This window comes from Nuphar pumila, chromosome 3, assembly GCF_984573655.1.
Source record: "Nuphar pumila chromosome 3, dmNupPumi1.hap1.1, whole genome shotgun sequence".
Classification (NCBI taxonomy): Eukaryota; Viridiplantae; Streptophyta; class Magnoliopsida; order Nymphaeales; family Nymphaeaceae; genus Nuphar; species Nuphar pumila.
In genome coordinates this window covers 141,762,959-141,835,047 of record NC_143251.1, presented here as the reverse complement: position 1 = coordinate 141,835,047, position 72,089 = coordinate 141,762,959, and the positions used below count along the sequence as shown (strand labels likewise).

The following is a 72,089-nucleotide window of genomic DNA, read 5'->3' as shown; positions in this document are numbered from 1 at the left end:
AAAAAGAAGAAGAATTTAGAAAACTCAAACACGAAAACCTGAGCGTAGGAGCCTACACCGCCAAGTTCAATTCACTATCCAGATTTGCGAAGGCTTTAGTATCTACTGAAAAGCAAAAATGCAAACTATATGAGAATAAACTAAAGCCTGAAATTCAGAGGATGGTGGGACCTCTGCGAATTCGGAGGTTTGACAGATTGGTGGAGATGGCACCTCGGTACGAGTCTTAGGATACTCGAATAGCAAAAGCGAAGGTACAGGAGAAACCCAAGCAAGTATAATAGGGACAAACTAATTCATCGTCCCAAAGGTTTTTCAAGAAGAGGCAAGGTAATGACAGATCTTTGAAGCCACAAGAAGGAAGCAATGCAAAAAACAATAATAAGCAGTAGGAGAAGAAGTCTGAACAACCAGAAGCTAAAAAACCTTGATACTGAGGACCACCTTCCAAGGGCAATAACAGTTGTAGGACTTGCGGTTTCAAGCATGAAGGTCGTTGCAATGAAAAGAATATAAAATGTTATAATTGCGGACAAATTAGACACATTGCAAGGAAATCTCCCCAACCAGCACAGAGAGAAAGAGCAAAACCCAAAAAAAACAGTTGCTTCAAGTCGAGTTTATGAAACAACTCTGCAGGAAGCCTTGGCTAGCCCAGACGTAGTGAAAGGTACACTCCAAATTTTTGGTGTTAGCGCATATGTTCTCTTTGATTCAGGTGCTACACATAGTTTCACCACCCTTACTTTTGTTGCACTATTACCTGTTTCACCTGTATATCTAAAAATAAAATATCAAGTAGAGACATCAATAGGGAAGTCAATATATGTAGATGAAGTCATCAAATAATGTATGGTACAAGTCAATGAACGTCTATTGTTTGTAGATCTTCTAATATTGGACTTTATGAGAGTTGACGTCATCTTGGGCATGAATTAATTATCTAACCATCATGTAATGATTAATTGTCGAGGAAAAAGTGTCAGTTTTCAACACCCTAGAACCCTTACTTTTACCTTTCAGGATATTAGAAAACTTGCAAAACCGACAATCATCTTCATGTCTTCAAGCCAACCGGTATCCACAGAGGGGCTGTATTGAATACTTAGCTTATATGAAGACTGAAATTAATGATAAACTCTCAGTCACAGAGGTAGAGATTATACGAGAATTCATGGATGCTTTTCTCGAAAAACTTTCAGGACTTCTACCGGATAAAGAAGTTGAATTCTAAATAGATCTAGCTCTAGATACAACACCAAATTCTATTTCTTTATATAGGATGGGACTTGCTGAGCTCAAAGAACTCAAGGATCAGTTGCAGGAGTTGCTGGATATCAGATTTATCTGACCATCGATATCGCCCTGGGGTGCACCAATCTTGTTTGTGAAAAAGAAAGATGAGTTATTGTGTATGTGTATCTACTACAAGAAATTAAATGCAGTGACAATAAAGAACAAATATCATCTGCCAAGGATAGATGATTTATTTGATCAACTTTAAGGTACAACTTGTTTTTCTAAGTTGGATATACGTTCTGGGTATCATCAGTTAAAGATTCGAGAAGAGGATGTTGTCAAGACAATATTTCACTCAAAATATGGTCATTATGAGTTCCTGGTCATGCTCTTTGGGCTAACGAATGCCCTAGCTACATTATTAGATTTAATGAACCGAGTGTTTAAACCATTTTTGGATAAGTTCATGGTGGTGTTCGTAGATGAAATCCTCATATATTCGGCCAGTAAGGAACAACATGCAGAACACTTGAGAATCATTTTTACAAATACTTAGAGATCATAAGCTATATGTTTGGAATATAACATAAAATGACACACTTGTAAATAATCAAATCCAAAAAATGACTAAAACATAAAATAGTTGATTTGATTGGTGCCATAGTGTGTGTTGTGGCCTGCCTGTTCACAAGTTGTAATCCATCAGTAAAACATTGAGCCAAATATGATTTAGTTTAAAACAAAAAAAGAAAAGAGAAAAAGAAAGAAGTCCATGTTTCTTAGATGTTTCAAGAGAAAAAAGTAGAAGCTTCTTATAGCTTCCAAGCAGATTTTAGAAAGCTCTCCACAACATCAAATTGACAAAAAACACAAGAAATAAAAATTTTGCGAGAAACAATAAGTTTCTCTCTTAACAATAAAAATTTGCACCCCCCTTTTACAAGGTAGAGGAAATCTTTCTAATTCATGTGATCTCTTATATTTGGTCAATTTTATTACAATACAAAGTTTTTCCATTGACATCTTTCTTAGTTTTAGACTCTTCTTCAAATCTTCTTTCGTAATAGTAAGTTGATTGTTCTCCTTATTCAATCAATCTGGACCCTCGACATTTGGACCTGGATATGAGTCCAACTCAATATTATTCATGCCAACAAGCTTGAGAATATGTATTGCAAACAGACGCCAGGGGGAGAGATGCGAGGGCAGAGAAGGAGGCAACCAGAATCTTCTCACATTTTTAACTTAATAAAAGGGCTGCACATGATCAAAATTTTAAAAAATGCCATTTGCATTATGCGGTTCATAATAACCACAACTTCTACTAAAAATTACGGCACATTCCATGCGCTATAAAGTACCCTTTGTTCTATCTAAAGCCTTGCATGTCGATCAACAAATTTGAAAATTCCAAGTGAATCCAACATGAGTTACCTGTCATTTTTCGAAATGTTATGAAGTGTTGATTTTTTACACTATAAAGACCCCTCATTGCTCCATAATAGTAGTTGAATACTAGAGATATCACTATATACTTTTACATAATAGGGGGCCACACGGTCAAAGTAGATGATTCATTTAGATAGGTTGGGTTAGTGCTCGGAACCCTAAGCCATGCTTGTCTTCTCCTACAGATCGCCAACTCTTTTATAATTAGGACCAGACCATCGACTGAGTAGGGATGTGTATTTTTTACTGGGTCGTCCAGACCATTGACAAGTTTAGGCCAGGCAGGGACCCAAATATCATCCCAGGGACCAGCCCACACAGGTTGGGCCACTGGCCACCATCGGGGAGGCAAGCCCATTTCTCGGTCCTAAATTTTTAGGGGTGGTTGACGATTATTACTTGCACCTGCTTCCATAGTGTTTTTTGAATAATTACTTGGGTTTATTTGTGATGCAGATCTTTCTGGACTTAGATCTGTTTTTGCATTGGAAGACCAGTTGGGACATGTGGCTCTAAGTATGAGTACACAATAACATATTTGCATAATGCGAGATATCAAAATACACTCGAACACAACTTCATATATCAGTCATGTAACAAATATCTTAGCATAAAATAACATAAAATCATGATAACAACAAAATAGTAGTTCAATTTAATGCACATTTTAAGATTTGCATCAATACAATAAATTATGCACATGCATGAATATTTATAAAATGCATGAACTTACTATTTCAGTGTTGTGAGTCCTTCATGCATGAATAAAATATATGTTTTCAATAATCATTTTCTTGCTTAGATGATGTATACAATGTTCCATTTACATGCAATTCATATTTTTATTTCACTTGTCAATATTTGCACGTGGGTACAACACAGACGTACGACTCAAGTTTCTATATTCAATCAATTGTATCTTATTAACTTGTGTGACCTCACAATTGTGACTACTATGGAGAAATAAATATAATTTATACATAGAGTTTTCAACCTTCTGCAACCTCATATATCATATTTTTCTCATGACTATAGCTACACGATTATAACGAAAATTCATTATAGTGTTCAACAATATAATTTTCATATTCAAAAAATGAAAACAATGATCTCTGGTTGAATGCAAATGTGTATTTATAATAGTAAATCAATTTTGGTTCTTTGATATGTAAATTCCATAGACCAATTGCTTCTAATGAAATGCAAATAAATACATAACCAAAACTCAAGGTCAAAATCACTTTCTGTTATCGAGTTACATATGGGACCTGACCTGACTGTAGGTCAAGGTTTGGTGATAAATAAGGAGGTCCAATTAAAATCTGGTTTGGACCCAAAGGAACCCATTAGTATATGGATCCAAGTATGGTTTGTGAAATTTCATACCAGACCCAGGTCTCACCCAAGTGCCAATTAATATCCATGATTTTTTAATGTAAACAAGATAAAACATATTATTTAATCGGGTATGGTTCTCTCTATAGTAGACATGATCAGACTTGGGTCCGGTCCTGGTACCAGCATCTCAAAGTCAGATCCAGGTTCAGATTCACCTGGGTCTGAACCAGATCCAACCCGCTGACACCCTGAATCAAGGTGTTGCTTATCACTAGAAGACGAAAGTTCCTGAAAGATGATAGTCAAGCATTGCAATAAAAATTTCAATTCAGAAGGCATTACCTGGTGTTCAGGTGTTATTATCAGGTTTTATGTCCTAAAATGTTCATCAAAATTCTGTGATTGTGAAATTCCTAAGCCCTCATTGTCTAGAGATAAACGCAAACTTCCGCAACCATCACCGAAACTCTTGCATTTGATCTGATGAAAGCATAAAAAATGCATCTTCCATTTTCCTTAGGTTAGATGGGAAGAAGTGGAGTTTTCTAGAGTTGACAACCATGGAGTCCTTGATCTATAACTCGAGTTGTTGAAGCCAGTGGAAGAGTAAAAGTTGCAGTCTTCATGGTGATGCTCAGCTCCACTGTTATTGGCAAAGAGGTCGAGCAAAGCTGAACAGGATGTGCTAGATACACTTGAATGTCCTTCAGCGGAGCCTTGTACATGAGTGGATGGCTTCACTCCCTATTGTGTCCATTCTCTACTGCCATGTATCTCAAAAGAGCTGTAATTACTAGGCTTACAAGTGATTAAAGAGAGCCATTTGGTGATTACAAAGGGGCTTGGGGAACTATGACTAAGCAAGTGAAAGAGTTAGAATCAACAACATCTGAAGCAGAAGCAAAGCTGCCATGTTGTTGTCTGCTCTCTGTTTTCTAAGTCATTTTTTGCAGTTACTTGTCATCAATGGTTGTCAAATAAGGAAGCCTTCATATTTGATGTGTTCATTTTCCTCCCACCAAAAAGCAGTAATTAAGTAGTGTCTATGTCAAGGTGGAGATATGGTCAATCCTGCCGGGTTGGATCCCCAAGGACTCACCTATAAAATAATGGAGAAACCCAAGGTTTGATCGCACCCAGACTCGGTCATGATTGGACCAAGGCCCAAAACTTAGACGGAAATTTTATATGTGGTGGGCCTTTGGTATGGAAGAAGAATATATTGTAACGATTTGTAGAATGCCCCATGTCACGATTTACATGGTGTGGCAGCTAGGATAGCCACGATCTGTAGACATCACTATGTAGCAATTTACAAGGCGAGGTTGCTGAGGTCGTTGCGATTTGTAAGCAACGCATGCCATGATTTATTTGGTGCGGTTGCTGGGATCATTGTGATTTGTAGGCGAAGCTATGTGACGATTTGTATAAGCCCACATAAGAGAAATACACACTCACAACAGGGAATTATTGTGGTTCGGCTATACAGCCTACATCCACGGAGAAGAGAGCACTCCCCTTTGACTTTATTCTAAAACACTTCATGATTATAGTTTACAATATACAGAGATTTATAGGTAGTTCCAGCCAATCCAAAGATAGAAATAGGTGGCTGGAGATATCCTTTCTATTTTAAGAGATAACAATTATCTTAACAGAAATATTAACCATAATAACAAACCGAGTTACCATAATACGGATGCTAACTGAAAAAAGGAAGACTGCAACATATTAGATGAAGGTTTACACCAAATGTGAAACAGTTGCCAGGAACAGATAAGCATCAGTATTAACATATATATGCATCTTGACTAAATCCCACCCAATCTGAAGGATCTTTAAGAAGGTCTAGGGTATACTTACGTTGGCACAAGAATATTCTTTTATTTGATAGAGCAACTTTGATGCCAAGAAAGTACTTGAGTCTGCCATTGACTTTAATTTCAAATTTGGCATGTAGAATTTCTTTGGTTTTCTGTATCATAGCTTTATTATCTCCTGTCAGGATTATATCATCAACGTAGACTAGAAGAATCACAAAGCCTTGAGTACACTGGTGAACAAACATAGTATAATCTGCAATATTGCGTTTAAAGCCACTATTGATGAGAACCACACTGAGTTTTGCAAACCATGCTCAAGGAGATTGCTTGAGGCCGTAGATTGATTTATTTAGTTTGCATACTTTTCCAATATGGCAGTTGTATCCGGGAGGAGGATCCATATACACTTCTTATTCTAGTTTGCCATGAAGAAACACATTCTTTACATATAACTCATAGATTCTTCATTGTTTATTGGCAACAACTGATAGGAGAATATGAATCAAGTTCATCTTGGCTACTGACGCAAATGTTTTAGTGAAATCTATTACCTCTTTTTGTGTATATCCTTTAGCAACCAGCCTTGCTTTGTACCTTTCTACAAAACCGTCACTGTTATACTTGATTTTGTATATCCACCGACATCCCATTGTTTTCTTCCTATGGGGAAGCTCCACCACAGTCCAAGTGTTTTATTTTTTTGTAATGCCTTTAACTCATCTTCCATTGCTGACCTCCATTGAGCATCTTTAAGGGCCTCATTGAAGTTGGTTGGTTCATGATGAGCCTAGATCTTGGCCAGATAGGTCTGATAGGACTCTAACAGTTTGGAAAGATCAAACAATTGTTCTATGAAATGTCATTTAGAAGATTCTGTAGCTTTATATGAGTAGTTGTCTCTCAGGTGGACAGGAAGTCATGTGGATCAGGATGATTTTCTAATAGGGCCAATTTCTTGTACAAGGTTGGGCATTGTAGGCTGACTAGAATTATTACTAGATTCAGAATTGTCGCCAAAATGATTAGTTTTAGGGTTAATAGCTAGAAGACTCATTTCAGGAGAATTAGAGGTGCTATCTTGACACAAAAGGCGCATCAGATCTTCAAAGATAGGCAAAATGAGTCCTGGACCCATACTTGGTGTAGGATCAAACTGATTCTCCGCCTGAAAATAACATTCACTTTCAAAAAACTTCACATCTCTTGAAACATAGAGTTTTTTGTTAATCGAATCAAAGCACTATAAACCCTTTTTTGAAGATGAATATCCAATGAAGACACACTTGACAACTTTTTTTTCAAGTTTATTTCGAAAGTTGGTTTGAAATTGCACAAATAATTTGCAACCAAAAACTTTCAAATGTTGAATAGAGATCTTATGGCCCCTCAACTTTTCCATTTGAATATCGTTTTCCAAACTAGAACTTGGTATGTTATTTATGATATAACATGCAGTAGCTACAATGTCGGTCCTGCCCAATATGGTTGAGGGATGTTCATATGAAACATGAGCAATCAGGCAACATTGAGAATGTGTCTATTCTTTCGTTCAATGACCCTGTTTTGTTGGGGAGTCCCTGCACATGTGTTTTGAGGCATTATGTCATGGTTCTTGAAGAAATCATCAAGGATTTCATTCAGGTATTGTTCTCTATTATCAGACCTTAAGATTTTGATCTTGTGTTCATATTGTGTGAGCACAATGTTATAAAAAGATTTAAAAACAGTGGCCACTTCTTTCTTCTATTTCAGAAAATACACCCATGTAGTTCGAGATTTGTCTTCAATAAAAGTAACAGAATATTTAAATCCAAAACACGAGTCTACAGGGGCTGGACCTCACACATCATAATGCACTAATTCAAACAACTTATTACTTCTAGTGGACAATATATGAAAAGGAAGTCTAGAGGACTTAGCAAATTCTCAAGCATCACAAGCTAAATTGTCATTCCTTACTTCTGAAACCAACGTCTTGACGATTTTAGCTGAGGCATATCCAAGTTGAGAGTGCCAAAGGCTATAGGCATTACTGGATTGAGAACAACTGAAGCATGCCTACAAAGGTTGGTTGAAAAAATATAGACTATCACGTTTTGTGCCTCTACCAATCACCTTCTTTGTTTTCCTGCCCTAAAACTTCATACCCTTTGAAGAGAATACAACCAAACAATCATAAGTTTTGATGATCTTACTTACAAACATGAGATTAGCAGCAAGCTTAGGAACAACAAGAATTTTAGAGTCTTGGTCGTGATTAATGAGATTCATTTTTTTCATGCTGATGACCATCATGATGAATCCATCAAGAGTGTAAACAGGTTTTGAAAGATTGGATAAACTGGTATCACAGTTTGTCATGTGATCCAAGGCTCCTAAGTCAACAATCCATTCGTTATTTGAAATATGCGACATAAAGACATGAGATTTAGCTTGTTTGTCAGCGGTATCCTCTTTGATGGGAGTTGTGGATGCTAAGTTGGTTTTCGCCATTTGCTGAAAAAAGTGGGTGAGTTCATCTTTGGTGACAAAGTTTGCAGTTTCTGGTTTGGCCTTGATATCGTGGTTAGGACACCCTACTAGGTCCCAACACTGCTCCTTGGAATGACCCACTTTCTTACAATAGGAACACTTGAGTTTCGATTTGTCTTTGCCTTTATCATGATTGGAGCCAGTGAAGGGCTCGGTGTATGTTGTCCTTTTTTGAATCCTACCTGAAATGCCATTTTTTCTGATTGTTCCTCTTTAATTTTGGGTCTCTGATACATCACCTTTCTGCGAGTTTCTTCACAATGTATGATGGCACACACAACGTTGTATGATGGCAGCGACATTGTCATCAGAATCTGACTTTGCAAGTTTTCATAGTCCGGGCCGAGGCTGGCTAGGACCTTAAAGACTTTATCTTCTTCAATACTCCTTTTATTCTCGAGGATGTCAGTGGTTGGAGGATGATATTGGAGTAATTTGTCCCACATTCCTCTAAGAAAGCTTATGTACTCACTGAACGATTTATCATCATGAGTTAACTTAGCAATTTCGAGTTAAAGTTCATTAACTCGTGCGAGATAAAATTGTTCGCCATAAATTTCTTGGACCACATCCCAAATTTCCTTTGCGGTATTCATAAACAAGAAACTTTTGTCAATAGTTGGTTTCATCGAATTTAAAATTTAGCTCATAACAATATCATTCTCAGACTCCCATTTTCATATGCGGGGGTCTGATCAAGCATATTTCTTCCCATGATATATCCCAATTTAGATCTACCACTAAGAACCAATTTAATGGCCTTTGCCCAACTCATGTACTCAGTCCTTGAGAATAAAGTGTTTGTAATTTTAAGCAAAGGGCTTTGATCATAACAACCGACCTTATAGTAAATGGAGCTTCCAGCGGGATTTACAGGGTGATTGGCCATGTCTTCTTGCATAGTATCGATGCCCAAAGATCGCTTCAAGAACATTGCTTTGATACCATGTAACGATTTATAGATTGCCTTATGTCAAGATTTACATGGTGTGGCAGATAGGATAGGCATGATCTATAGACATCACTATGTAGCGATTTACAAAGCGAGGCTGCTAAGGTCATTGCGATTTGTAAGCAACATATGTCACAATTTATTTGGTGAGGCTGCTGGGATCAATGCGATTTGTAGGTGAAGCTATATAACGATTTGTATAATCCCACAGAAGAGAAATACACACTCACAATATGGAATTAACATGGTTCAGCTATACAATCTACATCCACGGAGAAGAGTGCACTCCCTTACGACTTTATTCTATAACACTCCATGATTATAGTTTATATTATGCAGAGATTTATAGGCAGTTCTAGCCAATCTAAAGATAGAAATCAGTGGCTAGAGATATCCTTTCTATTTTAAGAGATAACAATTATCTTACTAGAAATATTAACCATGGTAACAAACAGAGTTACCATAATACGAATGCTAACCAAAAAAAGGAAAACTGCAACATATTAAAGTGCCTTAAAAAAATATATTGTAATTCTATCATTCTTGGTTGAATTACTACATAGAATTACAGAATTACAACAATGAATTATTGAGATACAAAAAACACATAATATGTTTATTCACTGGCACTTGACAACTTAGATGGACATACAAATCATCTCTTTCTTTGCCTTGGTGGACTCTCTTTATTCGGTGGTCTCTTCGTTCCCTCAATCTTATTGAACCCACTGGTAGTCATCTCTATCAGTGTATCATATTGTGATTGCATTTGTCTCTCCAAAATTTTTACGTGCTTCTGTAACTCCTTATTCTCCCTCTTCGGCATCGTAAACCTTTTGGTGGAAACTGCCTTCTTCTTTGTGAGTTGTGTTGGCTCCTCATCGTGTACTGCAACAGAGGAAATTGTAGTCTCCACCAAAGTGATACGATGAACTTTACGTCCATGTTGGAGGACAAGAGTGACCTTACTTCCAGGTTGCTTCTCCTCAATATGTCGATTTTGACGCATGGGTTCCCAATATTGTTTGAAATAGTTGAGATCATATTGTCATTCTTTATAATATGGTATAGCACGAACACCTCCTTGGTTCTATGAATCCAATTATTTCCTGAAGCGTAGGTGTCAATTCATGCTCCTAGCCATGCTGCAACTCGGCTTCAGATTTGCTAAACAACCAAATACCGTGACCAAACAGTCTTGCAACCTCATCAACAACCTCTTTGTCCTCGTCCTTCCCATCTCCATACGGTCTCCATACAACCTGTACAATCCACATTAGAACGATTTAATTATACTAATGAATGTTAATGTGATAACGATTTGTACTAATGCATGATAAATGCTAAAACGATTATAAACCATTTAGCTAATTTAATTGCAGATCATCTAAAATGAACTTAACATTATCCTTCTTGACCTTTATTATAGCTCACTAGCCGATCTTGGAAAAAATACAAGCCGTAGGGACACACTCAGGATACAAAGCGACAATATGCTCTCATCTTCAGGCCTACAGAAATAATATATTAGTAAGACTATAACCTTCAACGATCTTAGTCTACAACTACTACTAAATATATAATAAACAATTACCTACACAAATGGCCAAAACACCCCGATGGTTTTTGTAGCCTTACTCGCACGATAAAGTTGACTGTACAAGTGTGTGAGAATAGCTGCACCCCATGCATAATTGCCGATTTTATCTAAGTCTTTTAAGAACTGCATCCACAGGTAACTTATTCTCGAACTAGACAAATCCAAAAACAAAGTCTAAAAAAATAAAGAAGAAAGTCGCGCAACTCTTGGTCAGCTGCTTCAAATGCACATGTTGCAGACAAGCCTACCCATTTATTATGGAAAGAAGAATCTTTCATCGATGTGAAATAACTTTCACTAAAAATACACTGACGGATTAGCTAATTTGATATATTTTATATGTAACCGGGTCAATTAATCCATCAAATTAGGATGTAAAAGGACATACCAAATACAATTACAGTTGTTAATGGGATACTACTTGGTTTACACAATCCACTAGTCATGCCTTAGTAAGTCTACTTAATCGAGCTCAAGCATGAACTAATCTATGAGGATTCATATGAGGATTCACATCAGGTGCCAAACCTCCTTTCTTTCAGGTCCACACCAACCTAGGGTAAGCCATTAATGATAGGGAATTGATTTTTTTTACAGGCGAATTCATTCCCCCCGCCCCAAAATATTCTATTTCATTTTGTAATGCTCTTTTGATCAATGACCTGAGGACTCGAGGATGCATGATTCAAATTATACTAGAGATTTATAAAAAACTTTAAAAAATGGGACCCAAGGATACAAAATATTTTAATTTTTTCAATCAATAAAAAACTGTTTTGAAATATTTTAATAATAAAAATAATATATTTAAATAAAAATAATGTTGTATCGATGTCAGCATGTCTGAGCGTGTCCGCTCATGTCACTAAAAGCTTGCAGCCAAAATGGCATGTCAACGGTTTGTGTTTGGTTTGGACTCAGGTAGAAACAGACCTATACCTGTTTTGAGATGCTGGTAGCGGGTTGAATCGGACCCAACATAGGGAAAATACCCAGATCCTATAAGGATTACATGAACCAAACCTGAACCATACCCGACAAAATAATTTTTTGTATCAGTTTTACATTGAAAAATAGCGGATCATTGTCGAAATTCGGGTCTGTTCTGGGTCTGATACGAAATTTCACAAACCATACCCGACTCCATTTGTTATAACATCACACATTTGCTGTATTTACAATAAGACAGTAAATAAAACAGGAAATAACTTAAAGCTGACAAATTCCAATAATGAAGACTGTGTAGGCTGCTTGTCCGTTTCCTCAACCACTGGTAGCCAATCTTGACCCATTCTGTCTTGACGATGATATCAAAATCGATTAACCATTTGGGCAATGAGTCGCACCTACTTTATTACTTAAACATTCCATCAGGGTTTGGCTATTGGATCTGGATCAGAGCCAACTCTCCTCTATAACTTAAGGTTGCAAACAGGCCAATTCGAAACAAATCCGGCCTACAGATTGTCAGATCCATATATTGTATTTCCCAATATTGGTCTTATCTGGAATAAACATGGCCAGATAGACGGTTATGGTCGAATTCACTGAAAATCGAACTAAATTAATCTGACTCACTCTATTTTTTTAACTTGAAAATCAACACATTTTTACCCATTTTCCTGCTTAATCCACCAATGCCTTATCAGGAATCTTATCAGGATCCACGTGGCACTTGAAGATTGGTTAGTAGTTGGTCCATGAAATTCTCGGCCTTCAGCTTCTGATTTTCTCCTATTTAATGTACCAATGTCATCCCAATCCTTCACCACTCCCATCATTGCTCTTTTTTTTTCTCTCTCTCTCCATCGATTACCAATCTCCAAAATTGTGTACAAGAGTTGATACGCTTAACATAATTAGGTACGTACTTATGATTCTCCTTAGGATTTTTCCAATTCCCTCACCAACATAGTCTTTTCTCTATCATTACATGTAGAAGATTCGTTCTCTTTTTTGGTGTGTTGTACCATAAGAGCGGATGGAGGTCGGATCAAATAATATGACAAAAACAAAAAAGTTTGTGTTTTGAGATCACCACCATCCATGTATATGGCCTTCATCTTTGTGCAATGATTTTTTTTTTCTGAAAGAAGGTAAATAATCAATAATAACAGGAAGAATTAATTAAGCCCAACTAATCGAGTACCAATGGTTATCATGTAGTAGATGAGGTATCATCTGCGCACTCGAACATATACATAAACACTTTTATATTTGAAGTTTTCCCGTTAAAGATCCTGATATTTCTCTCTAACCAAATGTTCTTTAAGATATTAGTGGACCTGCTATTACCCACCACCTACTTTTTTTTTTTTTTAATGGAGGTCTTTCCTGCCGATTGTATGGTTAATCATGTTCGTACTCAGGGTTTTTTTATCTTGAGTGAAGTAGATTGCCATTTTATTGTGTAATGTAAGATGTTTATGCCGATTAAATAGATGAATGATGGTCTAGCAAAGATGAATGTCATTCTGTTGTATAATGGAGGCTATTTCTACTGATTTGTTGTTGTTCAGAGTCAATCAAGGGCACGATCTTTCTTTTTTATTTTTTTTCTTAAATACTTACATTTCAATAATTAGGTTTTATGGCTTTTGTGTTTTAGGGCTACTTTTTTTTTGTGGAGTTGGGTTTTAAGCCTATTTTTTTTTCAATTTTATTTCTCTATGTTATATTTTATACTCTATAATAATTTTTTGCTCCTAATTTTTGTTTTTATAATACAATTGACGCACTGCATATGCCAATGATTTGTTGCTTCTTTATTTCTTTAAGAATGATCAGTAGTTTCAATTTCCTATTCTATTCTCTTGGTATTGGTTGTTATTGGTAGATGTTTTTATGGATAAATTGAAAGAATAAAATTGATACTTTTTCGTTTGGTATTAATTTTTTTAAATTGGCATAATGTAAGACTTATGATGGTTATTACCATTTAGGTCTTTTAATTTATTTTTTTAATAGCATAAATATTATTTAATTAAAGTTTAGTGCCTTTTGTGTATTATTTTAATTAGCATTAGGCTTGAATAATGAATACTTGATTTTGGTTGGAATAGTAGGAGTTTATGTCTTTTTTAATTATTATAAATCAGTATTTTTTTTTAAGATTTAAGGTATTAATTTAGATTTTTTTTGCAAATGACATGAAACTTTAAATAAGGTTGTAGAGTTTTTTGGTGTTATTTCTCTCTAACCAAATGTTCTTCCTCACAGTGGTGGACCTGCTATTACCCACCACCACCATTTTTTTATGACAAAGTTTCTTGCCGAAGGGATCACCAATATCCAAGCCCTTACGGAGCCCACCAGTGAAAGGCACCCAACAATGTTAATGGGACGGTGGGCATATGTCAACCCTAACCCATGCAAATCCCTTAATAGGGATGTGGGTTAGGGTGGGCAGTGCCCACCTAACCCACATATAATTGAAGAAACAGCAAAACCACACAAGAAACTATTTACGTGGTTCGGTTCTGGAATAGAACCTACGTCCACGGTGGAACACGTTTATCCTTTTTCTATTGAACACACAGAAACTTGATACATGGGAATATGCGTTTGATAGCATATTTATATACAATGAGGCAGGATATCTTTCTATGTATATCCTTTTTCAAATCTCTTATCGTTATCCACAGAGATGGATGATTTGTTGGGATTAGGATGTATATCCTGTTTGTGATGATCCTGAGCCGTAAGAGGCAACTGTGCTGGCGTAAAACCTTTAACAGAAAGCTGATCTTTGCACTTTGGATTTGGATCTTCAATAGGCCCCCTCAAACATGGCCGTCGAAGGAGACCAAGTTTGTTGCGAAGAATGGCAAAGTGATCCTTAGAAAGGGGTTTTGTAAAAATATCAGCGAACTGGAGCCTGGAAGGGACATAACGTGTTTCCAAGTTGTTGTTGGCGACTTGTTCCCTCACATAATGATAGTCAATCTGAATGTGTTTGGTTTTGTTGTGGAAGACTGGATTGATGGTAAGATGTAATGCACTAATGTTGTCGCAATACAAAATGGGTCGCTGGGGTGAACTAAAACCAAGATCACGAAGAACATAAGTCAACCAAGTGAGCTCTGCAGCAGTAGATGCCATAGCCTTGTATTCTGCTTCGGTGCTAGAGCGGGCTACCGTGCGCTGCTTCTTAGCACTCCATGAGACGCAATTATTGCCAAAGAAAGTACAATAACCAGTGGTAGATCGACGAGTGATGGGGCAGCCTGCCCAATCTGCATCAGAGAAGGCATACAGTTGAGGTTGGCCGAAATTATAAAGCGTAAGCCCAAGGTCAATTGTTCCTTTCACGTAGCGGAGTATGCGTTTGACAAGTTGAAAATGTCCCATAGTGGGGGCATGCATGAAGAAACAGCAAAACCACACAAGAAACTATTTACGTGGTTCGGTTCTGGAATAGAACCTGCGTCCACGGTGGAACACGTTTATCCTTTTTCTATTGAACACACAGAAACTTGATACATGGGAATATGCGTTTGATAGCATATTTATATACAATGAGGCAGGATATCTTTCTATGTATATCCTTTTTCAAATCTCTTATCGTTATCCACAGAGATGGATGATTTGTTGGGATTAGGATGTATATCCTGTTTGTGATGATCCTGAGCCGTAAGAGGCAACTGTGCTGGCATAAAACCTTTAACAGAAAGCTGATCTTTGCACTTTGGATCTGGATCTTCAATAATAATGTGGTTACTGATGCCCGACCGCAATGACCCCTTTTTGTTTCCCAATTCCCTCATCCCTCAATTTTGTCCTAGCCTCTCTCTCTCTCTCTCTCTCTCTCTCTCTCTCTCTCTCTCTCTCTCTCTCTCTCTCTCTCTCTCTCTCTCTCTGCCTTGCGGTTGCGAGACTCCACGCTTGATCCATTTTTTTCTCTCTCCCCACCTTTTCTGAGGTTGCAAGGCAGTGTTGTTGATCCTTTCCTCTTTCTCTATCTCTCTCTCAACCTTCCCTACGGCTTCGAGACTCTCTCTCTCTCTCTCTCTCTCTCTCTCTCTCTCTCTCTCTCTCTCTCTCTCTCTCTCTCTCTCTCTCTCTTTGCCCTCCTGGCAGTTGTGAGTTTCTGCCCCTAACTGTGGTCCTCCTCTCTCTTTCTCTCTTATCGAAAAAATCATTTTTTTCGACGAGAATTAGAACTAGTTTGGGGGTGTGATGGCCGAATCTATTGTTGGGGTGCCAACAATTTTTGTCTCTTCCATCTCCATGCTTCCTTCGAGTTCTTCCATCTATAGTCTTTATTTTCTTTCTTTCATCAATTTCTTATTTGCTATTCTTTCTTTCTATTTCTTGCTTGTTTGATTTTATCTATACTCTTCATTTCTTTTTTGTTAAATATTCACTGTAGTCATTTTTTTATTAGTCAAATAAGGATTGTAGTCTTGATCTTGAAAGAATGATGAATCGTGTCTCCAATCATGTTTTCATTTATTCACAAGATAAATGATTGTTTTTGTTGTTTAATGGAGGTTGCTTCTGTTGAGTAAATGGTGAATCATGTTCATAGTCATGTTTTTTATCTTGAGTGAAGTGGATTATCATTTTGTTGTGTAATGGATGATGTTTTTGCCGATCAAATGGATGAATCATGTCAATAGTCATGTTCTTTATGTCTAGTAAGGATGAATGACGTTTCATTGTTTAATAGAGGCTATTTCTACCGATTTGTTGTTGTTCAAAGCCAATCAAGGGCCTGATCTTTATTTTTCTTTTTTTTCTTAAATAGTTGCATTTTAATAATTAGGTTTTAGGGCTACCTTTTTCTTTTCTTTTTTGTGGAGTTAGGTTTTATGCATATTTTTCCCAATTTTATTTGTCTATGTTTTATTTTATACTATATAATATTTTTTTAACACTACTTTTTGTTGTTATAGCACAATTGATGCAATGCATATGTCAATGATTTATTGCTTTTGTATTTTTTTAAGATCGATCATTTGTTTCAATTTCATATGTTATTCTCATGGTATTGGCAGTTAAAGGTAGATGTTTTTATAGATAAATTGAAAGAATAAAATTGCTACTCTTTTCTTTTGTTATCAATTTTTTAAAATTAGCATAATGTATGAATTATGATGGCTGTTAGGATTTAGGTTTTTTTAATTTATTTTTTTTAATAGTATGAATATTATGTAATTAAGGTTTAGTGTCTTTTATATGTTTTCTTAATTAGCATTAGGCTTGAATAATGAATACTTGATTTTGGTTAGAATATTAGGGGTTTATGTCCTTTTTAATTTGTATAAATCAGTATTTTTTTTAAGATTTAAGGTAATGATTTGGATTTTTTTCAAATGATGTGAATGATCAATTAAGGTTGTAGTGTTTTTTTTTTTCCAGCTATCATTAAACATGATTTCATTAATTCTCTAGACCTATTCTTTCAAAGAGTACTTAATTTTGGTCATCAAACACTTAAATCTTTGTGTTTTTAGGTTTTATATTTTTTATTTTGGTTTTCAAATAACATAAATATTTAATTAGGGGTGTTGTCTCTTTTTTTTTTAATTAGAATATCTATGAATGATGTTTGTTAGGATTACAAAAACTATTTGATCCTTTTTTGAAAACATATTGTAAGTATACTTTTTATTAATAATTATGTTTTTATTGTATGTTTGTGCCCACCCTAGTTTAAATTCCTCGCTCCGCCTACCACTACTTCAACAAAACTCTGAGAAATATCCATGACCAATCATTCTTTCAAGATTTCAGAGTCCCTCATTTATTTAATATTCTCTGCCTAACACCAAGGCCATCCGTTGACACTATACTTTTCTCTGAAAACCTCTATCCAACCATTTTCCTCAGTACAGAGTCTCCACCTCCATTTGATTAAGAAAGTTCTATTCACCACCTCATATTCTTAATCTCATGCTCTCCATATTCCTTTAAATCTGAAACTTGATCCATTGGACAAGAACTTTGGATTTAACACAACACTAGCCTGACTAAAGGAAACTTTGAGAACTTTCACTAGTATGTTCTCAACCTTAGTAGGCATAATAAAGATCTCCAAAAAATGAGATGGGATGCAAACCAAGTGTGTTGGATCAAGTGCCCCAGCTTGCAAGAGAAGGGAACTTCACTTAACATGCCTCCAGTTTCAGCTTAAAACAATCACGATTTTACTTCAACAAACATTCACCTTCAATCCTTCCTTTACCAATGATGGTTGAGGTGATGCAATTCGCACCCCTCATTGTCGATGCATACATACATATAAAAGTACACACCGTTTGTGTTAGGGCATCGGTCTTGAAATTTGTGCCCTAACTTGTTTCTAAAAAATTATGAAGGGCTTGGGCCCTCATTGATGCACTAATAAATCTCGAGAAATCGCAGATGCCATGATCGAAGGGAGGAACATGTTCTCGATGATCAAAAGCAACGGGATCAATCAAAGGGAGATCCTTAATTCTGATGATTATACCATCAAAAAAATTAAAAGAAAAAGAAAGGAGAAAATGTGATCTCGAAGAGGAGAGTTCCCCAAAAATGTCCAAGATATAATCTAGGGCTAAGTCTCCCTTAAATAGTCTAGGGGAAGATCAGGTCTTGTGTGGATCTAATCCATTATAAACCAAAGCATATACAAAAGCAAATACAGATTGGTTCAAGATGGATCTCTTCTCAAACAACTCAAACTAAATCAACAACTCCAACACCCAACTAAATGGATCTCATTGATCCAAATAGGAAAAGAACAAAGAAGGGATTTAGGTTGATCTGTAGCAATTCCCTACCCCAGAAAATTGCTCTGTCCTTAAGGCATGAAATCTGGGCAATGTTGCAATAAGTTGTCCTCAACCTCCCAAGTTGCATCATCTACTCCACTCCTTGCCCACTAGATTAGTATGTCTACTCGTTTGTATCTCCTCTCAAGTGCACATAGTGGTTAAGTGAGTAGTAGCAATTGAGTAGTAGCCTGCATGTTAGGAAGGTTTGGTGTCAACAGTGGAGGCATTCTGTAGTACAACTTCAACCTAGAGATGTGAAAGCCTAGGTGGATGCAGGTCCCTCAGAAAGGTCGAGCTGATATTTTACTTGACTGATACGTTGTAGAACTAAGTATGACTTGTAGAACCTGTGGATTAGTTTGTGCAATCAAGGATGGCAAACTATCATATGTTTGAAGTTTGGGAGCCGCAGTAGGACCAAGTCACCTACCTCAAACGCCCTCAGTCCTTGCTGCCTATCATTGGCCTGTTTTATGCGGTTTTGAGATATAGTCATATGATTTTGGAGGATCTGCAGAAGCTCATTGTCTTCTATCATCTCTCGCTCTATTGTCATAGCTCTCATAGCCTGTTCGACATAAGTTGTGATGGTGAGAGGAATATTTTTGTATAACTAGTGTTGGTCGAGAAAACAAAATATTGTCCTCAGATATTGTAGGTTGGCCTCCCAACAACTACTATAGATGAGAATACCATTAAAGAAAGCCATAACAAACTTTCGAAGTAAGCCTATTTTTTTTCTTAAATACTTACATTTCAATAATTAGGTTTTATGGCTTTTTGTGTTTTAGGGCTACTTTTTTTTTGTGGGGTTAGGTTTTAAGTCTATTTTTTTCAATTTTATTTCTCTATGTTATATTTTATACTATATAATAATTTTTTGCCCCTAATTTTTGTTTTTATAGTATAATTGATGCAATGCATATGCCAATGATTTGTTGCTTCTTTATTTCTTTAAGAATGATCATTAGTTTCAATTTCCTATTCTATTCTCTTGGTATTGGTTGTTATTGGTAGATGTTTTTATGGATAAATTGAAAGAATAAAATTGATACCTTTTCTTTTGGTATTAATTTTTTTATACTGGCATAATGTAAGACTTATGATGGTTATTACCATTTAGGTTTTTAAATTTAATTTTTTAATAGCATAAATATTGTTTAATTAAGGTTTAGTGCCTTTTGTGTATTATTTTAATTAACATTAGGCTTGAATAATGAATACTTGATTTTGGTTGGAATATTAAGAGTTTATATCTTTTTTAATTATTATAAATCAGTATTTTTTTTTATGATTTAAGGTATTAATTTAGATTTTTTTTTCAAATGACATGAACCTTTAAATAAGGTCGTAGAGTTTTTTTGTGTTATTTCTCTCTAACCAAATGTTCTTTCTGACATTAGTGGACCTGCTATTACCCACCACCACCATTTTTTTATGACAAAGTTTCTTGCCGAAGCGGATAATCTCTAGGTGGGATCACCAATATCCAAGCCCTTACGGAGCTCACCAGTGAAAGACACCCACAACCAGAGGCAAAGCAATGTTAATGGGATGGTGGGCACATGCCAACCCTAATCCATGCAAATCCCTTAATAGGGATGTGGGTTAGGGTGGGTAGTGCCCATCTAACCCACGTATAATGTGGATACTGATGCTCGACCGCAATGACCCCTTTTTGTTTCCCAATCCCCTCATCCCTCAATTTTATTTGTCTATGCTTTATTTTATACTATATAATATTTTTTTAACACTAATTTTTGTTGTTATAATGCAATTGATGCATTGCATATGTCAATGATTTGTTGCTTTTGTATTTTTTTAAGATCGATCATTTGTTTCAATTTCATATGCTATTCTCATGGTATTGGTTGTTAACGGTAGATGTTTTTATAGATAAATTGAAAGAATAAAATTGCTACTCTTTTCTTTTGTTATCAATTTTTAAATATTATCTTAATGTATGAATTATGATGGTTGTTAGTATTTAGGTTTTTGTAATTTAATTTTTTTAATAGCATGAATATTATGTAATTAGGGCTTAGTGTCTTTTGTATGTTTTCTTAATTCGCATTATGCTTGAATAATAAATACTTGATTTTGGTTAGAATATTAGGGGTTTATGTCTTTTTTAATTAGCATAAATCAATATTTTTTTAAGATTTAAGGTATTGATATGGATTTTTTTTCAAATGACGTGAATGCTCAATTAAGGTTGTAATGTTTTTTTGTGCTATTTTTTTTCAAATGACGTGAATGCTCAATTAAGGTTGTAAGGTATAATTACATTTTTATTGTATGTTTGTGCCCACCCTAGTTTAAATTCCTCGCTCCATCCACCACTACTTCAACAAAACTCTGAGAAATGTCCATGACCTTCAATCATCCTTTCAAGATTTCAGAGTCCCTCATTATTTAACATTCTCTGCCTAACACCAAGGCCATCCATTGACACTATACTTTTCTCTGAAAACCTCTATCCAACCATTTTCCTCCGTACAGAGTCTTCACCTCCATTTGATTAAGAAAGTGATCTATTCACCACCTCATATTCCTAATCTCAAGCTCTCCAGATTGCTTTGAATGTGAAACTTGATCCATTAGGCAAGAATTTTGGATTTAACACTACACTAGCCTGACTAAAGGAAACTTTGAGAACTTTTTACTAGTATGTTCTCAACCTTAGAGTGCATAAAAAAGATCTCCAAAAAATGAGATGGGATGCAAAGCAGGTGTGCTGGATCAAGTGCCCCAGCTTGCAAGAGAAGGGAACTTCACTTAACATGCTTCCAGTTTCAACTTAAAAAAATCATGATTTTACTTAAACAAACCTTTACCTTCAATCCTCCCTTTATCTATGATGGTTGAGGTGATGTAATTCACACCCCATATTGTCGATACATATATACATATGAAAGTACATAGTGTTTGTGTTACAGCATCGATCTTGAAATGTGTGCACTAACTAGTTTCTCAAAAATTATAAAGGGCTTAGGCCCTCATTGATGCACTTATAAATCTCGAGAAACCACAGATGCCATGATCAAAGGGCGGAACATGTTCTCGATGATCGAAAGCTATGGGTTCAATCAAAGGGAGATCCGCATTTCTGATGATTATACCATCAAAAAACTTTAAAGAAAAAGAAAGGAGAAAATGCGATCTCGAAGAGGAGAGTTCCCCAAAAATGTCCAAGATATAATCTAGGAATAAGCCCCCCTTAAATAGTCCAGGGGAAGATCGGGTCTAGTGTGGATCTAATCCACTATAAACCAAAGCAAATACAGATTGGTCCAAGATGGATCCCATCTCAAACAACACAAACCAAATCAACAACTCCAACACCCAACTAAATGGATCTGATTGATCCAAACAGGAAAAGAACAAGGAATCTAGGTTGATCCGTAGCAATTCCCTACCCTTGAAAATTGCTTTGGCCTTGAGGCATGAAATCTGGGTAATGTTGCAACAAGTTGTCCTCAACCTCCCAAGTTGCCTCATCCACTCCACTCCTTGTCCACTAGATTGGTACGTCTGATTGTTTGCGTCTCCTCTCAAGTGCACATAGTGGTTGTAATTGAGCAGTCGCCTGCAAGTTAGGAAGGTTTGGTGTCAACAGTGAAGGCATTCTATAGTACAACTTCAACCTAGAGATGTGAAAGCCTAGGTGGATGCAGATCCCTCTTCAAGGTTGATATGATGTTTTACTTGACCGATACGCTCTAGAACTAAGTATGGCTCGAAGAAACTGTGGATTAGTTTGTGCTATCAAGCGTGCCAAACTGTCATATGTTTGAAGTTTATGTGATTTTGGGCTATAGTCATCTGATTTTGGAGGATCTGCAGAAGTTCATTGCGTTCTATCATCTCTCGCTTTATTATCATAGCTCTCACAGCTTGTACAACATAAGTTGTGTTGGTGAGAGGAATATTGTCTTACCATTGCACCCAAGGTATTATATGAACCCATGAGCGAGGATGATCCGCAATAAAAGCTTGCAAGAAGCCCTCTAGACAATAATAGATGACCTCAATTTTGCCATCAGTTTGGGAATGTTAGGCAATGCTCATCAACAATCTGGTACCTTGGAAAGCAAAGAACTGTGTATAGAACGTGTGCGTGAACATGACATCTCTGTCACTAATAATAGTGTGGGGCATACCGTGTATACAAAAGATATCTATCACAAACACCTCTGTATTATCCTAGTTTTTTATGATGTGCTAATGTTACGAAGTGCTTATATTTGGATAGCATGTTCGCTGCCACAAAATTCGATGTTCCTCCCTTCTCCCCTATGGGAACATTGATGAAGTCTTTCGATATATCCTTTAAAAGTCACACTGGCATTGATAATGATTGTAGAAGATCAGTAAGAGTTGTTGCTTCATATTTTACTGTAGCATTGCAACTGTCCACGAACTCTTGGACATGATACTTCATGCCAGCCCACTCAGGCTCTCGCTACACCCTAAAGTAGGTGTGTTGGTGTGGGAGTGCAGTGGAAGTGTTTTATGAGGGTCTTGGTTAGTGGGGAGTCTACCGATACTATAATCTTCCATGTGAATAATGTACCTTGCTTCAGATACCTTGTCAATTCACCGCGATCCACTAGTTACATTATCACTTGCATCTTCGCACTCCATTCATATGCCCAAGCTAGGTTTTCAAAGATGGGAAAGGTCATCGTCAAGAAGTTGAATAGTCTGAGTTCCTTTTCTTGCCCTTTTCTCGATAGTGAATCTGCTACTGATTGTTGGGTCATTTTCTGTATTGAATCTTAAAGTCATAACCCATCAACTTGAAGATCCACTTTTGTTGCAATGGAGTGGTGATCCTCATGTTGTAGGCTCTTGTGATTAGAGTAAACCATAAAATGGTGTCCCAATAAGTAAGGTCACCATTTGTTTACGACGATGATGATAGCCATGTACTCCTCATACATTGAGAGTCCCTTCTTTTTCTTCACTATCACTTATTGTAATAGGTGATAGAATGTCCTCCCTTACTCGAAATAGCCCCCACGCTTAATCGTGATGCATCTGTCTCTACCTAAAACTTGAAAGCCAAGTCAGGAAGAGCTAGCATGGGGTTCCTGCACCGAAGCAGGTTATATGTCCCCCCCCCGAACAGGGCAGTTAGCTACATCTCATGATCGGGGGTCCCAAAGAGCACCACGTATGTAAGCATGTGCGTCTCGTATCCCCATGTTTGTCAGCATTAATTAGCATTGGAGTTTGATGCGATTGCAAAGACTTAAGTACCCTCTCCTCCATTGGTGCAAAAAAAAATGACGGCTCTTGAAAATGAGTGGTTGTAAAGACTTAAGTGCCCCGAAGATGATTATTTAAGACCCAGTCTCTGCACTGTAGGATTATCCGAGAAAGAAATCTCCCCTAGAAAAGGCCATGAACATCAACCCTCTTACTCTCTCTCTCTTTCCCTTCTATTTCTGCTTCTGTGCACATCCATTAGAAGATCATACATTGCTCCATCAAGCACCGACTGACCTGCACATTGACTGTTGTGGAGCCTGATTCAAAGTTTTTACCCTTACAGGAGGAGGGTTTGGGGGCTCATCCCAGCGTGGGTAGCATCATTCAACTCTCACTCTCTCTCTCTCTCTCCCTTCTATTTCTGCTTCTGTGCACATCCATTAGAAGATCATACATTGCTCCATCAAGCACCGACTGATCTGCACATTTACTGTTGTGGAGCCTAATTCAAAGTTTTTACCCTTACAGGAGGAGGGTCTGGGGGCTCCTCCCAGCGTGGGTAGCATCATTCAACTTGAAGAGTTGTGGAGTCTGATTTAGAGTTTTAACCCTTACAGAAAGGGGGGTCTGAGAGCTCCTCCCAGTGTGGGTAGCATCATAAAACTTGAAGAGTTATGGAGTCTGATTCAGAGCTTTTACCCTTACATAAGGGGGGTCTGAGGGCTCCTCCCAGCGTGTTCATGGTCTTTTTCCCTTACAGAAGAGGGGATTTACATTTCGTAGAACACCCGTCACCGGAACGAGATGAACACCCGTCACTGGAACGACGGCTCCGCTGAGACCTCCTCGCTAGGGAGAGGAAGACGACGTGGTGGAGATTCTACTGGTCATCCTCAGCGCGACTGCACCGACTGGGTTGCTGTCGAGGAGGAGGGCGAGAACGGTGACTCTTAGCTTGGGCAGTCTTTCTTTTGATAATTGTGGTTGTAATGTATCGTTGAAGTTAAAATGGGGAATGAAATGACAATAGAAATTGCTGAAAATTTACAAAAATAAATTAGACTCAATAACAAAGACACCATTTTTTACGGATTTGGAATATGACCTCTGGTTAGGGAGATATGGCTCTGACAAGTTGGTCCTAATTTGCGGAAGACACTACAAATCGCTATAGCGATTTGCGGAAGACACTACAAATCGCTATAGCGATTTGTGAATCGCTATAGCGATTTGTGAATCGCTATAGCAATTTGCGGAAGACACTACAAATCGCTATAGCGATTTGCGAATCGCTATAGCGATTTGCGGAAGACACTACAAATCGCTATAGCGATTTACGGAAGACACTACAAATCGCTATAGTGTTTCGCGATTTACGGAAGACACTACAAATACTACAAATTGTTGTAGGAAAGCCCGATAATACTATAAATCATTGTTGGAAGGCCCAAAAAAAAATTGGTCCGGAGGGCGCTGCCCCCCGCCAGGGGCGGCTCCCCCTGGACCCCCACCCGCTGAACCCCTGCCAGAGGCGGCCCCCCCTGGGATCCGTGTCGGGAGGGGAGCCCCCGGACCCCCCTCCTGTAAGGGCAAAAACTCTAAATCAGGCACATAAGTAGAGAGAGAAGGGAGAGAGAGTGAGAGGGTTGGTGTTCATGGCCTTCTCCAGGAGGAACCCTTTACCTCCCTTGATTTCTTCTCTACAGAGAGAGGGTTTTACAGTGTTTTACGAAGAAGGAAGAAGAAGAAGATGACGATGGAGCAATGTAGGATCGTCTGTTGGATGTGCACAAAAGTAGAGAGAGAAGGGAGAGAGAGTGAGAGGGTTGATGTTCATAGCCTTCTCCAGGAAGAACTCTTTGTTTCCCTTGATTTCTTCTCTAGAGAGAGAAAGGGTTTTACAGTGTTTTACGGAGAAAGAAGAAGAAGACATGTTTGTCCTTTTTTTGAACGAAAAAGAAGAAGACTTTGAAGAGTCAACATCATCCTTGACTTTCTGGATGGAGGACATGTTTGTCCTTTTTTTGAACTATTTGTTTTTTCTTTTTTGAATGAAGGGCATTTTTGTCATTTTCTCAAACCATCACTTTATGAGAAGAATAGCAATAAAGGGTACTTAAGTCTTTGCAACAACACCAGAGTCCGATGCAAAGTTATGTCAACATACATAGGAATACGAGCCCCATGTGCTTGTATACGTGGCGCTCATTCAAAGCCCCAAACACAGGCATGGGATTCAGTGAATCATCGGGGGCGAACATACACAACCCTCTCTTCCTGCACCATCCCTCACTGCAGACTCTCCAATGTATGTGTAGCCTCCTCCATCCACTAAAATGACTCCTCTTTAAGTTGTATCAATGAATGTGCAAGTTGTGAGTTCCCCTGCACAAACTTTCGATAGTAGCCTACCAACCCCCAAAACCTTCAGGGACATTGAAATCAACCATTGTTGCATAGCCGATACCTTCTCAGTGTTCACCTCCACCCTACTAGCTGACACAATGTGCCTCATGAATTGAACTTCGCTCTTAATAAAATTGTACTTTGACCTCTTGTCATATAACTAGTGTTGGTCAAGAAGTCAAAATATTGTCCTCGGATATTGTAGGTTGGCCTCCCAACAACTACTATACATGAGAATATCGTCAAAGAAAGCCATAACAAACTTTCAAAGGTAAGCTCAAAAGATATTGTTCAAATCTCTGAAAAGTGGGTGGGAAATTAATCAAATTAAAGGGCATGACCTGAAACTCGTAGTGCTCCTTGTGGGTATAAAAAGCAATCTTGTGTAAATCCTCAGGGGTCATAAGTATCCAGCTCTGAGGTCGAGCTTAAAGAAGTATCATGTCTCTCTCAGTTCATATAGCAACTCATCTATCATTGAGATGGGGTATTTGTCATTGACGGTGCTACTATTTAGGACCTTGCAGTCAATACAAAATCACCATGTCCTATCCTTCTTCACCAAAAGCACTATCGAGGAATATAGGCTTCTGCTGTGGGGAATCACTCCGACCTTCAATATCTCTCGTACCAACCATTCTATCTCCCCTTTTTGAACTTGGGCATACTGGTATGGTCTCATATTAGCAAGTTTGGCTCCCTGTTAAATTGATATCATGCAGTTGTGGCTCCTCATAGGTGGTAGTTCATGTGGCTCACTAAACACTAATTTGTACTCAGTCAAGACCTACTCCAACTGGGTGCATCTCTACATGGATCTCTATTGTCGTACCGTTGACCACCGTTAGATATAATTGTGCATCTCCCTGCCCAAGGGCTTGGTTCATCTAGTGCGACTCAGTCTCAGCAGGAGGTGCTCAGAGTGTTGTGACTATAATGATCCTCTTCCTTGCATCTTGAATTTCATCCTCATGTCTATGAAATTCTACTCTATGCTGTCTAACTACTAGAGTCACTGCATCCTAAGCACCATTTATTTTCCTTTCATAGGCAGTATAAACAAGTCAACTGCAAAGCGGTGACCTTGCATTTAAAACTAGGCCTTCATGCAGCGAGCATCGCATCTCAGCGCGCTTCTGTCTCCCACCACCACATCATAATGTGTTTGTGGAATCGTAGCACAATTTGATTTGCGAGCTGTCTTTGCATAAATAAACTTATGTGTTGACTCGTGTCAATCCACAAACATGTACACAACTTTCTCATCACACCTGGTACCTGCATAATCTAGGGGACTCAAGTTCTTCAAGGGCATGATAGGAAATCTTCATAGTCTTGTTTGCCTGATCTTTTGTCTTTGGCTCAGCCTGAACCCCCTCTTCTTTATTATCCTCACTATGCGAGTCGGATGCCCCGACGACCACACCTCATCACAATTGTAGTAGAAGACCTTCTTTTGCCTTTTTAGCATATGCTCACTAGAAAGTATGCGAGTCTCCCATCACTTTATCTACTCGGGCCTTGAAAGAACCTTCCCTCACTCGATTGTCATTATAGGTCCTCTTGACCTATCAGGTGTATGTCACCATGGTTGGTCATGACCAACTAATTGTTATCCTTTGTGGGTTCTCCTGTGACAAAAGACCTAATAAAAATACCTTTTGGAGGCCAACAAGTTGTCCTCCCTACACCTCTGTCTGAATCTCCCACTTCAGGCTAGCTATAAAAGTACCTATCAGCGTAGTTTTTGGCCAACCTATTACCAATGAACTAAGCCTCAGCTTTGAGAGGGTCATGTCAAGTTTCATGAAGGTGGATGGTCCAAAGCATATCGTTAACTCCCTTAAAAGCAACCTCCAGTCCGTTGTCCCATTCATCCCCTCAAACCAGTGGTACCAGCGCATCTCTTCTTACATGTGAATGGAGTCCACTTGTACTATGTCATCCTTTGGGGTATGAGCCACTCATAATTACTGCTATGCATGGAATAACCACCAATGTTAGGGCATCGATCTTGGGATCTGTTCCCTAACTAATTTATGAAAATTGTGAAGGGCATGGGTCCTCGTTGATGCGATCATGAATCTCAAGAAACTGTGGATGCCATGATCGAAGGGAGGAACATGTTCCTCATGATTGAAGGTGGTGGTTCAATCAAAAGGAGATCTTCAATCCTGATGAATGTACCCTAAAAAAAATATGAAAGGAGAAGAAATGAGAAAACATGATCTTGGGGAGGGATTTCCACAAAATTATCTAAGATACCTTCATTTTGGGGCTAAGTCAGACTTAAATTGTCTAGGGGTGGATCGTGTCTTGTGAATCGGATTTAGTACAAACCAAAGCAAATATGGATGGGTCTATGATGGATCCAATATCAAATATTATCATTTAATTCTCCCTTTCTTTTTCTCTCTCTTTTGAATGCTAATAAATTCTCATCCACCGAATATCAACACCAAATGCAACTTACCAAAACTTGTTTATTGTTTTGAAAAATATTTTGAATTTTCAAATTAATGTAGCTTCTAAATCTCATCCACCGAGTTCTCTCTCTCTCTCTCTCTCTCTCTCTCTCTCTCTCTCTCTATATATATATATATATATATATATATATATACTTGTAGAGATGCACCCAGTTATAGGACTTTCTAAACTCGGTTATAGGACTTTCTAAACTCGGTTAGGTTCCGATCTGAGACAACTTGGACGCCATGAGTTGACTTGCGGAGTTAGCCAACTATGCTTTGAACCAACGTGTTTTTCAACACTTTTTCCAATGAGCTTCTTTGTGGAATCGCCATTCGTTGATAATTTTTGAATATTTTAATAGTAAAAAAATGTTTTTAATAAAATCAACTATGCTTTGAACCAATGAGCTTCTTTATGGAATCGCCATTCCCTGATAATTTTAACTAGTTTCTTTTTTGTGGCCATTCTTTAATTAATAAGCCGAATCCACTTCCAGACATTGTCACAATGCTTCATGGACTCGAGGACGCAGGATTCAGACTGAAGTTTCTTCTTCAATAGGTGGACTGAACTGGCACAATAGGTGGATCAGATGTTCCTCCAATAACGGCAGCGACTTTTTGGTGGGGCCCCAATGTATTGACAATGAGCGGTGGTGTTGAAGGTTATGAACAATGGTGATTTGGAAACACAAAAATTTGTGTTTTGACATATCACCTGACCACGAGTAGACATCCAAAAGATATTGTATTACATGCAAAATACAATATATCGCTATCCATCTTTCTCATGAGTAGATATTGTAGACCGTCGATCTGATCTTGTTTTTTTAGTACAGTACTCCAAAAGATGGCGGACGTGGTAAGCCCAGTGTGGGATATCTTTAAGACCTTGTGGACGGCCATAACCCGTCAGATCGGATATGCCAGACACCTACACGAGAACTTGGATCGACTCAATGGTGAAATAGATAAGTTGAGCCTTCAAAGACAAGACGTGGAAAACGAACTGGAAGTTCGACTGTCAGATGGAAGTACAACCAAGGCGCTGGTTGAAAGCTGGTTGGAAGATGTTGAAAAGAAAAGAAAAGATGTAACAAGTTTCGTGGATGAAACCAATCCAGACAAGGCATGCTTGATGGGTTTGTTTCCCGACTATCTGTCTCGTATCAGGGCGAGTAAGCGTGCTTTGGAGATGGTTAAAGACATTGATAAACTCCAGGAAAAGGGAAAGTTCACCGCGGGATTGACCATCCCTCCCCCTGCCCCCCCACCGCCACCACCAAACGAGATTCCCATTGAAGAAATGCATGGTCGGTCGGTCGAAGAAACAAAGGAGAGCATAATTAAGTGTCTTGAAGACGATGGTGTCGGTAGGATTGGAGTTTGGGGTATGGGAGGAGTTGGGAAGACCACTCTAGCCAAGCATATACATAACATAGTCAACAAGAAGGGTGTCTTTGACTATGTCATGTTTGTGACTGTATCGAATGAACCGCTTAACTTGAATAGGCTACAGGTAGATATCTTCCAACAGCTACTACAAACAAATCAAGAAGAAATCTCCAAATTTAAAAGTTTAGATACAGCAATTTCTTCTAAGCACTTGTTCTCAAAGTTGGAAGGGAAAAGGTTTTTCCTGATTCTGGATGACATGTGGAAACAATTGGAGTTGTCCGAGTTGGGAGTGCCGAATCCGAGCAGAGAAAATCGAAGCAAACTCCTATTGACCACTCGATCTAATGTAGTTTGCCGTGGAATGGAAACCGATAAGGAGATCAAAGTAAGCACTCTTGATCATAAAGAAGCCTGGGAATTGTTTTGTGACAAAGCTGGTGATGTTGCCTCAATGCCTCAGATCAAACCTTTTGCTGAACAAGTCGTTAGAGAGTGTGATGGTCTACCGCTAGCAATTGTTACTGTGGCAAGGGCAATGAGAGGCAAGAAGGATACCGTACTATGGAAGAATGCTTCGAGGGAACTTCGGGATTCTGCATCAAGGATTATGGATATGGATGACAAGGTCTTTGCACGACTGCAGTTTAGTTACGATAACTTGAGGAGAAAGGAGTTGAAGGAGTGCTTTCTATACTGCTCCTTATTTAGCACAACTCTTAAATTAACCAGAGATGATCTAATAACTCGATGGTGGATAGATGGGCTTTTTAGTGAGTGTGGAGTTGATCAAGATTGCAGCCTGGAAAAGGTACAAGAAATTGGGACTTGCATTCTGGAAGAACTAAAAGATGCCTGCGTTGTAGAAACAAACACAGACTATGATGGAAAATTATATGTATATTTGCATGATTTAATGACGGACTTAGCCTCAAAGATTACAAAGGGTAGATATATTTTGAGAGTCGGTAATGATTTTCACAAGCAAGACTGGAGAACAACTGAAAGGATCTCATTGTCACGCTTTGAATCAAGTAGTTTTCCCGAAATTCCAGAATTCCCCAACATCTCTACCATGCTTCTCATGTACAATACTTCAGGTAGTGCCATTTCTTCCCAATTCTTCACCCACATGCATACTCTGCGTGTTCTTGAACTATACAATATCAATATCGAGTATCTCCCACCATCAATTGCTGAATTGAGTAACCTTGGTTTGCTCCACATTGAAAAATGTCCCAATCTGAAAGCTTTTTTGCATGTGGAACTTCCGCCAGAGCCCAAGAATGATGGTTGCAGTAAAGGTACTGTTATTCAGAAAGTGAATAATGACAATGATAAAAGTATTGTTCCTCTCTTTCCAAAGTTACAAGTATTAATTATGGCCGAACTGCCGCTACTATCAGAGATCACAAGCAAATGGGTGACAACGACAACTACTTTCTCACTATCCTTGCCTTGCATAAGGAAAGTTAGAGTTTGGAATTGTCCTAAACAGCTAAACACTGTTGTAGTTCGTGGAGATGAAAAATCATTTGGAGCTTTGGAAGAGTTGGAAGTTCGGAGCTGTAAAGCATTGGAAGAGATATTTCATGTCGGTGATGAGACTGCAACCACGTCATCCTTATTTTTTCCTTGCATAAGAAAAGTTGATGTTTGCTATTGTCCTAAACTGCTCAACGTTGCTGTAGTTCTTGGAGATGAAAAATCATTTGGAGCTTTGGAAGAGTTGGATGTTGGGTGGTGTGAAGCATTGGAAGAGATATTTCATGTGGGTGATGAGACTGCAACCACGTCATCCTTGTTTTTTTCTTGCATAAAAAAAGTTGATGTTTGCTATTGTCCTAAACTGCTCAACATTGCTGTAGTTCTTGGAGATGAAAAATCATTTGGAGCTTTGGAAGAGTTGAAAGTTCACAACTGTGAAGCATTGAAAGAGATATTTCATGTGGGTGATGAGACTGCAACCACGTCATCCTTGTTTTTTCCTTGCATAAGAAAAGTTGATGTTTGCTATTGTCCTAAACTGCTCAACATTGCTGTAGTTCTTGGAGCTAAAAAATCATTTCGAGCTTTGGAAGAGTTGGATGTTGGGTGGTGTGAAGCATTGGAAGAGATATTTTATGAAGGTGATGAGACTGCAACCACGTCATCCTTGTTTTTTCCTTGCATAAGAAAAGTTGATGTTTGCTATTGTCCTAAACTGCTCAACATTGCTGTAGTTCTTGGAGATGAAAAATCATTTGGAGCTTTGGAAGAGTTGGAAGTTCACAATTGTGAAGCATTGGAAGAGATATTTCATGTCGGTGATGAGACAGCAACCACGTCATCCTTGTTTTTTCCTTGCATAAGAAAAGTTGATGTCTGCTATTGTCCTAAACTCCTCAACATTGCTGTAGTTCTTGGAGATGAAAAATCATTTGGAGCTTTGGAAGAGTTGGATGTTGGGTGGTGTGAAGCATTGGAAGAGCTATTTCATGTCGGTGATGAGACTGCAACCACGTCATCCTTGTTTTTTCCTTGCATAAGAAAAGTTGATGTTTGCTATTGTCCTAAACTGCTCAACATTGTTGTAGTTCTTGGAGATGAAAAATCATTTCGAGCTTTGGAAGAGTTGGAAGTTCACAACTGTGAAGCATTGGAAGAGATATTTCATGTCGGTGATGAGACAGCAACCACGTCATCCTTGTTTTTTCCTTGCATAAGAAAAGTTGATGTTTGCTATTGTCCTAAACTGCTCAACATTGCTGTAGTTCTTGGAGATGAAAAATCATTTGGAGCTTTGGAAGAGTTGAAAGTTCACAACTGTGAAGCATTGGAAGAGATATTTCATGTGGGTGATGAGACTGTAACCACGTCATCCTTGTTTTTTCCTTGCATAAGAAAAGTTGATGTTTGCTATTGTCCTAAACTGCTCAACATTGCTGTAGTTCTTGGAGCTAAAAAATCATTTCGAGCTTTGGAAGAGTTGGATGTTGGGTGGTGTGAAGCATTGGAAGAGATATTTTATGAAGGTGATGAGACTGCAACCATGTCATCCTTGTTTTTTCCTTGCATAAGAAAAGTTGATGTTTGCTATTGTCCTAAACTGCTCAACATTGTTGTAGTTCTTGGAGATGAAAAATCATTTGGAGCTTTGGAAGAGTTGGAAGTTCACAACTGTGAAGCATTGGAAGAGATATTTCATGTCGGTGATGAGACAGCAACCACGTCATCCTTGTTTTTTCCTTGCATAAGAAAAGTTGATGTTTGCTATTGTCCTAAACTGCTCAACATTGCTGTAGTTCTTGGAGATGAAAAATCATTTGGAGCTTTGGAAGAGTTGAAAGTTCACAACTGTGAAGCATTGGAAGAGATATTTCATGTGGGTGATGAGACTGCAACCACGTCATCCTTGTTTTTTCCTTGCATAAGAAAAGTTGATGTTTGCTATTGTCCTAAACTGCTCAACATTGCTGTAGTTCTTGGAGCTAAAAAATCATTTCGAGCTTTGGAAGAGTTGGATGTTGGGTGGTGTGAAGCATTGGAAGAGATATTTTATGAAGGTGATGAGACTGCAACCACGTCATCCTTGTTTTTTCCTTGCATAAGAAAAGTTGATGTTTGCTATTGTCCTAAACTGCTCAACATTGCTGTAGTTCTTGGAGATGAAAAATCATTTGGAGCTTTGGAAGAGTTGGAAGTTCACAACTGTGAAGCATTGGAAGAGATATTTCATGTCGGTGATGAGACAGCAACCACGTCATCCTTGTTTTTTCCTTGCATAAGAAAAGTTGATGTTTGCTATTGTCCTAAACTCCTCAACATTGCTGTAGTTCTTGGAGATGAAAAATCATTTGGAGCTTTGGAAGAGTTGGATGTTGGGTGGTGTGAAGCATTGGAAGAGCTATTTCATGTCGGTGATGAGACTGCAACCACGTCATCCTTGTCTTTTCCTTGCATAAGAAAAGTTGATGTTTGCTATTGTCCTAAACTGCTCAACATTGCTGTAGTTCTTGGAGATGAAAAATCATTTGGAGCTTTGGAAGAGTTGGAAGTTCACAACTGTGAAGCATTGGAAGAGATATTTCATGTCGGTGATGAGACTGCAACCACGTCATCCTTGTTTTTTCCTTGCATAAGAAAAGTTGATGTTTGCTATTGTCCTAAATTGCTCAACGTTGCTGTAGTTCTTGGAGATGAAAAATCATTTGGAGCTTTGGAAGAGTTGGATGTTGGGTGGTGTGAAGCATTGGAAGAGATATTTCATGTCGGTGATGAGACTGCAACCACGTCATCCTTGTTTTTTCCTTGCATAAGAAAAGTTGATGTTTGCTATTGTCCTAAACTGCTCAACATTGCTGTAGTTCTTGGAGATGAAAAATCATTTGGAGCTTTGGAAGAGTTGAAAGTTCACAATTGTGAAGCATTGGAAGAGATATTTCATGTCGGTGATGAGACTGCAACCACGTCATCCTTGTTTTTTCCTTGCATAAGAAAAGTTGATGTTTGCTATTGTCCTAAACTGCTCAACATTGCTGTAGTTCTTGGAGATGAAAAATCATTTGGATCTTTGGAAGAGTTGGAAGTTCATGGCTGTGAAGCATTGGAAGAGATATTTCATGTCGGTGATGAGACTGCAACCACGTCATCCTTGTTTTTTCCTTGCATAAGAAAAGTTGATGTTTGCTATTGTCCTAAACTGCTCAACATTGCTGTAGTTCTTGGAGATGAAAAATCATTTGGAGCTTTGGAAGAGTTGGAAGTTCATGGCTGTGAAGCATTGGAAGAGATATTTCATGTTGGTGATGAGACCGCAACCACGTCATCCTTGTTTTTTCCTTGCATAAGGAAAGTTGTTGTTTATTATTGTCCTAAACTGGTCAACATTGTTGTAGTTCTTGGAGATGAAAAATCATTTAAAGCTTTTGAAGAGTTGGAAGTTCAAGGTTGTGAAGCATTGGAAGAGATATTTCATGTCGGTGATGAGACTGCAACCACGCCATCCTTATTTTTTCCTTGCATAAGAAAAGTTAAAGTTTGGGATTGTCCTAAACTGCTCAACATTGCTGTAGTTTTTGGAGATGAAAAATCATTTGGAGCTTTGGAAGAGTTGCATGTTTACTTGTGTGAAGCATTGGAAGAGATATTTCGTGTGGGTGATGAGACTGCAACCACGTCATCCTTGTCCTTTCCTTGCATAAGGGAAGTTAATGTTTGCAATTGTCCTAAACTGGTCAACATTGCTGTAGTTCTTAGAGATGAAAAATCATTTGGAGCTTTGGAAGAGTTGTATGTTGGGAGTTGTGAAGCATTGGAAGAGATATTTCATGTCGGTGATGAAACTACAACCACGTCATCCTTGTCCTTGCCTTACATCAGAAAAGTTGGAGTTTGGGATTGTCCTAAACTGGTCAACATTGTCGTAGTTCTTGGAGATGAAAAATCATTTAGAGCTTTGGAAGAGTTGAATGTTTTGAGGTGTGAAGCATTGGAAGAGATATTTCATGTCGGTGATGAGACTGCAACCAACTCATCCTTGTCCTTGCCTTGCATAAGGGAAGTTAGAGTTTTGGATTGTCCTAAACTGCTCAACATTGCTGTAGTTCTTGGTGATGAAAAATCATTTGGAGCTTTAGAAGGGTTGGATGTTGAGAGGTGTGAAGCATTGAAAGAGATATTTCATGTAGGTGATGAAACTGCAACCACGTCATCCTTGTCATTGCCTTGCATAAGGGAAGTTAGAGTTTGTGATTGTCCTAAATTGCTCAACATTCCTCTAGTTCTTAGAGATGAAAAATCATTTGGAGCTTTGGAAGAGTTGGATGTTCAGAATTGTGAAGCATTGGAGGTGATATTTCACACCAAGGAAATTAGCATCACGATGAACTTTCTCAAATTGATAAAATTAAGACTCTTTGGGTTGTCATCATTGGAGAAAATTTGCAAGGGGATGGCAGTTCTCAACTTACCTAGCTTGGAGGAAATTGTTGTTGTAGGATGTCCAAAGCTTCAAAACTTCCTTTGGTTTAAAGATGGACAATTACCACCTAACCTAAAGTCCATTATAGTAGACGAACAATGGTGGAATGCGTTGATATGGGGGGATGACAAAACAAAGCAGGAACTCCAACCATTCTTGGAATTATTTCAATATGATTCCCCGTTATAGAACAAGCAGAGGAGGCCGTAACTGATTTTCTAGTAAGCAATATTAACCTCTCTTTTTTACTTTTTTGACAAAAAAAATTGGGGTTAGGCAGACCCCTACAAGTTATACTACCATACCGCCTGGGGTTCGAACTTGCAACGTCCCAACACATGGTGACGTTGCACTAACTACTCCTGCCAGTCAAGCCGAGCCCCGTTGGCAGCAATATTAACCTCTTTAGGTTCATATTTTATAGCTTAATTAACTACATATAATGTTTTTCTAATTTTTAAATTTGCAAAATCTTTTTTGTTTGTTCGGGTAATCAAAACACAAATACATCTTATTTTCAAATAAAAGCATAATTGATTGTGATAACTTAGTGGAAGCCACTTGTGTTTTTGTTGTCTTAGTTGGAATCTTGTGTTTACTTTCAGCCAAAAAAATTCGAAAATTCTAAAATCGGATCACTGTTAGAGGTCCATACCCTGAGCCTATAGTGTTTGGTCGGGGTCAATCCCGACCCGTTGACACCCCTAGTTAGGGTGGGCACTGCCCACACTATTGGGTGGGTCAACTGCTCACCCTGACCCGAACCCTATTGTGGAAATTTTTGGGTCAGGATGGGCACGTGCCCACCTTTTTCAGGAAGCAGATCAGGACAGGATGAACGTGAGCGTTTTTGCTCATGCTGCCATCGTGGTCATCTAAAATGCAAACAGATCAGGACATGCTGAACATGAGTGTTTTTCTTTCTCCCCTTTTTTTTCTTCTTCTCTCTTTCTTTTTTTTTTCTCTTCATTTTTCGTTTAACTGTGAGGCATTGTCGCTCCTTTTTGTTTTCCCCTTTTTTTTTGTAAGAATATTTATAGAAAATCATGGTTGGTAGTGTTCAACTTCCTCTTTCTCATGATCTTCAAGGATGTGTTTAACTCATCTTTCAAGTTGTAACTACGTATTCCTTGTTAGTTTCTTAGCATTTTTATAAATTGGTTGAAGTTTTTTTTTTTTAGTTTTGGTGGTGACTAAGCCTGAGTGCAGAAATGCAGTGTTTGTTGCTTATGAATTTGCAGAGAATGTCCTTCCTTTCCTTTGTTTATCTTTCTTTTTCTCACGTGGAGATTTTATCTTATTTTTGTTTTTCATAATTTCCTGATATTATGGAGGCAGAAGAATATCCGAGATTGATATGGCAATTTATGGAAATAAATGAATGACATGTCTTTTCAAATCTGTTTAAATTTTCATTCTTTCTATAAATGAGTATATAGAAATCCTTCAGACATGATCAAAAGTGTTTCCCCTTTTCAGTTTCTATACATGCACGATGAGTTGCTCTATAGTTGCATGATCAACAATATTATCTTGTTTTTGAGGGATTTTGTACTCAAATAAAAAAGTGGATATGATTTTCAATTGTTAGGAGCATGAACTTTAAGACTTCCAGGCTATGCAAAATGGCACGTGAACCTTCTTCATTTGTAATCTGATTCAAGGAGATTAAAAATCAGGCCATTACATATTGTGATACCACATATGGTTATATTAATATATTGCCAATATTTTTATTTTGAAAATATTGCAATATTAATGCATTAAAGTGAAAAACTAATTTTAAAAGGTAAAATATTCTAATATCTTCAAATTTCACCCAAAAAAAGATAGTGTTAACTTATGATATTAAATTATATTTTCAAAACTTGCCTACCATCTTGTTTTTTATTTTTCTAAATATATTCATAATCACTGCCCCTTTTTCTTTAAAACATTTTCTACCTTTTACTTTGTTAAATGCCAAGATTGTCTTGAGATTTTCCAAAGATTTACACACACACACAGATATATATATATATATATATCATATTTGCTGCACTTTACTGTACTAATAGAAATTCATAGGTGCGAGTTTTGTCAAATCAATCTAACCCCATAATGTGTTCAGCTGGTTCATTCATTAGGAATTGCACATTGGATCGGGTGGTTTCTACATAAAAAGATGATTTATTTCAATCATGAAATTTTGGGTCTTTTTAGCTCATTGACTTTTTAAGCTTCATTGTATTTGCTATTGTGTTGTCTAAATGTTTACTCGTGATTATAGAAATCTTTTGTTGTTTGAAATTCTGCTTTTTGCATCACAAAATTGACATTTAAGCTTTGTGAAATTTGTTAAGTTACACTTTTCTGTCAGACAATATTTTTTGCCTTTATTGATTTAATCTTCTCAAATGTTCAGCTCTTTGTGGGCATCTGTATCTAGGAGTCGTCTCAGGTGCAGGTATATTTGTTGCTACCTTTTTTTATCATCTTATTGAACAATTGTGGTTCATCCTATTGATCTTAGAGTCCGTACTTTGTTGTTAACATTTTCCAGCAATATGTATTTTATTTGGATGTCTTTTTGTTCTTTGGAAGCCTTACACTCCTTTGCATATTGCAATCAAGTGGTAGAGATGCTTGGTAATCATATCTCTGGCTGTTGTAGTAAGCATGTCTAGTTTTTTCTCCCTGTGGGTTATTTTTTGTGCAATTTTTAAAAAGGAATTTGACATGGTTGGGTGTTTAATCCCCTGCCTAATGCTGAATGAACAGATATTCTACATGTACAAGCATCCTGTTAACTTGTTGGGGTTCTGTTTGTTCTCAATGTTACTTCTTAAAGACTTATTTCAATGGGCAAAAGCATTGTTATGGTCACACTATTTGAGTTTACTTGCCAAGAAGTACCTCTTTAATTTTTCTTTTGTTCTTGGACCTTAGGAATTAGAATGCCCTCAAATAGGAATTAGAATAAATGGAGAGTGCTTTCTTCTTTTTATATAATTTCACACACCAATCAATTAGAGGTGAACACTAGATGATAAAGTTTAAGAGTGAAATTCGCCCACAATTGTACTCTTGGTTAAGTCATAAGCATGCCTTCTGGGGTTCAACCACGAGTCTGGTGCCTCTGAACTTTCAACCCTCTCCCTTAGCTAAGTGGACCTCAATCACAAGGGAAACACTCTTATCATTACCATTGTTCATATAAAATTCTCTTAATGGCTTTCAGAACACACTTGCAGCTTCAACTTTAATTCTTTGTAAATGGATGGACCCATATGGAGTTGGATATCAAACATGCAGTTTATGACATCGTGAAGATTTGGTCAACTTTATGGTTCAGTTTCCATGCAGATGGGTTCTTGATCAAGTTTTAAAAAGCATGCCTTTAGGCCATATATCTTGATTGTTTTAGTGAAACCAATAATTCTTCAAAAACTTCCAAGTGTGCTGTGCGTGAAGACCTAAGGGTTCAAAAGGGGGCTTTGTTTCACTTCATTCTTTCTGACATGGATGAAGAATTTTATGTTAGTGAGTCAAACTTGCTCGATCAATATGGAGTTTAGCTTGGGTCTCTTTCAAGTGGATGAAGCACTGAACAGAGCTGCCTCTTAAGTCATGTGTGACTTCTACCAATCCTGGTATTTTGGTTGAGCAGAGAACAGAGAATTTACGTATAATGATTTGCTTTCTGTTTTGTCTGAGCTTAAATAGCTTGATTGTTTAAAGTAGTTGTTTTTCCATTTGAAGTAGTTGTTGTTTTTCCATTTGAATTTACGTATAATGATCTGATGCACTCCTGCAAATAGTTGGAATAAAATTTTTACATTTTCACATTATGCATTAAAACCATGAAATGCATGACGAAAACACATAAGAGGCATGCCGTAACAAAAAACGTAAGAGGTAAACACGTAAGCTTCATGCCTTGATTAAAATGTTACATTCAAAAGGACCATGTTTAAGACATTGGCATCAGGCTATATTTTACCTACATGCGATTGAAATGAGGCATTTTTTTAGTTTCTCTAACATGACGAGTCAATCCATGCATTGAGGTAAGCATATGATTCCTTATACTCTCATCAATCATGTACTTAAACAACTGGCATAATGTCTGCTTCTATCACAAGCATTTTGATGTTATACTAAGCCGCTAACTCAACAACGCTGCTTCTAGTATCTTTAGACTCTAATAGTAATTTTTCTCAGCCTTTACCTGCATAAATAAAATTCTGAATAGATTTTTGCATAGTAGTTTCATTTTTCCTTTTACTATATTACTCTTCACAAAAATTCTGAATAAATGGGTTGTCTGTTTCTGGTGTCCACTGTTGAATCCCTCCACTTGGTGTATTCATGCCAAGTTTTATGTTGCCATTGAAGTTTTACATTCTTGAAAGTTAAAAGTGATTAAATTGATGTTTTGAACTTCAATCTGTTATGCTGTGATAATTATCTGCTTTTCAAGTATTTTTTCATAATGTAATTTCACTTTTTAATTGATATGAAAAACATATAGTTAGCAGCATGCACACAAATTGCCAAAAAGGAAAATAATGGTAGTTTCTCTCATCTGACTTAGCATAGAAGGCTGTGATTAACAACACATACTATGCCACTGTGTGATCCGAGGTTGAAGAATGCACATGTTTTTATCTACTTGATGGATATGGGTGCAAAGTAAAAATAGGATATCTGGATACAATACCAACTGCTTGTTTTTATCTACTTGATTTGGGTTGAGTTGTTTCAATGTCCTACTTAAAATAGTGTGGACAATTTTATGCTTGCACAATCTACACTATTTTGATTGCTCTCTGAAGGTTATGAATATTGTGTGAATGTGTGAAGGTTGCATTGGAAGAGTTAACCCGATCGCCCTGACGCAGTGGGATTTAAGAATTGAAAGATGTGGACTGTGGTGTGAAAATTATGGAAAATAGGATTCCTCTTACTGTTTGGAGTTCCTAACATAGAAATGTTTTTTTTTTTTTGAGAAAAACATGGAAATGTTTTTCAACCAGAAGTTGCTGGTAAATTGTGTATGAATAATTGAGACTTTTCTTTGGTGATATGTGGTGTCAGAGTGCAAAATAAAGCAGTTGCTTTGAATGTGGTATTTCAACATTGGATATCAATAATACAACTTCATGACATTATTAAGATTTGGTAAACTTTATGTTTAGTTTCCATGCGGATGGATTTTAAGGACTTGTTTGGTTTCATTCTTTCTTACACGGATGATGATTTTTGGGATTGCACACACTGTTTACCAGTTGGAAAAATCCATTGCTCTTGTGCTTTTTCTATCTTAGTTTTGATTTTACACATTTATATTAATATATTCATATTTATGTTTATAATTAAACACCCACAGATTTTATATATATATATATATATATATATATATATATAAAGGTAATATTTTATATATTTATTAGCATGTCTATTAGTGACTGCTTAAGCTGTCACTAATGATCTTCTTTAATGGAATTTTTAGTGACAGTGTAAACCGTCACTATTGAATAAAGAGATCTTGTGCCAGTCAAACTTGTCTCTAAAGGTGACTGCTAATAGCTACAGAAATTACCATCAATAAATCTACACAATAGTAACAGTCAGTTACTGTCGCTAGATGTTTTAGTGATGACAGCTCTAACGTCTGTTGCTATACAATAGTGACACCAACTAATGGTCTCAGTTTAGAGTTTACAGTTTAGGGTTGAGACCATACCCATCAACAGTTAGTTTGAATGCAGGTGCTATCAGATCTGATCTGGGTTGGGATTGGGTCAGACCTATCAAATTGACAGGCCTAGTTAGTTGAGACCAGACCAGGAACCAGATGTAGAAAAAAACCTAGACAGAAGCACGATTTTGCACCTGATTTTTTTTTCTTCAAAAGAAAAGTTTTTGTGCGTTGATTCAGGCGTAGCGTCTTAAATTAAGTCGACATGTTCGACAGATGTCAGATGGAAAATATTGGATCCATGTTCAGGTTAGATACGGCCTTATATATAAAAAAAAGTTTTGGTTCAGAGATATACATAATAAGTCTGAATCTGCCTCTAATATAATGGTTGGTCCATTCATAGATCTAAGTTCAAGTCTGAATCGTGCCTCAGGTGTCTTGTCATGTATAGATCCAATTTGAATCCAAATCTTGGTCCAAGTTGTTAGGACCGAATATATCAAATGAGAGCCCGCATCGACTGCTTTAATTTTATCTTGACCAGACCCAAAAGTAAAGCAACAGGTAAAAATTAAGGGAAAACAAGCTATTATATTACAAGATCAATCATCTTCTCAATGGTTATTATTGGATGCCCCGAAGCAGTCACTGAAATCATAACAACAAAAAAAATTGTCATCACATTCTAACTACATCATGAATTTGAAAATATCATGAATTTGACATGATATTTTAAATTGCTGGTAAAAACATGCTACTTTTAAAATTTTGCATGTTTTGTATACTCTTTCTTGCTATTTTAGTATATAATAATACTTTCCTGATTTTTTTTAGGAAAAACAACATTTTCAAAAATAAGATGGGATTTTATCTGGTCGAGCTTTCCCCAAGAATGAGATTTGAGATATGATTCACTGTTGGTTACAACCAGTTCACATGAGTTCCCATTTAATTCTTGTAAGGAAAATATCTAAATGCGTCCTTGCTCGTCTTTTTCATTTTTTTTGAGAAAAAAAGGTTATGAATTCATTCTTAAGATGAAAAGAATTACATAGAAGATTTTAATTGATGAAATATCACTTAGGAAAGGAAGGTGCTTACATTAGATGATGCTTACTCATCCTATTGGTCAAGAGAACAATTGTAGATTAAGTACATCTTGAGGTCCTTCCAAGCATATTACTTGGAGTTCACATTCTCCATTTTAGTCCATTTTGGCTCTCGAACACTAATTTGATGAGGGAGCATGAGAGAAACGCCTATGCTACTAGTTTGGACATCACAAAGCTAATGCAAACCCTTAATTGGTCATGTTTGAAGGTGATGGAGTAAAATCATAGAAAGAATCCTTGCTACAAACCTTAACCATTATTTGAACCTCTTGCTTGCTTTTTAATGTGACAAAAGCCTTGGAGAAGCAGAATAAAAAAGATGCCAAAAAAGTCTTTTCAATGATATTTTCTGTGGTGTGATGCACGCGTATTCCACTGGCGTCTTTGCTCCGGTGAAAACCCTATTATTTCTATCTAACCATCTCTCTAAATCATACTGCTTGCATGAATATCTTCAACCACTATCAGATCTGATGCATGTCTTCAAATCAAAACGTGCTGCCCCCTGCCCTTTGTGAAAATCCACTGCTAACAGCAAATGAGGATAACTCGTGTCAGACGTGGGTCATTTGATTTAGTTACAACCGAATCCCATTTGTTACGGTTATCCAGCCTGATTCTTTCCTACAATCAAGCTTCAAGGATATCCAAATGTATGACAGGATATCGATATGTATGGTAGGGTGTGCCTCTTTCCTTTTTCTTTTCGGTTATCTTCTTGATTCTTATCAGGTTCATGACATTGTGTATTTACATGGGTGCTCTCTTCCTTGAGAAAAACAAGAGAAATAATAATTGTTAGTGCTTTCTTCGTGAAAGTATGTCATATCCACCGAACCACCTTGTATTCTATGTTGATATGGTGTTGGTCACAAATTGTTACAACCCTAGCAATCAAAACATGTAAATCATGACACGGTACCAAAGCTGGTTTGCAAATCGTGTTGAGGTGTCACTTATAAATCGCAATGTGGTGTCACTTGCAAATCGTAACCTCGTATCAGAGCCACGGTGATCCAACAACATGTCAATGGAAGAAACTGAAAGTTCTCAAGAGAACAACAAAGTTTCAAAACCGAGGCAAGAAAGTATGGAAAACCCATACCACATTCATTACTCGGATAATCAAAGTATGATGCTCATATCCCAATATTTAACAGGAGTGAACTATGTCATGTGGCAAAAAGCCATGACAATGGCTCTCATCGTAAAGAATAAGATTGGCTTCGTTGATGGCTCGATCCCTAAACCGGAGGCTCCCCAGTCTCTCGTAGCCGCATGGGAGCGCTGCTACAACATGGTGCAATCATGGATTTTAAATTCACTGCACAATGATTTATCCTCCAATGTCATCTATGCTAGCACAATGTTTGAGGTATGGCCGAATTAAATGATCATTTTTTTCAGTCTAATGCTCCATGCATCTATCAAATCCAACAACAAATCATTGGTTGCAAGCAAAATCAGTCTTTTATAACAATATACTATACAAAAAACAAAGGATTGTGGGATGAACTTGCTACATATATGTCATTACCTCCATGCTCGTGTAGAGCAATGAAGGTCATCCTCCAATACCAACACTAGAACCAACTCATACAATTCCTGATGGGACTCAATGATAGCTATGGTCACGTTTGAAGTCAAATACTTTTGATATATATTCATTATTGATCCAAGAAGAACGACACCGAGAAATGAATGTCGTGCCCATTACCAAATCCGTTGCAGCCGCTGTATCACAACAATACGACCAGCTGAAGGAATGACAACCCAAAGGAAAAGCTAGGACACGAGTTTGGTGTGATCATTACGAAAAACAAGGGCATGTCAAAGCCAAATGATACTTCATAGTTGGGTTTCCTGAAAAGAATGCTCTTGGTAACCAATCAAGGTTGAGTGCTAATGCTGCCATTAACACGCCTTGAGAAGCAAAGAATCCAACCTCTAGCCAAGATCAATTGAACGTTGACATGTTCAAGAAATTCATCAAATTCATGTCAAAACCTAGCCAAGGTAATGTCAAGCCAAAGGCCAACCTTGCAACTAATATTCTTAACCCAATTTCTTGTGTAGCCTCCACCCAGTCTTGGATTATCGATACGGGTGCCACAGACCATATAACCAACTGTATTGCCAATATCGAATATTTGACCCCTACCAAGTTTCCACCTATTAACCTTCGCAATGGTTCTTGTGTTCAAGCCACTCATGAAGGACGAGTGGTCCTCTCACCCAAACTGAGTCTAAACAAAGTGCTATATGTACCAAATTTCAGATTTAATCTCATTTCTATGCCCAAACTTTGTGTGGATTCCACATGTGATATGTTTAATGAGGAAGTTTGTATTTTGCATGACCATCACTTGATGAATACAATTGGAATGGGTAGATTGAGAAATATATTATATGTCCTTGAAGAAGCAGGTTTTGTTGCTAATACCACCATTGACAAACCCAAGCTTTGACTTTGTCGTCTTGGCCACTTTTCTACTTCTAGATCTCATTTCTTAGAATTGCCTCATAAAACCCTTGATAATTGCGATATTTATCATTTAGCGAAACAAAGTAGGCTCTCATTTCCTTCTAGTTCTATATCCACATTCAAGCCCTTTGACCTAATTCATTGTGATATTTGGGGATGATACAATACTCCTTCATTGTCTGGGGCTCATTACTTCCTAACTATTGTGGATGATTTTTCTAGATCTATAAGGATATATTTAATGAGATGCAAATCTGAAATGTATGCTTTGACAAAAAAAATATAGCACTTGTTGAAAATCAATTTAGTATATGAGTAAAAAAGATAAAGAGTGACAATGGGGCCAATTTTTTTCCCATGAAATGAAAACCTTTATGCAAGATAAGGGCATTGTATTTCAACACCTCAAAAAAACAGAGTGGTTGAACGAAAACATCGAGATCTTTTAAACATGGCTCGTGTGCTCCTTTTTCAAGCCAACCTTCCTGTTAAGTTTTTGGGAGAAGGCATCATGATGGCAACCTACCTCTTGAATTGTTTTCCTTCAAGTGCTATCTCTCACAAAACCCCATATGAAATTCTATACAAGAAATTTCCCAAGTATGATCACCTTCAAACTTTTGGATGTTTATGTCATGCTTATAACATTCAAAAGATCGATGAATTTGACAAACGTGTTAGGCAGTGTATATTTCTTGGTTACCCATATGGCCAATCCGCCTACAAAGTCTATGATTTGGAAGAAAAGGTCTTTTTCACTAGTAGAGATGTGGTGTTTTGTGAAAATGATTTTCTATATAAACAAAACAATGAGCACCAAGATGATGGACGTATTGTAATCTCCCTTCCATTCAATCATCAGCTAGGAGAAGAAAGTGATCATTTCCACTATATTGAGTTTGACACAAATTACCCATCTGTGATCGGTGAAAACCGCTCTAATCAAGCACAAGAAAACCATTTAGAAACCGACCTCATCAACACGTCTGAACCCAACAACCAAAACGTCCACTCCTCTCATAGATCCACTCGGCCAAAACAATTTCCTAGCTTATTCAAGGATTATAAATGTTTCTTAAGCACTACCAATTCCAACACAGATTATTTGAGCGGGAGATCCATAAAAGAATAAAAGACCCATTATCCAATAACATCATATATGGATGATAAGAATTTCTCCTCCACTCACAAATGTTTTCTGACTGCCATAATTCAAACCACTAAGCCATCTACCTTCCAACATGATATGAAGGATGTTAATTGGCAGCAGACTATAAAAGCCGAAATTGATGCTTTGGAGCAAAACAATATTTGGACACTCACAAAATTGCCTCCTGGGAAAACTCTTGTCAGTTGCAAATAGGTGTACAAAATCAAATACAACTATGATGGAACCATTGAACGATATAAGGCTCGACTTGTAGCTAAAGGCTATACCCAGACAAAAGTAATACACTACAATGAGACTTCTGCTCCGGTTGCAAAGGTCTCCACTATTCGTTGTGTCCTTGCCATAGCCGCCATCCAAAATTGGCATCTCTTCTAGGTAGATGTTAACAATGCCTTCTTGCATCGAGACCTTAAGGAAGAAGTATATAAGGAGATGTCGAATGGGTTTTCTCGAAAGGGAGAGAAATTGGTTTGTCGTCTAAATAAGTCCTTGCATGGACTTAAGCAATCTTCCAAAAATTAGTTCTTAAAACTTTCAGACCTTCTCGAAGGTATTGGTTTCACTCAATCTAATGCAGATTACTCATTATTCTCCAAAGTCACTCAAAGAGGTAAAATATTTGTCATTGTATATGTCGATCACATAATTAATGTCTTTGATGACCTTCAAGGTACGACGACTCTTAAAGATTTGATAAATAATCATTTTTGTCTAAAAGACTTGGGAAAATTAAAAAATTTCTTAGGCATTGAAGTAGCTCAGTATAGAGCTGGAATCTTCCTTTCTCAAAGAAAATACTCTCTTGAATAACTCCAAGAGAGTGGATACACAGGAGCAAAGCGATCTGATGTTCCCATGGAGCAAAACATGAAGCTTGACAATGAATGGGGAGAATTACTCAAAAATCTGACCCAGTACAGGAGGATCGTGGGCATGCTCATATACTTGACAATTACACGACCCAATATTGTGCATGAAGTTCACATTTTGAGCTAATTTATGAGTCAACCTTGGGTTCCCCATCGAGACACCATGTTTAGATTGCTAAGGTACACCATGTTTAGAATGCTATCAGAAAAAGCGATCTTTACGTAACCGGATTTTGTGACTCAGATTGGGCATCTTGCCCCATGACTCATCGGTCAACAAATGGATATTGCGTTATGATTGGGAAAAGTCCAGTTACACGAAAAACCAAGAAGCAAACAACAATGTCCAGGTCGTCAGCAAAAGCCGAATATCGATCTATGGCGTCTACATGTTGTGAGCTTACATGAATAAGATATCTCCTCAAAGACATGGGGATTAATCACCAAAAGCCTATGAATCTTTGTTGTGACAACCAGGCGGCCATACATATGGCTGCAAACCTAGTTTTTCGCAAAAGGACGAAGCACATAGAGGTTGTCTGCCATATAATAAGAGACAAGATCCAAGCAGGTGAAATTCAAACACAATTCATTCCACCCTCTTGCCAAATAGCAGATCTGTTTACTAAACCTTTGAACCGTGACTCATTTGTTAACTTAAGGAACAAGCTGGTGCTTATGGATCCAAACCGCCAACTTGAGGGAGAGTGTGAAAATCCAAATGGGAAACGGTTATAGATACTAAATGAGGATCAGCACTGCTAACAGAAAATGAGGATAACTCATGGCAAACAAGGGTCATTTGATTTGGTTACAACCGAATCCCATTTGTTACGGTTATCCAGCGTGATTCTTTCCTACAATCAAGCTTCAAGGATATCGATATGTATGGTAGGGTATGCCTCTTCCCTTTTTCTTTTCGGTTATCTTCTTAATCCTTATCAGGATCATGACATTGTGTATTTGCATGGGTGCTCTCTTCCTTGAGAGGAACAAGAGAAATAATCATTGTTGGTGCTTCCTTCATGGATGTAGGTCATATCGATCCAGCCACGTTATATTCTGTGTTGATATGGCATTGGTCACAAATCGTTACAACCCTAACAATCACATATAAATCATGACATGGTACCAAAGCTGGTTTGCAAATCTAAACGTGGTGCCACTTGCAAATCATAACACCCTTCCGACAACAAGACTTGTGAAATCTTCTATATCACACTCTACTCCCAAAATGCCAAAACAAATATCACATCCTTTCCCTTGAGAGCAACAAGAGTTCACTCTTAAACCACCTCCGTTCGCTACCTGAAATAACTATCGAAACTCTTCTCTAAGGCTTAATTCCCCTGCCATGGCCTTCCCTTAAACCATATTTCTCCCTAATACCTGTGCAACCATAGAATCCTCTATGGAACGGATCCACCACCATCGGACCAATAAGGCTTCATTAAACCGTCTTGGGTCCACACTGCCCAGCCCTCGTCTGGTATCCTATTTGCAACTACTAGCTTCTTATTAGGGTCCCACCCCGACCAAATGAAATTTTGCATAATTCACTATATTTTTTGGTACGTAAAACAATATCATAACATGTTGAGCAATCAAAACCTCAACATACCTGGTCAATGTGATGCATCTTGTTAAAGAAAGGAGATGCACCGTCCATGATTGCACCATGTCATGTATCTTGCTATCCACTACTGACCAGTGCCTCTCCCTATGAATTCCTAGATCCAATATGAAAAAATATCCAAGTATTAGATAGGAACCTCTCCCCTTTGGCATCCAAATATTAATGTCACCTTCGATTGGAGGTCTCCATGATCATCATTTAGGACTGACACCTGCATTTTCCCCCCATTCAGTCTGAAAATGGCATCCAAACACCTCATTATAAACCATAGGGCCTGCATGTTCTCTATAGATGCTTCGCCAAAGAATGCAAACCCGGAGCCATGCGCTTGAACCGGGTTGATCAGATATCACTCAAGGACACATTTTTCAAAATTTAACAAATAAAAATAAATGTTAACTGTGTTTAATATACAAAAACATATTTGTAAATAATCAAATCCAAAAAATGACTAAAATATAAAATAGTTGATTTGATTGGTGCCATTGATCTGCCTGTTCACAAGTTGTAATCCATCAGTAAAACATTGAGCCAAATATGATTTAGTTTAAGACAAAAAAGAAAAGAGAAAAAGAAAGAAGACCATGCTTCTGAGATGTGCTTATAGCTTCCAAGCAGATTTTAGAAAGCTATCCACAACATCAAATTGACAAAAACCACAAGAAATAAAAATTTTGCCAGAAACAATAAGTTTCTCTCTTAACAATAAAAATTTGCACCCCTCTTTTACATGGTAGAGGAAATCTTTCTAATTCATGTGATCTCTTATAATTAAGGCTCCAGTTTGTCATATATATTTGGTCAATTTTATTACAATACAAAGTTTTTCCCTTGACATCGATCCTTCTTAGTTTCGGACTCTTCTTCAAATCTTCTTTCGCAATAGTAAGTTGATTCACCTTTCTATTCTTCTTATTCAATCAATCTAGACCCTCGACATTTGGACCTGGATATGAGTCCAACTCAATATTATTCATGCCAACAAGCTTGAGAACATGTATTGCAAACAGACGCCAGGGGGGAGAGATGCGAGGGCAGAGGATGCAACCAGAATCTTCTTACATTTTTAACTTAATAAAAGGTCTGCACATGATCAAAATTTTAAAAATGCCATTTGCTTTATGCGGTTCATAATAACCACAACTTCTAATAAAAATTACAGCACATTCCATGCGCTATAAAGCACCCTTTGTTCTATCTAAAGCCTTGCATGTCGATCAACAAATTTGAAAATTCCAAGTGAATCCAACATGAGTTACCTGTCATTTTTCAAAATGTTATGAAGTGTTGAATTTTTACGCTATAAAGCCCCTCATTGCTCCATAATAGTAGTTGAGTAGTAGAGATATCACTATATACTTTTGCATAATAGTAGGCCACACGGCCAAAGTAGTTGATTCATTTAGACAGGTTGGGTTAGTGCTCGGAACCCTAACCCATGCTTGTCTTCTCCTACAGATTGCCAGCTCTTTTTATAATTAGGACCAGACCATCGGCTGAGTAGGGATGTGTATTTTTGACTGAGTCGTCCAGACCATTGACAAGTTTAGGCCAGGCAGGGACCCAAATATCATCCCAGGGACCAGCCCACACAGATTGGGCCACCGCCCACCATCGGGGAGGCGAGCCCATTTCTCGGTTCTAAATTTTTAGGGGTGGCTGACGGTTATTACTTGCACCTGCTTCCAGAGTGTCCTTTGAATAATTACTTGGGTTTATTTGTGATACACATCTTTCTGGACTTAGATCTGTTTTTGCATTGGGACATGTGGGTCTAAGTCTGAGTACACAATAACATATTTGCATAATGCTCGATATCAAAATACACTCGAACACAACTTCATATATCAGTCATGTAACAAATATCTTAGCATAAAATAACATAAAAATCATGATAACAACAAAATAGTAGTTCAATTTAATGCACGTTTTAAGATTTGCATCAATACAATAAATTATGCACATGCATGAACATTTAAAATGCATGAACTTACTATTTCAGATGTATACAATGTTCTATCTACATGCAATTCATATTTTTATTTCACTTGTCAATATTTGCACGTGGGCACAACACAGACGTACCACTCAAGTTTCTATATTCAATCAATTGTATCTTATTAACTTGTGTGACAACTACTCTGGAGAAATAAATATAATTTATACATAGAGTTTTCAACCTTCTGCATCCTCATATATCATATTTTTCTCATGACTATAGCTACACGATTATAACGAAAATTCATTATAGTGTTCAACAATATAATTTTCATATTCAAAAAATGAAAACAATGATCTCTGGTTGAATGCAAATGTATATTTTATAATAGTAAATCAATTTTGGTTCTTTGATATGTAAATTCCATAGACCAATTGCTTCTAATGAAATGCAAATAAATACATAACCAAAACTCAAGGTCAAAATCACTTTCTGTTATCGAGTTACATATGGGACCTGACCTGACTGTAGGTCAAGGTTTGGTGATAAATAAGGAGGTCCAATTAAAATCTGGTTTGGACCCAAAGGAACCCATTAGTGTATGGATCCAAGTATGGTTTGTGAAATTTCATACCAGATCCAGGTCTCACCCGAGTGCCAATTAATATCTATGATTTTTTAATGTAAACAAGATAAAACATACTATTTTATCGGGTATGGTTCTCTCTATAGTAGACATGATCAGACTTGGGTCCGGTCCTGGTACCAGCATCTCAAAGTTAGATCCGGGTTCAGATTCACTTGGGTCTGAACCAGATCCAACCCGTTGACACCCTGAATCAAGGTGTTGCTTATCACTAGAAGACGAAAGTTCCTGAAATATGATGGTCAAGCATTGCAATAAGATTTTCAATTCCGAAGGCATTACCTGGTGTTCAGGTGTTATTATCAGGTTTTATGTCCTAAAATGTTCATCAAAATTCTGTGATTGTGAAAGTTCTAAGCCCTCATTGTCTAGAGATAAACGCAAACTTCTGCAACCATCACCGAAACTCTTGCATTTGATCTGATGAAAGCATAAAAAATGCATCTTCCATTTTCCTTAGGTTAGATGAGAAGAAGTGGAGTTTTCTAGAGTTGACAACCATGGGGTCCTTGATCTATAACTCGAGTTGTTGAAGCCAGTGGAAGAGTAAAAGTTGCACTCTTCATGGTGATGCTCAGCTCCACTGCTATTGGCAAAGAGGTCGAGCAAAGCTGAACAGGATGTGCTAGATACACTTGATTGTCCTTCAGTGGACACTTGTACATGAGTGGATGGCTTCACTCCCTATTGTGTCCATTCTCTTGAAGGGAATAAAATAGAAAATGGAGAGAAAAGTTGAGAACAATTATGGAGAATGACTTCTAATACTTTTACTCAAAAAGGCTCTTCACACTTTTATGCTACAATGACTCTTAGACTAGGCTTTTATAGCACTATTAAGACCTTTCTAGGAGACTCCAAAAGATTCTTAGAAACTTGTACCTATTTAATAACTCTAGAAGACTCTTAGAAACTTGTACACACTCAATAATTCTAGAAGAGACTCTTAGAAACTTGTACCTATTTAATAACTCTAGAAGACTCTTAGAGACTTGTACATACTCAATAATTCTAGAAGACTCTTAGAAGCTTGTACATACTCAATAATTCTAGAAGACTCTTATTCAAGTTTAATTTATTCTCAACAATGCCTCTTCTAAATTAAACTTGCTCCTTACACCCAATCTTTCTACATTTCTCTTGAAGACTTGTCCACTAAGTGGCTTTGTGAAAATATCTGCCATCTGATCTTCCGTTCTGCAGTACTCCACATGAACATCACCTTCATTCACAAGTTCCCTCAGAAAATGATACCGAATCCGAATGTGTTTGGTCCTTCCATGAAGAACTGGATCTTTCGCAACTGAGATAGTTGAGTTGTTGTCACAGAAAAGAGTTGTTGGCTTATTTTGCTTCTGCTTCAAACTCTCCAAAATTCCACGCAACCAGATTAACTGACAACATGCAAAAGATGCAGCAATATATTCTGCTTCCGTAGTAGAAAGCGCAATAATTTGTTGTTTCTTTGAGCTCCACGAAATTGCTCCACTTCCAAGATTAAATACATAACCTGAAGTACTTCTGCTATCATCAACACTCCCTGCTAAGTCACTATCAGTATAACCAATAAGGTTGACTGCAACATTAGTTTCATAAAGAATTCCATAATCGATAGTTCCTTTCACATATCTTAGAATTCTTTTTGCAACTTCCCAATGATTTGAATATGGTTTATCCATGAATCTACTCACCAAACTGACAGCATACATAATGTCAGGCCTTGTGGATGTGAGATACATTAGATTTCCAACCAAACTTCTGAACATAGTGGAATTGACAAGTTTTCCTTCACCTTCTTTAGATAGCTTCAAACCTGAAATGCATGGAGTCGAGACTGGATTAGCATTCTCCATCTTGAACTTCTTCAAGATCTCTTTTGCATAGCTCTCCTGCGAAATAAAAATTCCTTTCTTGGTTTGATAAACTTCAATACCAAGAAAATGATGCAATTCACCCAAATCTGTCATCTCAAACTCTGTCATCATTGAGTTCTTAAACTCATTCAACATCTGCATATCATTCCCTGTGAAAATTAGATCATCAACATAAAGACTTACAACAATGAATCTTCCTTCTGAATTGGCTTTGATGTAGAGAGTATGCTCATATGGACATTTTTGAAATCCACACTTTTCAAAATATGAATTGATGCGGTTGTACCATGCTCTGGGTGATTGCTTCAACCCGTACAAAGCTTTCTTCAACTTGTACACTTTATTCTCTTCTCTTTCCTTAACAAATCCAGGTGGTTGGTCAATATAGACTTCTTCATTAAGAACCCCATTCAAGAACGCAGATTTCACATCCATTTGAAAAAGCTTCCAATTATTCTGAGCAGCAAGAGAAATAATTAAACGAACAGTCTCAAGTCTTGAAACAGGAGCAAATACCTCTGTAAAATCTTCTCCTTCTTTTTGCTTGTACCCTTTTGCTACCAGCCTTGCCTTGTGCTTGTTGATAGAGCCATCTGGATTCATTTTTGTCTTGTACACCCACTTTACTCCAATAGAACTTTTGTGTGGTGGTAAATCTGTAAGCTCCCATGTATCATTGTTTTCGATTGAAACAATTTCTTCTTTCATGGCTCTCCTCCATTTTTCTTCTTGACATGCATCATCAAAAGAAATTGGATCTTCACCTGCAAAGAAGGCAAAAAATATGGCATCATTTTGACTAATTTCTTCTGTGACGTCATATAATTCTTGGATGCTTCTCAATTTTTTTATAGGGCTGCTTGATGAAGTACTTGGGGAAGCAGGAGAATTTCCTGCTTGGGCACCATTTTCATTATTTTCAAATGCTAGACCATTCTCTTCTTCTTCAATCTCAAAAGGAAAGATAGGCAAATTTTCCTTTTCTGCCTCCAAGTCTTCAAATATAGAATTTTCATCAAATCGAACATCTCGACTGATCACAATCTTCTTTGTCACCGGGTTGTACAGCTTGTAAGCCTTGCTTCTTTCGCTGTAGCCTATGAAAATGCACTTCTCTGATTTATCATCCAACTTGTTTCTCATAGCATCTGGAACATGAGCATAAGCCACGCTCCCGAATACCTTAAGATGGTGAACACTAGGCTTTAAACCATACCATGCTTCATGTGGTGTGCAATTTTCCAAGCTTCTTGTTGGTGATCTGTTAATAAGATAAACTGCACAAGAAACAGCTTCTGCCCAAAATCTTCTTGACAACTTCTTCTTCTTAAGAATGCATCGCGCCATCTCCATAATTGTCCGATTCTTTCTTTCACATACACCATTTTGCTGTGGTGTATGTCGGACTGTCATTTCATGTCGAATACCATTGTCCTTGCAATATTTTTCAAAGTCATTTGAAAAATATTCACCTCCGCGGTCAGTCCGCAAAGTATTGATTTTCAGCCTAGTAAATGTTTCAACTTCCGCCTTGAAGTCTTTGAATTTCTGAAAAGCTTCAGATTTTTCTTTGACACAATACACCCAAACTTTTCGTGAGTAATCATCAATGAAAGAGATAAAATAACGATTACCTCCCAAAGATGTCACCGTCATCGGACCACAAAGATCTGAATAAATAAGCTCCAAAGGTCTTGTTGCACGCCATGATGATTGAGGAGGAAATGGATTTCTGTGTTGCTTTCCGAGTTGGCATGCTTCACAAACTTCATCAAGATGATCAATTTGAGGCAAGCCTTTGACCATCATCTTCTTTGAGAGAAGCTTTAAATTTCCATAATTCAAGTGTCCATATCTATCATGCCATAGCTTAGAAACTCTATTATCAATACTTGTAAAACAAGACAAATTTTTATTTTGAAGAGTGAGTGAAAAGAGATTATTTGAAGCAACTCCAACTTTTGCAATAATTTGCTTTTTCCTTGACAAGTAGCAAGCCATGTCATGAAAATGAATGTCATATCCCTTCTTCAAAAGATGCCCCACACTGAGCAAATTATTTTTTAAACCAGAAACGAAATAAATTTCAGACATTTTTTCAATTTTTCCTGATTTTGTTTTGAACTCCATTTCACCAACACCACTAATTTTGTAAGCCTTTCCATCTCCTACTTTAACTTCACCATAATTAGATTCAAACAACTTAGAAAATAAATTTTTGTTACCTGTCATATGTTTGCTAGCACCACTGTCTATGTACCAGACATCATCAAGACCTCCACCATGAGACACAAGCAACAAAGTGTCATGATTTTGCTCTTGGTTTTTGTTTTCATACACCAAACGAGCATCATGCCTTTCTTTCTCCTTGTACCAGCATTCACTTGCCATATGACCAGGTTTGTGGCAATTATAGCATTCAAAATAGCTACGGCCTCTCCCTCTTTGATTTCCACGACCTCTTCCTCTTTGCGAGCTTTTGAAATTTTGATTTTGATTCAAGTCATTCTCCTTGCTTGAATAATCGCCTCTTCCACGAGCATATGAGGCTCTTCCTCTAAAGCTTTCACTTCTTCCACGACCACGTCCTCGACCTCTTTGATTTTTGAAATTCTCCTTCTCATTTATAGACAATTTCGACTGGAGTGCTTGATCCAAAACTTCTTCTTTCTTCTTTTTGATTAGCCTTTCTTCATGAGCTTGCAACGAGCCCGTAAGTTCATCAATGGTCATGGAATTCAAGTCCTTTGATTCTTCAATGGCTACCACAATGTAGTCAAATTTTGAATCCAAAGAACGAAGAATTTTCTCAATAACACAAACATCATCCATAGTTTCACCATTTCTTTTTAATTGGTTAACTATAGATAATACTCGTGAACAATAATCAGAAACTGATTCTGACTCCGTTTTGAGCAAACATTCAAACTCACCTCGAAGAGTTTGCAAACGGACCCTTTTTACCTTTTCACCTCCTTTAAATGAACTTTCCAAAATCTCCCATGCTTGCTTTGAGGAAGTAGCACACGCAATCTTCTCAAAAGCGACTTTATTCAAGTTTAATTTATTCTCAACATCTCTACTGCCATGTATCTCAAAAGAGTTGTAATTACTAGGCTTACAAGTGATTAAAGAGAACCATTTGGTGATTACAGAGGGGCTTGGGGAACTATGACTGAGCAAGTGAAAGAGTTAGAATCAACAACATCTGAAGCAGAAGCAAAGCTGCCATGTTGTCTGATCTTTGTTTTCTAAGTCATTTTTTGCAGTTACTTGTCATCAATGGTTGTCAAATAAGGAAGCTTTCATATTTGATGTGTTCATTTTCCTCACACCAAAAAGCAGTAATTAACTAGTGTTTATGTCAAGGTGGAGATATGGCCAAGCCTGCCGGGTTGGATCCCCAAGGACTCACCTATAAAATAATGGAGAAACCCAAGGTTTGATTGCACCCAGACTCGGTCATGATTGGACCAAGGCCCAAAACTTAGACGGAAATTTTATATGTGGTGGGCCTTTGGTATGGAAGAAGAATATATTGTAATGATTTGTAGAATGCCCCATGTCACGATTTACATGGTGTGGCAGCTAGGATAGTCACGATCTGTAGACATCACTATGTAGCAATTTACAAGGCGAGGTTGTTGATGTCGTTGCGATTTGTAAGCAACGCATGCCATGATTTATTTGGTGAGGTTGCTGGGATCATTGCAATTTTTAGGCGAAGCTATGTGACGATTGGTATAAGCCCACACAAGAGAAATACACACTCACAACAGGGAATTATTGTGGTTCGGCTATACAGCCTACATCCACGGAGAAGAGAGCACTCCCCTATGACTTTATTCTAAAACACTCCATGATTATAGTTTACAATATACATAGATTTATAGGTAGTTCCAGCCAATCCAAAGATAGAAATAGGTGGCTGGAGATATCCTTACTATTTTAAGAGATAACAATTATCTTAAAAAAAATATTAACCATGGTAACAGAGTTACCATAATACGGATGCTAACTGAAAAAAAGGAAGACTGCAACATGTTAGATGAAGGTTTACACCAAATGTGAAACAGTTGCCAGGAACAGACAAGCATTGGTATTAACATATATATGCATCTTGACTAAATCCCACCCAATCCGAAGGATCTTTAAGAAGGTCTAGGATATACTTACGTTGGCACAAGAATATTCCTTTATTTGATAGAGAAACTTCGATGCCAAGAAAGTACTTGAGTCTGCCAATGTCTTTAATTAATTTCAAAATTGGCATGTAGAATTTCTTTGGTTTTCTATATCATAGCTTTATTATCTCCTGTCAGGATTATATCATCAACGTAGACTAGAAGAATCACAAAGCCTTGAGTAGATTGATGAACAAAGATAGTATAATCTGTAGTATTGTGTTTAAAGCCACTACTGATGAGAACCGCACTGAGTTTTGCAAACCATGCTCAAGGAGATTGCTTGAGGTCGTAGATTGATTTATTTAGTTTGCATACTTTCCCAATACGACAGTTGTATCCGGGAGGAGGATCCATATACACTTCTTCTTCTAGTTTGCCATGAAGAAACACATTCTTTACATATAACTGATAGATTCTTCATTGTTTATTGGCAACAACTGATAGGAGAATACGAATCAAGTTCATCTTGGCTACTGACGCAAATGTTTTAGTGAAATCTATTACCTCTTTTTGTGTATATCCTTTAGCAACCAGCCTTGCTTTGTACCTTTCTACAAAACCGTCACTGTTATACTTGATTTTGTATATCCATCGACATCCCATTGTTTTTTTCCTGTGGGAAAGCTCCACCACAGTCCAAGTGTTTTATTTTTTTGTAATGCTTTTAACTCATCGTCCATTGCCGACCTCCATTGAGCATCTTCAAGGGCCTCATTGAAGTTGGTTGGTTCATGATGAGCCTAGATCTTGGACAGATAGGTCTGATTGGACTCTAACAGTTTGAAAAGATCAAACAATTGTTCTATGGAATGTCATTTAGAAGATTTTGTAGCTTTATATGAGTAGTTGTCTCTCAGGTGGACATGAAGTCATGTGGATCGGGATGATTTTCTAATAGGGCCAATTTCTTGTACAAGGTTGGGCATTGTAGGCTGACTAGAATTATTACTAGATTCAGAATTGTTGCCAGAAGAAAAATTATATGTATATTTGCATGATTTAATGACGGACTTAGCCTCAAAGATTATAAAGGGTAGATATATTTTGAGAGTTGGCAATGATTTTCACAAACAAGACTGGAGAACAACTGAAAGGATCTCATTGTCATGCTTTGAATCAAGTAGTTTTCCCAAAATTCTATACTGCCCCAACATCTCTACCTTGCTTCTCATGTTCGATAATTTAGGTAGTGCCATTTCTTCCCAATAATTCACCCACATGCATACTCTGCGTGTTTTTCAACTATACAGTATCAGTATCGAGTATCTCCTACCATCGATTGCTGAATTGAGTAACCTTGGTTTGCTCTGCACTGAAAAATGTCCCAATCTGAAAGCTTTTTTGCATGTGGAACTACCCCCCAAGCCCAAGAATGATGGTTGCAGTAAAGGTACTGTTATTCAGGAAGTGAATAATGACAATGATAAAAGTATTGTTCCTCTCTTTCCAAAGTTACAAGTATTAATTATGGCTGAACTGCCGCTACTATCAGAGATCACAAGCAAAGGGGTGTGACAATGACAACTACTTTCTCACTATCCTTGCCCTGCATATGTAAAGTGGAGTTTGGGATGGTCCTAAACTGCTCAACATTGTCTGTAGTTCTTGGAGATGAAAAATCATTTGGAGCTTTGGAAGAGTTGGATGTTCAGAGGTGTAAAGCATTGGAGGAGATATTTCATGTCGGTGATGAGACTGCAACCACGTCATCCTTGTTTTTTCCTTGCATAAGGAAAGTTGATGTTTGGGATTGTCCTAAACTGCTCAACATTGCTGTAGTTCTTGGAGATGAAAAATCATTTGGAGCTTTGGAAGAGTTGAATGTTCGGTGGTATGAAGCATTGGAGGAGATATTTCATGTCGGTGATGAGACTTCATGCAACCACCTCATCCTTGTCATTGCCTTGTATAAGGAAAGTTGAAGTTCGGGGTTATGCTAAACTGGTCAACATTGTTGTAGTTCTTGAAGATGAAAAATCATTTGGAGCTTTGGAAAGCTTGGAAGTTCAGAATTGTGAAGCATTGGAGGTGATCTTTCACACCAACAAGGAAATTAGCATCACGATGAACTTTCTCAATTTGAGAAAATTAAGACTCGTTTGGTTGTCATCATTGGAGAAAATTTGCAAGGGGATGGCATTTCTCAACTTACCTAGCTTGGAGGAAATTGTTGTCGTAGGATGTCCAAAGCTTCAAAACTTTCTTTGGTTTAAAGATGGACAATTACCACCTAACCTAAAGTCCATTATAGCAGACGAACAATGGTGGAATGCGTTGATGTGGTGGGATGACAAAACAAAGCAGGAACTCCAACCGTTCTTGAAATTCGTTTCAAATATCAAGAATACAACTTCGTGATGTGGATGGATATTAAGGACTTGTTTCGTTTCATTCTTTCTTACACGGATGATGAATTTTGGGATTGCACACACTTTACCAGTTGGAAAAATTCATTGCTCTTGTGCTTTTTTTGTCTTAGCTTTGATTTTACACATTTATATTGATATATTCATAATTTCATATTTATGTTTATAATTAAACACCCACAGATTATATATATATAAGGTAATATTTTATATATTTATTAGCATGTCTATTAGTGACGGCTTAAGCTGTCACTAATGATCTTCTTTAATGAAATCTTTAGTGACAGTGTAAACCATCACTATTGAATAAAGAGATCTTGTCACAGTTAAACTTGTGTCTAAAGGTGTCTGTTAATAGTAACGATCATTAAATCTACACAATAGTGACAATCATCTACTGTCGCGAGATGTTTTAGTGATGACAGCTCTAACGTCAGTTGCTATACTATAGTGACACCAACTGATGGTCTCAGTTTAGTGTTTACAGTTTAGGGTTGAAACTATACCCATCAACAGTTAGTTTGAACCCAGGTCCTAACAGATCTGATCTGGGTTGGGATTGAGTCAGACCTATCAAATTGGTAGGCCTAGATGAGACCAGACCTGGAACACATAACAAAAAGATTTAAATAAAAATTTGGATCCAGATGTACAAAAAAAACTAGACAAGAAGCACGATTTTGCAAATAAAAAAACTAGACCAGCCCTAAGTTTTTGTGCATTGATTCAGGCGTTCCATCTAAACATGGACATGTTTCACAGATGTCAGATGGAAAATATTGGATCCAAATTCAGGTTAGATACAATCTTATATCCAAAAAAGTTTTGGTTCAGAGATATATATAGGTTCAAGTATAAGTCTGAATCTACGTCCAATATAATTTTTGGTCCACTTATAGATCTAAGCTCAAGTCTGAATCGTGCCTCAGATGTCTTTCCATGTATAGATCCAATTTGAATCCAAAACGTGGTCCAAGTTCTTAGGGCTGAGTATATCAAATGAGAGACCGCATCAATTGCTTTAATTTAATCTTGACTAGACCCAAAAGTAAAGCAACAGGTAAAAATTAAGGGAAAAACAGGTATTATTACAAGATCAATCATGTTGAAGCTCATGTTAGCAATAAATGCATTAGAAAGCTTAACCTTTGAAGTAGCATTCTTGGAAGAAGTGGGGTGGGATTTTTGGGTGGTAAATGATGATGGAGGTGTGGAAAGAGATGGAGTAGTAACTAATGGTGGTAACTCCTTTGACAACTTCAATTGAATCTTCCTTCTCTCGAAGGTGAAGGAATAGGAGTTGGTTCGGCCATTATGAATAACATAATGATCATATTGTCAGGGCCTTCCTAAGATGATATGACTTGCATCCATAGAAAACATATTACACCACGTTTGATCAAAATATATGTTTTCAATGAAAAAATTGACCAAACATTGCTGGTTAACACGGACGTCTATGCTCTTTTGGAGCCATGACATCTGATAAGGATGGAGTGAGTTCTACAACTCAAGTTTAATTTGGTCATGGCTTCAACATATATAACATTTTTGTAACATCCTGAATCAATGATAAACCTACAAACCTTACCATCAATAGTATAAGTTGACTCAAAGATGTGTATCCTAAGACAGTTGCCACTTGCTTCTTGTCGAGTGGCTAAACACACTCTTCTTGAGAAGAGTTCATCTCTTTTATCGAGCAACAACACATCCACTTCCTTATCTTCTTCAATTCTTCCTTCAAAATCTTTATTGTCTAGATCATAAATAGGATCAGATTCTGGATCAAATTGTGAGATTTCTTCTTTATGAGATCCTTCGATGAATAAAGCTTTGCCACAACATTCAGTGGACTTATGACTAGGCTTCCTACAAGTGTAACACCTGATGGGAGCATTAGAACTAGAGGTTCTCGATTGGACTCCTACCAGTGTATTCTGACTCACACTCCTATGTGGGTTAGTAGCATTGGGGTGATGGTAGGGTGGGTCAACTCTGGCATTAGGGACCACACTATAGGTCTAGTAGTCTGACCAGTCCTAGCTAAGATCTTTCGCTAAGTAGACATTTTTCATTTACATACTTTTTGATAAGCTTCAAACACAATCCAACACTCAACAAAATTCAATATATCTTGTAATTAAAAGTTCAAACCTCCAATATATTTTGACCTCAATTTCCCTTTGCTTTCACAAATGTTATTCCGGACAACGAGATCATGAAATCTTTTGTGTATTGATCCACCAATCAGGTTCCTTGCTTCAAAGTTTGATATTTCTGGTATAACTCTCTATGATAGTTTAGAGGAAGGAACTGAGCATGCAATTTCTGCTCCATGTGCTTCCATCGCTCAATTGGAGCACGTCCTTGATGCCTTCTCGTTTGCTTGAGTTGTCACCACCAGGCTACAGCTCGGCCCTTAAACTTTAGAGAAATTAATCTCACTCGTCGAACTTTCGAGACTTTCTTAATTTCAATGATTTCTCGAACTCTGCTTATCCAGTCCAGAAAGTCCTCGAGAGTTCCTGTTCCCTTGAATTCGGGGATTTCAAATCGCAACCCAGAATTTCAATGAGATCTCCTAGGCTGATAAAAATCTCTATTATCCTGACCTTGATGATTTGACTCAAATTCATCATCAGAATCATAGGAACTTGCCTCACGCGTTCCTTAGGAACCGCACGGACTACACTCATCATGCCTTTTCTGTTCTCTTTTAAGTTCTTCCATTCCCTGACTTAATTCCTCAACTCACCTATTAGATTTTTCAAGTTGTCTACATAAATTGCGAGTCTCATATCTATGGTCTAGAACTTTGTTTCCTACATTGTATTCATTTCGACCTCGATCTCCCATTCGCCCAGACATGACAAATCAATAAAAAAATTCTAATGATAGTTATAAATTTTTTAAATCATGTCAGATTAAGAAATTCAACAAACCTTGCTTTGGTACTAAAATGGTGTAAAATTGATGTATGAGTCTATTCATGAACCAAGATCCAAATGGATCTTCATGCGCGGAAGCTAAGTAAAGCAAGTGAGTTTGACTAAGACTCAAACAATCTATGATTCAAAGCCTAAGAACTCTCTTTTGACAAAGGTGGCCAACATGGGAAAGTTGTGTGATGCGCATACCTTTCCAACGGATGCAACAATGTTGGATTTGGATCTGTGTAGGCAGTTATGATTGATTCTATGAAGTGGATAGACAGGACACCCAAAACAGACTGATGACCAGTCTAACAGCTTAGAGAGGATTTTTGACCCCTCAGATGGCTGAGTTTTGGAAAAACTCAGAACATAAAAGGTGTTTCGAATTATCCATTCTTTCCAATAAGCCTATGTTTGTAATTTTTGGATTTATACCCAGGAAGATATGAGCCAAATATGTTGATATGTTCTCTCTGTTAACTATACAAGTTTCAGTTTGGGGATCTCTAGTACGTAGAAATAAACCAAAATTTTGATGCAACAAACAATCAAATCACTAAATGTGTAAAACATAAAAGTTATTCCTTTCAGTGTTAACTTTCCAAAACATCAATCAGATCACCAAACAATCAAGCAATGATTAAGATATAATTCAAATATAGAACCCTAGGATAAACTTCAAATGATAGAGTCTCACTTAGGCCACATGCAACACAGTAACTTTGCCAGTGATTTTTGATGCTCAACAAAAATGAATCAGGAAAAAGGTTAAACAACAAACTTAAAGAGCCAAACGTTAGCTTTCTATCAAGTTATGGCTCATAAATTTTTATGCAACAAATAAGAATATGCGATAAAAACTCAAAACAATAGCAGGGATACAAAACACTGGACAGAATTCTGGTCTTGTCCACACGTTACAAACTTTCCAGGAATTTTCATGTCTAAAGAACAACGCTTCTAGAAAAATAGTAAACAACAAACTTGAAGGGGAGGATCTTAGCTTTCTAACAAGTCAAAGATCATTCGATTTAGACTAGTAACTAGAGAGATAAGGTTGAAACATTGGGACTATGTCAGACATACCCGAGTGCAGAAACGACTTCCTTAGCAGAAAAAAAATGAGATTCAGCAAAACTCAAAACATACATCAACAAAACGAGTTTCAGAACGACCAAATCCACATGAACAATATCATTAACACTTTGAAAATAACACCATAGTCTTCAACAATTGTTTTTAACAAATCAAAGATAACAATCATGTAAACAGGAGATCATAATAGGTTGCAAAAATGTGTATCTCTTGCAGACACAAGCATCTCACACTGCAGCAGCAACACCGCCTGACCACGATAAGCACAGATTGATAAAACCATGAACTCCAACTTCTAGAACACTTGAACACCAAAGCAACTAATCCTCCTTCACCCTAGCTCATTCACAACAAGAAGTAAAACAAGGTCTTTCCTTGAGAACCAGCCAACCATTCACGTCTAGCATCTTCCAAACTTTGTCGAATTTTGTTTTTCAACAAAACAAAAGTTCCCTTTGTTGGACACCCCCTTCTTGGGCTCTTAAACTCCAAAAATGGTCATCATAAAGAGACAGGGGGGCTTTCCAAGGCTTCCTCCATTCTAACATTTGAAAAACTCTATATTTGGCTTGAGGTTTGAATTTCTATTCAACAGCTATATTGACTTCCAAGTCAAAGGGAAATCAAACTAAGGGTTGAACTTGTCCACCCATGGGTGGTGCCAATTAGGGGTCTAATTTTGGATCTGGATCTTAGGGAAGATCCAAATAAAGCTAAAATTTTGACCCACATTGAAATGCATTAAAATAAAATGCAAATAAAAAATAAAAACTATCCTAAATCCCCGTACACCCTCTAGTACTATAAAAAAAATCTACAGAGCACTAGAACTATCCGGATCCATAGAATTCGATACCTAAAAAAATAAAATAAAAAATATCTAATATGATTCCTTAATCTGACAAAATGGAATCGAAAATGAAATATACAATTTTTGAGAAGATAAATGCAAAATATCTCAAAAATTAAAATATGACATTCAAAACAGATTTGGGTTCTCGGAGATCCAATTGGACTCAGATAGTCCTACACAATTAGATCTGCCAGATCTCATCCTGGATCGAGTCTGGTGAGTTGGATTTGGATCCAAGTTGTCTTTAATGTTCGGATCTTCAGGATGTTCTGCATATTATTGGGAAGACCAATAAATTCATGACTAGTCTTTCCTAGTTCTACATATATTGAAGTATCTCATGGTACGTGATTTCAAGGATATGTTTATCTTTTTAATTCTTCCTCTTTCTTATTCTTGACTGCAAGAATCATTTTGATGATGATAATAGCACAAGTTGTTTAGTTGGTTCCAAATTCATTTTTTTTAAAGATTCTGGCTGCTTTGTTGTGGAGAACCTAAAATAATTGTTGGTTGTTCATGATTCACTCAGAATTTGCATAGAGGCACTACAAGGATGAGGGTCAATAGTGGTGATGAAAGATGCTATTATTGTTCTCTTTGTTGTTGTTGTAGACTTGTTCTCTTTGTTGTTGTTGTACCTATAACGGTGACAAAAAGTGGTCATCTAGTTTTGGCCTCTGTTTAAGAATAACGACGATAATTATAAACTATCATTAAAGGATACATCCCAATAGCGATGACTTAGCCTATCATGACCATGACCCTATAACGGTGACTAGCCTTTAATAGTGACTTCATAGTCACTATTATAGGAGATAACGACGAGAATTAAATTTAGTTATAGCCTATAACAAGAAGCATGAAGTCATTGTTATATGCTATAACAATGACTTCATAGTCACCAGCGACACAGGAATGTCGTCATGATAGCCCATAACAACGAATTCATAGTTGCCGTTATAGGCTATAATGGGTTTAATACCTATAATGGCGACACATGAATATCATTGTTGTAGGCCTTAAACTCGTAAAAATAAAATTTTATATTTGTTTTAATATGTTTTTTACAGAATTTACTTATGAAACAATAACAATGCAAATGGAATCACTCAAACAATAACAATTCAAACATTATTAGGGATGGCAGTGGATCGGGGGAAAGCGGGCCCTTCCATGCCTCACCCCGTTTGGACCAGGGATGAAGGGTATGAAACGGGGATGAAGGTTAAAATCTATCCCTGTTCGAGGATGGACTTACACTTTTCCATGCCCCGCCATGATCCCCGCCTAGCCCCACCTCGCCCCATCCCCAGTCCTTGTCCTTCTAGAGAATGGAAATAGACTACGAGGAAACGGGGCCCTGCCCCGCCTCATCCCCATTTGAACCGGGGATGGAGGACATGAAACGAGGATGAAGCCGAGGTGGAGGTTAAAATCCATCCCCGTGCGGGGATGGAGGTTCTAATCTTGAGACGGGGTAGGGGTGGAGACCCTGTCCCCCGCCCCCGCCCTGGTCCATTGCCATCCCTAAACATTATATTCAACAAAATTCAAACAATAACAATGCAAATGGAATCGTTCAAACAATAACAATTTGAACATTGAATTCAATTTGAACATTAAATTCAACAAAATTCAAACAATAACAATGCAAATGGAATCACTCAAACAATAATAATTCAAACAATTATAATTATACGGTCAAATGAAAGTATATGATAGCTTTTAATATTCATCAACAGAAACAAAAGTTCAAGTTAATCAATCATTGACATGATTGGCTGAAATCTCTCTCATGACTAGCTCAATGGAATCACTCAATAGTGAATTAATCAACCAATTAGTGCCAATGAACTAATCCTACCTCTCTTTGCTTCTCTACTATAAAAAAAAAGAAAACCAACATGTTCATTGGCACATTAAGAACATAATACTCAAAATCATGAACACTCAAGTAAATGTGAAAACACATTAAAATATTATCCACTTACTATACATTAATAAGAATTTAAGATATACCAACAAAGCACTTGATAGAGGCTTACCTTGTATTCGAAGTTGAACATGCCTTGAGAAAAATGTGGCTTATTTACCAGCTGCACAACAATGCCACAAAAAATAAGTTAATAAGAGTACTTAAAAAAACCAATTATATTTTCAAACTAGGTAACATTATTTCACACTTAATTATTTTTTGAGAAGACCAGCTGCTTAACATAATGGTAAATATAAATATGAAAGCACATTTGATTTAGCATGTTTCATTTGGCACGGACCTATTACTCCCTATATATATAGTTGTGAATTTTAGACCTTCCTTGCTTGAAAGGACCCCCTTTCCTATATATATGTACATATATATGAAGAGAGAGAGATGATAAAGGTCATCCTCACCACCATCAGAGAGGGTCATCTCTTAATGAGCAAGCAGTAGGAGGTGGGTTCATGTATTTTCGTGAAGACAAATGGCTTAACATGATGGTAAATAAAAATATGAAAGCACATTAATTTGATTTAACATATTGTGTTTAGCGCGAACCCATTACTATATATATATATATAGTTGTAGATTTTTGGATAGGGATGGCAGTGAACATAGGCAGAGGCGAGGACAAGGTCTCCACCCCCGCCCCGTCTCAAATTTCTACCCTCCATCCCCACGGGTTTTGATTTAAACCTCTATCCCAATTTCATGTCTTCCATCCCCGGTCCAAACGAGGCAAGGCAGAGTGGGGCCCTGTTTCCCCTCGGTCCACTGTCATCCCTAAAGAAGGATCGAGGATGGGGCAGGGCAAGGCGAGGATTGGAGACGGGGATGGGGCTGGGTGGGGAAAAGCGTAAGTCCATCCCTGCCTCCATCCCTGCACGGGTTTTGATTTTAACCTCCATCCTAGTTTCATTTCCTTCATCCCTACACGGGTTTTGATTTTAACCTCCATCTCTGTTTCATGTCCTCCATCCCATGTCCAAACGAGGTGAGGTGGGGCAGTGTCCCGTTTTCCCCGGGTCCACTGCCATCCTTATTTTTGGACCTTCCTTTGCTTGAAAAGTCTCCCTTCCCTATATATGTATAGAGAAAGAGAGATGATGAGGAAATGAGGCATGCCAAAAACGTGGAGAGATCTAGGATGGGGGGTTCGGTCTGAGCGATGCCACTATATTCATCATGTCCTATCTAAATTTCTTATTTTTTCTATCGCTCACTTTAGTTGTTGTTCGAGTCACAATTGGTTCATCATTTGTTCTTCTCTCTCTTGCTTTAATTGTTGTTCGAGTCATTCAAGATCCAACTATGTTGCTTCCAACTGAGAAGATAGCTCTAAAACTCGGGTTTTGTCTTTGGATTGAATGGCAAATGCACCCATCTCTCTCGCATGTTCAAACCGCTCCCCGAGAACCTTCACTAAGACTTCTCATCGTGACAACGATGTGCCTTATTGTGAAGAACATGTTTCATCATCTTCAATCTTCACAGATCGTAATTTGTTATGCGCATTGATGATATATAGTTGGTTATCAATAACTAATAATAATGTACAAAATAGAATGAATGAATATGGTACTATAAAATGTGAGTTACTTACATAGTTCTCTAATGTTTCACTACAGACAAATGTCTTGCGATCTGAATATGCATGCATCTCTAAGTAGAACTCACTCGTTGTCTGTTCTTTCTCTTTTATTTTAAGAGTCTGCAAATAACAAATTTAGAATCTATTATATCAAACATATTTAACACTATACTACTATATAAAAAATAAATAAACTTAGAGAATAAGAAACTTACCCTCGTATGAAACTTTTGGAGGTGTGAAGACGATCTAGTGATATATTGGACCGTCTATTGGGCTTTATTTGTCGAAGTTTTCTTGGACGTCTCCTGTTAACCAAACGAAGATCAATTAGTAGTTGAAGATCTAAAAATTTGAACATTTATTTACTTATAAATATATGTCCAATATTTACTATCCAATAGTTTCCAGTGAAAAAATTGTAAAGATCTTTTTACGCTTCATAACTGATTCCCTCGGGAGGATGTATTTTTTATTTTGTGTGGTTTTGAAATGTCTTGTAATGCTTGTAAGATGTTTCTCACACCCTTTTGTATGATAACTAAAGTTGCTTATCCACAACAATACGTTGATCAACTATATTTTCGTCTAAAGTAAACTCTGCCTGCACCAAATTATCAAAAAATAATTAGTAACATTTTTTTATGGATTAATATATTTATCAAAATATAGTCAGGCAATATACTTACAAAAACGGTCTCACCCAGTGACGTTTTCTGGTCCTCTGAAACCTTTATCATTGACTGGTGAGTGAGTCTGGATTTCTCCTTAACGATACATGTAAGCCTCTTAGAGAACTGAGGCACCTTCATCCACGACTCGACACGACCCAGGCTTGACGGTTATTGAATCTTTTCCTTACTTGAGTTGCTTTAGGTGGACTATATATTTGTTCTTCCCATGTTTGGACTCGAAAGAACCTACTATTGTTAATTTGTATTTACTTACAAATATTAATAGTTGTGATATTAATAAAATTTTAATGTCATCAATTACAAATATTAATATTTACCTGAGGTCATTGTGGATGGCTCTAGAGTTGGAGTGGACTTTGAGGGCTATGTGTTCTTATGGTTGCCTTATCATGGTCTAGTTGTTTTCAGGACTTGGCACCTTGATCTAGTTGTTTTATATTTTTAAAAAACATAACTCTTTACTGGCGCTATTTTTTTTGTGCCAATAAAATGGGCTTTACTGGCATAAAAAAATGTACTAATAAAGTGGTGAGTTTCATTTTATTTTTTTTAAACATAACCCTTTACTGGCGCCATTGCTTTTGCAACAGTAAAGTTGTCTCTACTGGCACAAAAATGCACTAGAAATAACATGCACAATTTTTGCGCAAAAAATAATTTTTCAGCCTAATAAACAAATGCAGGAAAATCTTTTTACTGGCGCAACATTAGCACCAGAAAAGTGAATTTTATTGGCGCAATTTTAGCGCCAATAAAGACAATGTTTACTGGCGTGACCATTTCATGCCAATAAAAGCTACACCGACTGGACCTACTATGGCGCACTTACTGACGTAATGAGCGCTTTTCCTGTCTTTATTGGTGCGATTTTTGCACCAGTACCAGTGGAATTTTTCTTAAAAAATATGATTTTTTATTTGAGTCAAAACAAACATTGGACGAAGTACAGCTGTTACATGACAGATGGAACATGTGTTATGTATTTTCTGTTATAGTGTTTTATCCAATCTTGAACAAGCAATCAACAGACCCTAATTGCATTGTTTCACCAAATTAAGATGTGGATTTAATGCATGAGATAAAGTGGATCCGTTTTCTTCACACTTGTTATAAATGATCTGCGACAATATGGATCCGCGGACATAAAGTATATAAAAATGTTTTTTCTACACAACAAGATTTGACCCATTTTTGTCACCGTCTTGATTCATGTAGACGATATATATCCGGATTCATGTGTGGCCGAGAGAATCGTATTTCAAATAAATCCAAACTTTCTTTGTTCTTTATGTCCAAATAGGCATGACAATGAGTTGGATATTATCTATTATCCAACCTGAATCCAAAACTGATTAATAGGATCTGGTATCCAAAGATGGATCTGCTTAATAATCGAATCTGGGATTGGTATTGAGTTTTGTGCCTGAGTTTGACTAGAGTTCAAATCCAAATACTGATTTTAGGTTAGTAGGATCCAGATTTTGTTTTAACTGATTTAATCCAACTCCAAATCTGAATAATTTTTTTTTATTGTCTTGCATTTGATAATATCCAACTCATTGTACCCAACTACTTTTTATTTACCAGTTACAACTGAACTAAAGCTAAGCCTATGCTTGATGACATGGAGCAAAATGTGGTTCTTGACAAACTTGATTTGCCAAAAAACTTAGGATTTTATGTTTTTTGATAATCCAAGACTCCAACAGAAGAACCCCATCACCTACTGCACATTGGCAGACCTCTGGTTGGTAAAACTCTTGTGGTTTCCCCTGCCGAAGAGTATACCCATCCTCGACCTTGCAGCAAGGGATGCCATGTGTGTGGTCTGGGGTGGGCAACAGGCCGGGTGGCCATGGACCAAGCCGACCCAATTTTTTTAAAAAAATTAGTTATTGCATAGTAACTTTGTAACTATTACTATTTACCTAGTTAGTTGCATTAATTTTATAAAAACTAAGAAGATAATTAGTTGGATGCATGAGAAGTTTGGAACTTGTTAATTATTACTATTTACAAATGGATTTGGGTCTGGCCAGGCCGAACCTGGCCCGCTTCACATTGGCCCAGGGTCATGGACTGCCCTTCAAACCTGAGCCCGCTAAGAACCAGGCCATCTTCCGGCCAGGCTGAGTTTTAAATGGGGCCAGCCTGATGTCCACCCCTACCCGTAGGTCTCGAACTTGTGGCGTCCCATCAACTTGATGACATTCACAAATTGCCCTTACCAGATGAATGGAGTTCCATGAACAACAACCCCCCATTCCAAATTTTTATCTCAGAAATAAGAATAATAAAAAAAAAGAGGCTGGTCAGTCACCGGCAGCTGGGCTGATGTTGCCGTCACCAGTCGACACCGGTCCAACCATTTCCTAGCTGATGACTGGCCCGAAAATGACCAGTTAGATAAAAAGACAAAAAAATAAATAAAAACAAATGAAAGGTTCACCAACCCTTCTTCTTTTTGAAAAAAATATTAAAAAAGTAACTTTCTGCCAACCACCAACTAGGTCATGTCACCCCTCGAAACAGGCATGGCTATTTCTCGGCCGGTGGCTGGCTGGAAGATGGCCAGCCAGCCATTTTTCTATGAAAAATATATATATATATATGTCTGTGTGTGTGTGTGAAAAGAAAATAAGAACAGTTTTCCGACCATTTTTCGACGGGTTACCGGCAGGAAATGGCTGGATTCTACTGCCCTATAGCCGGATTCGCTATGAAGGTGAAGTGGGTTCCGATTTTTGGAAGAGGCTATTTGTTACCAAGCCGTCTTATTGGGATAACAAGAGCATCTCTGAGTACTCAAAGTTTCAT

The 72,089-nt window shown here is 37.4% G+C and overlaps 1 protein-coding gene across 4 annotated transcripts; it reads left to right on the top strand.

Moving 5' to 3' along the window:
• The first annotated feature begins 12,706 nt into the window (after positions 1-12,706).
• Positions 12,707-41,310, top strand: LOC149844156 (uncharacterized). Of its 4 annotated transcripts, none has more exons than XR_016430959.1 (4): positions 12,707-12,796; positions 29,288-36,368; positions 38,552-38,593; positions 40,993-41,310. XR_016430959.1 is itself a non-coding variant. In XM_090000354.1 (4 exons), exons 2-3 carry the CDS (start codon positions 29,641-29,643, stop codon positions 36,334-36,336), a joined length of 6,603 nt encoding a protein of 2,200 aa, XP_089856480.1. In that variant the 5' UTR covers positions 12,707-12,796; positions 29,288-29,640; the 3' UTR covers positions 36,337-36,368; positions 38,552-39,012. The 4 variants fall into 4 exon arrangements, 3 of the variants coding, with proteins under 3 accessions (XP_089856480.1, XP_089856478.1, XP_089856479.1); XM_090000354.1 differs by lacking the exon at positions 40,993-41,310 and having other exon boundaries at positions 29,288-33,199; positions 33,293-36,368; positions 38,552-39,012; XM_090000352.1 differs by lacking the exon at positions 40,993-41,310 and having other exon boundaries at positions 38,552-39,012.
• The last annotated feature ends 30,779 nt before the right edge of the window (positions 41,311-72,089 follow it).

Excerpts from the sequence above, each read along its gene's own strand:
- LOC149844156 (XM_090000352.1), top strand. The coding sequence starts at position 29,641 with ATGGCGGACGTGGTAAGCCCAGTGTGGGATATCTTTAAGACCTTGTGG.